The 61,306-nt window shown below is 39.4% G+C and overlaps 3 protein-coding genes across 5 annotated transcripts; 2 read left to right on the plus strand and 1 right to left on the minus strand.

The window, feature by feature from the left end:
• Positions 1-8,062: 8,062 nt before the first annotated feature.
• LOC109206186 lies at positions 8,063-8,512 on the plus strand. The gene has a single exon (XM_019368980.1). The coding sequence runs from the start codon at positions 8,063-8,065 to the stop codon at positions 8,510-8,512; it is 450 nt and encodes a 149-aa protein (XP_019224525.1).
• A 21,355-nt stretch (positions 8,513-29,867) lies between these two features.
• Positions 29,868-38,593, plus strand: LOC109206191 (protein DA1-related 2-like). Its single transcript, XM_019368989.1, has 12 exons — positions 29,868-30,259; positions 30,381-30,517; positions 31,198-31,285; positions 31,411-31,543; positions 34,713-34,833; positions 34,996-35,079; positions 35,729-35,848; positions 35,938-36,150; positions 36,224-36,286; positions 36,369-36,484; positions 37,094-37,152; positions 37,332-38,593. The coding sequence occupies exons 1-12, from the start codon at positions 30,223-30,225 to the stop codon at positions 37,652-37,654; spliced, it is 1,494 nt and encodes a 497-aa protein (XP_019224534.1). The 5' UTR covers positions 29,868-30,222; the 3' UTR covers positions 37,655-38,593.
• Positions 38,594-38,832: 239 nt separating this feature from the next.
• Positions 38,833-44,806, minus strand: LOC109206193 (mitochondrial substrate carrier family protein B-like). 3 transcript variants are annotated; one of them, XR_002064797.1, is made up of 9 exons: positions 44,400-44,806; positions 44,142-44,318; positions 43,886-44,035; positions 42,378-42,479; positions 42,221-42,291; positions 41,988-42,055; positions 41,257-41,347; positions 41,039-41,118; positions 38,833-39,267 (listed from the first exon to the last, which is right to left on the minus strand). XR_002064797.1 is itself a non-coding variant. In XM_019368990.1 (7 exons), the coding sequence occupies exons 1-7, from the start codon at positions 44,631-44,633 to the stop codon at positions 39,035-39,037; spliced, it is 1,035 nt and encodes a 344-aa protein (XP_019224535.1). In that variant the 5' UTR covers positions 44,634-44,806; the 3' UTR covers positions 38,833-39,034. The 3 variants fall into 3 exon arrangements, 1 of the variants encoding a protein (XP_019224535.1); XR_002064798.1 differs by lacking the exon at positions 41,039-41,118 and having other exon boundaries at positions 39,182-39,267; XM_019368990.1 differs by lacking the exons at positions 41,039-41,118; positions 41,257-41,347.
• Positions 44,807-61,306: the final 16,500 nt, after the last annotated feature.

Consider the following 61,306-nt stretch of genomic DNA (forward strand, 5'->3'; position numbering starts at 1 on the left):
TCTTGTGCTTCCAACACTGGGAGGCGAGCAGCAACTTGACCCCGCTCAGCCAACAATTGCTCTCGCTCGGACGTAAGCTTTTCTTTATCAAGGATCAACTTCTGAAGGACCTCGGAAGCAAGGAAGTTAACCTGCGAAGCAAAAACTCAAATCAGAAATCCTATCCTAGAAAGTCAAGAGGAAAAAAATAGTAAAAGGAACAAGTATCATACCGTTGTTGAGTCGTGCATGGCATTGTTCATCGTACACTCCCTCGAAAGAGAGTGTATTTTCTTCTTGTATTTCTTTGAAGCCAACGGATTTAGGTAATTGGTGAGCTCTACCAGTCGGGACAGTAGATGGCACTCGGTAGATGCCGAGAGGTAGACACTACTCCTCCTCCAGGGATCTGTAGAAGGGGCGAATAGTTGTGCCCCAAATTCCCAAGGTCTGGGGACTGGGGAGGAGGGACATCCTCCTCTGTGGTGTCTACGGTCGGTGGGGATGATGTAGCAGTTGCTAGTGACGAAGGTATAACAGTAATGGAAGGAGATAAAACTGATGGTGTTGTGGGTTGAGAAGCAGTTGTGGCAAAGGCACTGCTCACCAACCGAAGACGGAAGAGGCCCGGTACTCAGCCTCATAGTACCGGGGGCAACAGCTGGGACTGGAAAGGGAGAATTGGCATTCTCCACTAAGTGATACTCTCCCCAGAGCACTTGGGCATCATCCTCGGTTGGGGTTATAAGGTCTTTCCACCAACGAGTCTCAAGCATGGTAATGTCCAAAATTTTCTAAACTCACTGGTCCAAGCCTTCAACCCTTGGTGGTGTCCACCGAGTTACTGAAATAACAAAAAGAGAAGGATAAATATCAACACAGAACAACCTTTATCATAGAAAAGACACATGCTGAACTTACATGTACGAGTCCAGGACTCGGGGAAAGATGGAGTTGTGGTCGGGATGATATCCCTGGTGGTAACCATTACAAAGAGCTCCATCTATCCACGGTCGTTGTCATCATCCATGCTGGTGAGCAAAGCATGGTGACCACGTTTGCTAAAATTTATTACTTTCCATGGAAATTCTTGGAGGAGTAGAGGTTCATCATGCGAGCCAAGGTGAACTCTTCCTTCGTCTCCTAGCACAACTGTCGTAGATAGACCATCGTACGCCACACCGAAAGGCCCCCCTGTGCCAAGCAAATATGGTATTCGTGGCACAACTCCAAAATCACGGGTCAATTCCCCTGCTCAAAGAAAATGCACCCAAAGTAAAGAGGTACGCATAAACATACATGAAGCCCTTCTTAGGGAAGGTTACTCGCTCTACCAGTTCGGGAGCAATGATGTTCAGGTCATGGCAATCACAATCCTCCTTCATAGAAAGAATGTTGGAAGGACAAATGAAAGAAGGGTATACGGCAACAACCCATGTACGAGAACTTGTAGAAGGAAACTTTTCTTCCAAGTCCTTGGCTGTGTTGAGTCTTCTGGAAATGATGGTGCTCACCGTAGGAGGGCCAGCATTAATAGAATTTTCTTTATTTTTCAGAGAACCTATGTTCTTAGAAGAAAAAGCCATGATTAGCAGAAAGTAATAAAGGTTCTTTGAAGAAGAATATTAAAGAAGAGTGAAAGCAAGAAAAAGTTGAATGCAAAGAAGTTGAGAGAGTTTGTAGAACTGTGAAGTGTAAAAGAAGAAGAATGAGACATATAAGTAAAGAAATAGGCGGCTAAAATCGTAGACATGATTACCTCGAGAACCGGTAAAAATATTGCTAAATCGTGGAGTGACGCGTGTTTGGGGTATTAAATACGGATAGACGTGCGTCTAATCAAGCATCAGAAAGTTTTTAGAAGGGATCAGAGAATTTTTCGCCAAGAAAGGAATATTCACCAACTTTCCGATGACACAAAGATGTGCCACTGGAAAGCAAGGGTACCATCTGTATAGGGTATGATTGGTTTATATTAAATGCTCGAATAATAGAGCGACACGTGGAACCGGGGACATACAAAAGATAAAGCGGGTGGGAACCAAGACCGAGGACAACAACTTTGGTTGGCGCTGGGCAGACCCCGAATGGAACATTGCTAACGAGGAAAAACGAATATTTGCCACCCGATGATATTCAATGAAGAATATTCTTCACTATTAAGTGCATAATCCGTTACAGAGAATTTTGGTATTCATAGCTTGCCGTTATATATTCATCAATGGCTCCCATAATTGTTATTTAAGAGGGGCTTGATCCTAGGATCTTGTTCCCTAGGTGTAACTGTAAATAATAACTTAAACAATTATTTTAGGACACGAAAAATCTGACAAACTTATGCTACACATTATTCTAAGCTCAATAATACTTTATTTTATGTCTACTAATATTCTTATTGTTGCCTTCGGAAGCCTTGCTCCCGGAATCAAGTTGTTTGCTGTCTTATCTCGATTTCAACGCTAAGTCTTACATTTTATTTAATTTATTTATTATTTTGGGATCAAATTGATTCGTTTGTTTATAAACCACACTATAAATTCAATTGTATTGTTTTACGGGTAAACAAATATATTCAAAGCTCCCACCACAAAATATTTGAGACCGTTAAATTTTTGGAGGATGATTCTTATCTTGACTTTGGATATGGCCAATTGCATGGATGAGATTCGTATTAATTCCCTACTTCTTTAGGTACATTATAACTAACATAATGCTTAGTGCTTACCAAAAAGCATAATCTGATTATTTATATTAATCAACTTGCTAAGTAGTGAGAAAATATTCTCTTGAAAAGTAAAGGACCGTTATTAGTTGCATGATCCAAAGTAAGAAACACTTTTGTGGTTGACTTGTTATTAACTAGTAATCTTGTGGGCAAGGCCTTTTTCTAATTAGATAGTTTTCATATTCCTTTTGCTAGTGTGTTGTTGAGTTGTAATGATAGATTGAATGTGATCCAAGAAACATGCAAGTAGAGTCATGATTTAAAGTTTGTGGATTATAAATTTGTCATCTAATTTATAGCTCATTTTAGTTATTAAATTTGTACATAAATATTTATACATATTTAATAAATTTTCTAATGAAAATACAGAATTCTACGCAATATATAGGTGCTACTGAGTTCGTCCAAATCTGTACTTAGTACTCTAGCTCAGCCCTATATGCTTCTAGATGACTTCGTAGGCGTTTGAACATAAGAATTGTGAAATTCCGAAAAAAGTAAAAAACAAATTCAAATTGAAAATGATATTTGGAAATTGGAGTTATGTTTGGATGCGAATACAAATGTAGTTGTTTTGAATTTTTGTGAGTGATTTGGAGTAAAAATTGTGAAAAATAGTTTTTCTAGAGTAGTTCGAATTCCAGAAAATACCAGAATTCAACTTCAAGTTGGATTTGGAATTTTCGTGGCCAAACACTAATTTTGAGAAAAAATATAAGAAAAAGTTCCGAAAAAATATGAAATTCTTTTTTATGGCCAAACGATCCTTTCATCTTGCTTTTATGCTTCTCATTCAAGGCAGTTGTTTCTTATTCCACACACTCTTTTGAAAATCAATATAGTCATCTTGTTTTTGCTAATAAAGTTATTAAAAGGTATCATGTGATGTCATCATATGTTTTAGAATTTAATTCTGCGCTATTAAGCTTTAAACACCTTGTTTTATTCTTTCTCGATTTGCGTGCACAGACCGAGCATGTTTCTGCAAAGTTTTTTTTGTTAAAAGTTGATAAAAATAAGAATTCTTGCCTAAAAATTTTATTTGAGTTGACCCGGATTTATATTATGACGGTCCCGGTGGGTCCGTATCGTGATTTGGGACTTGGGCGTGTGCCCGAAATCGAATTCGGAAGTCCCTAGTCCGAGATATCGGACTTTGTCAAAATTTGAAAGTTAAAGGCTTAATGAAATGGAAATATTTGACCAAGGTTTGACTTTTTGGATATCGGGTCCGTATTTTGGTTCTGGAACCCGGTATAGGTCCAATACCATATTTATGACTTGTCTGTAAAATTTGGTGAGAAACGGGGTTGGTTTGATGTGATTCGGACGTACAATTGTGAAAATAAAAATTTCAAAGTCTTCTTGAAAACTTCATTTAATTTGGTGCTAAATTCGTAGTTCTAAGTGTTATTTTGGCGATTTGATTGCGCGAGCAAGTTCGTATGATATTTTTAGACTTATGTGTACTTTTGGTTTAGAACCCCGAGGGCTCGGGTGAGTTTCCGATAGGCCACGGAGTCAAATTGGACTTAGAACATTTGCTGGTATATGCAATTTCTGGGAACTGGCCTCTGATCCCGCATTTGCGATAATAGTCTCGCATTTGCGAGCTACTCATCGCAAACGCGAAGAGTAGCTGGGCCACACAGTGTTCGCATTTGCGAAAGATATTCCGCATTTGCGAAGTGAGTCTGGGGGGCTAGGTCGCATATGCGGTCAGCCCAGTTCGTATTTGCGAACATCCCTTCGCATTTGTGAAGAGAGCAGAGGTGTGAAGGGCTTCGCATTTGCGATAGTTACTTCGCATTTGTGGTCTTTGCATTTGCGAAGCCCAGGTCGCAAATGCGACATCTGGAGCTGGGTAAATATGACTTAGACGGGATTTTTGATTCATTCTTCAAATTTTCAAACTCAAGAACCCTAGAAGCGATTTCCCAAAGAATTCTTCTTCCCCAAATCATTGGTAAGTGATTCTAAACTAGTTTCTTTCAATCTTTCATTACTTTTCCTTAGATTTCAACCTATAATCTAGAGTTTTCATGGTGGGAATGGGGGTTTTTGGGTAGAAACTAGGAATTTGGTAAATTGAGGATTTAGACCTCAAATTGAGGTTGGATTCCAAAATAAATAAAATAATCGAGCTCGGGGGTGAATGGATAATCGGGTTTTGGTCCGAATTTATGGTTTGGACCAAGCGAGACGTTGTGTTGACTTTTTCAGTAATGACCTAAATTGAATTCTTTTCAATCGTGGGTAGTTCCTAAGGCTTAATTTGAATCGTTTGGTTGTTAAATTATTAGATTATGTTGGTTCGAAGGCTTGTACGAAAGGCAAAGCGGTGGTGGAACTTTGAGGTTGGTCTTTGGAGCGAGGTAAGTATCGTGGACTTGAGGGATTATGACTTATTTCTCTATTTGCTACGTGTTTAGCTGTTGGGTGCAACGTATAAGTGAGGTGACGAGTACCTACGCGTTGTTGTCGGGTAAAGCATGCGGGTGGAACTTGGTTTCTCGTAATTATTGCTTTTCTTTGATCATGTTATCCGTGTTTAGACTAGCATAATCAAGTTAATCGTTCTTATCATGTTTACGGATCTTTTGGGTAATAATTGAGCATTAATTTGAAAATTGAGGTTGGTATTGTGGAACCAAATGTTGAAGTAAGACTTGTTCTTGTTATTTCTATCTCCCTGTTGTCTTTTGTTCATTGTTTTATGGTAAGGGAGAGTGTAATAGCACGAAGGATGATGCCGTGCCATATTGTGACTGTTAATGAACGAAGGGTGATGCCGTGCTATGTTATGAGAGTTAATGCACGAAGGATGATGTTGTGCCGTTTATATTGATTATGTGGTGCGGTTGAGAGTAAAAGCACGAAGGGTGATGTCGTGCATTTTCCTTTATTTACTTGCTAATATTGGTTCAAGGTATATTGGTTGATCAAGTTCTCATTACTGTTGTGATTCTCTATCTTGTAATCCCCTCAGCATGTTGCCCCTCCCGATATTACCTGTCTATCTTTTACTTGTCGTTATTTTGTACATATACTGTTAAATTGCACAGGTTTATTATGTGGGTGTCTTGTCATAGCCTCGTCACTACTTCGTCGAGGTTAGGCTCGACACTTACCAGTACATGGGGTCAGTTGAACTGATACTACACTGCACTTCTGTACAGATTTTGGTATTAGTCCCAGCTGATCGAGAGGCGTAGCACCTCAAACTGGTTCATCGGAGACTCAAGGTAGATCTGTCGGTGTTTGCAGACCTTGAAGTCTCCATCTATCTTTTCTGTTATTACTGTTTCTTTCACTCAAACAGTTGTATTTCTTTCAGACTTTTATTTGTAGTAAATCCTAGAAGTTCGTGAATTATGACTCCAGATCCTGGTGATAGTAAATATTGAAGTTTTTATAATATTCCGCAAACTTTATTTTAGCTTCTGTTTAGCTTAATTAATTCTGCCACTAAAAGTGTACTGAAGTTGATTTTAAAAAAAATCTCTAATGTTTGCTTGCCTAGCAAGTGAAAATATTAGGCGTCATCACGGTCCCGGTTGTGGGAATTCGGGGTCGTGACATATCCTGTCCTCGCTTTATAACCTTAAATTGTGGCTTCTGCTTCTTCTTCTTCTTCTTCTTCTAGGTGGGAGGTTGGGCTGGTAAGGTTTTGTCCTAAGCTTATAGTGATTATTATTGTGTCCACTTTATTCTTCCGTTTTTCATAGCCGGGCCTTATTCGTTGATTTCTGTTATTGCTTTTCATCTATTTTCTGGTTCTTATGATGTTGTTATGATTCCTATGGTTTTATTGATTGTACTGATATATTGTCTCTTTTTGTTCTCTTCAGCCGAGAATTTTTCGGAAACAGTTTCTCTACACCCCGCGGTAGGGGTAAGATCTGTGTACACTCTAACCCTCTCTAGACTCCACTTGTGAGAACTCATTGGATTGTTGTTGGTAACATGACATTATTAACTGCCAATTACAGGGAAAATCTATAACTAATTAAGTAGGAATGAGCCAACTAACCCGATCAATCTCCTGCCTCTATCAGAAAAGGAAAACGTTGGAGTTGACACATTTCAAAAAAAGTTTGCTTCCAAAGTTAAAGAATCCTTTAGAGAAGCTCCTGATAACCCGTCCAATTTAAGATGGACAATTAAACACGTGTTGGGACTATACTAGTACTATCATAAAAATCTCTTACGCAAAGGCCAAATACAGACGCTCAATATGGCGGGAAGGTGTACTCTTATAAAGTCTACATTAAATACAATTCCTAATCACCAAATGCAGCTCTCAATACTTCCAAGTAGGACACTCAAAGAAATTGACAAAATTCAAAGGGATTTCCTGTGGGGAACTACAAGGGAAAAGAAGAAAATGCACTTAATAGCCTGGAATGTAGTAACCCTGCCAAAAGATATGGGGGGCTAGGCATTAGAAAGGCTCAATCTAAAAACTTGTCCTTCCTAACAAGCCTGGTTTGGAAGCTCCTAAATAACCCCTCTTCCACTTGGGCACGTATTATTACTAGTATATACGGCCATATAAAATCAACAAAGGGAGTTTCACACACGTGGAACAGCCTCTTAAAGGGATGGCATTTGTGTAGAGAAGGTATAAGATGGCCTGTGAATAACAATACAAACATGTCCATATGGGATACCAATTGGATCCCTAAATTTGGGGAATTAAGGGAAAATGTTATAGGCCTTCTCAATAAAAAGGAAAGTGATCTGAAAATAAAAGACATAAAACTCCATGGTTCATGGGACTTGGCTAACATTTCATTTGACCTTCCTAACAATATTCTGAACAGTATCCACTCACTAACCACATCTATCTCTCATCCTAACACTATTATTTGGACTAAAAATACCAGTGGAATATTCACAACCTCATCATGCTACAATTTAATTGACAAGCCTATCTATAATGGAAACGATTTTGCATGGATATGGGGATTGAAATGTCCTGGGAAGATCAAATTTTTTATATGGAAATGTTACCACTCAAGACTCCCTACTAGGGAGTACCTAGGGAAAATTGGTGTTAACATAGACACAAACTGCCCAATTTGTAAAGTTAACGAATCTCTTCTCCACATTTTTTGGGATTGTAAAATAGCAAAATAATTCTGGGCATCCATAGGGGTACATTCAAGCAACCCTATGCCATATGAGCACTGGGTGGATTTTCTAAGAAATAAAACTCCTAACATTCCAAACAATCTCATCACTTGGGAAGGGGTTTTTCCATTTGCATTATGGTCAATTTGGAAAAACAGAAACGACAACAATATTAACAACACTGCCAATAAAATCAACACCACTAAAATGTTTAATAATGCAATGGAATTTTTCTTCCTAGCTACTACACACACCACTAGTAATAGATCCATTCAGGTGAAGGTCAAGTGGCACCCACCTCCTCAGGATTGGTATAAGATCAATATTGATGGAGCTTTCAATGAAGAGAATTTACATGGCGGCATAAGTGGAGTCATAAGAAACAATAGGGGAGAATGGATGCTAGGATACTACAAAAAGTGTGAAAGTATATCCCCAATCCATGCTGAACTGCTGGCCTTTCGACAAGCATTGCAAACAATTATGAAGGAAAATTTCACACCATGTGAAATAGAAACGGATGCTACTGAGGTCATACATTTCATGGATGAAGATTATCCTACTTACAATAGTTTACTTAATGAGTACAGGTACTTCATGGAGAAGCTAATGGACATGGGAGAGATCAGACTGAAGCATAACTTTCGCGAGGGGAACAAAGTTGCACACTAACTAGCCAAGGAAGCACTACTTTATCCTAGCTATAATATTACTAGCTATTTTGCGGAACCTCCTAATTTTGCTCTAAATGTGTATTCTGCTGATAAGGATGGTTGTAATAGTTTTCGAACTTGTAGTTTAGTTGCATGTAATATTTTGGCCTCCCTAGGTAATGAAAATGCCTTAGGGAGTGTGAACCATTTATGTATTAACGGCGGCTCTTTGGGACACTGTCCCTAAGACAATGTCGTAAGTTATAATATAATATAAGTATCTTATCCTTAAAAAAAAACAGACTCTCCTATTGATTTAATACTACATCCAATACATACTTAGAAGATATGTTTTATCACAAACTTTTTTTCCTAGCATTCGAGAATTTCAATTGATTTTTTTCGGAATATTAGATAATCTTCTTAAACATGCCTTTTATTTGGTAGGTGAAGCTACCACAAAGGCTATAAACTTATAAATGAAGAGCAATTTATTAAACAAATGATCTTAAATCTTACTGATCCGCAATTGGATTGTTTGAGATTCAGAAGTTAAAAAAAAAAAAATTATCTACCAATAGTGGTCAAATTGACATATTATTAAATTACGTCCCTATTGCCACAGCTATAAATATTAGGATTTTGAGAATAAGCCTTAACAACTAATGGTTGATGATGGCTCTAACGAGTGATTTTGCTAGAATAAGCAATAATGAGATCGAATAATAAATTACTGTCCAAAATAAAATAAGAAAGCATATGTTTTGATCCTCTGAGTCTGTTAGTATATTAGAAAGTATAGGAGTGGTACTCCCTTGATTTTATTTTATGCCACCTTTTTCTGAAATAGTATCTCTGATATTTGTAAAGTAATTGTAGAGTATATAGTTTTAGACTTTTCATTTTATCCTAATAGCACGCTCTTATGATAACAAAATATCATAATATGGTTTACACCAAAATATTTAATAATACTTTTGTGACAAATGTGGAATTGACTAAAGAAATTAGAGAAAAAAAATTGAAAGATAATTGTATACACGAGGGTACATTAAAATCTATCTATATAGAATAGGAGAAGCAAATCAATGTGATGATACCAAGTGTCACAACAAAAATTCAACAATTGTCAAATTTTACGACAAAATTAGTAAGGTTAGTTAGTAATTAGTTACTCTTTTTGAATTTGAATTTAAGATAATTAAATATTTATATATTTTTATTTCTATTATAAAAAAGGAAAAATATATAGATATATAAATTCAATGTAGAGATTTATAAAATGATAAGACTAATTTATTTTTTGAGAAGAGAATTTTTTTGAATAATTCATATGGTCATGCTATATGCTATATGGATAAGATAAAACTAAAGACAAAAACATAAACAATAATTTCAATTAAAAAAATAAAAAATATATAAAGATATAATTTAACTTCTTATGTAGTAATCTTAATAAAAGAATTAAACTTTTATATTAAATACAAACGAGAAGAAGAATTCAATTTAATTTCTTATGGGAAATAATACAAAATTAATAATTATTATAATTATTAGTAGATTTATGACATATAATAAAAGTACTTCTCTTTTTAACCTTTGAGCTAATGTATAAAGAAGAGAATAGATATAATGTGATTCTATAGATACTTTAAATTTATTTAATAAATTTAAATAAATAAATAATACTCAAAAATATTATTGATAAATTTAAATATCAAAATAATTATGAGAAAGTCATACAAGATAAAGTCAAGTTAAATTTTAAGAGTAATACAAAATTATATTTATTGTATTATATTAAACTGGTAATTTGTTAAAAATTTATATGATAATTATAATAATATTAAGTAATGAATAATACAATTAGATAAGCCAGGAACAAAAATAATAATAAAATAAAAAATTGTGAGAAAATATAAAAAAATATAAGTCTTATAATTAGAATTATGATGAGAAAAGTCGTAAATATACTCATAACTAAAATCATAATAAAAAATAGTTATAAAGGAAGAGTACTAAAAAAATCAAGTGATAGCGTAAAAATGTATATACTCATTAAATTTCTCATGTAGAAAATTTTAAATAATAAATAGAACTCATAATTTCATACTAAAAAATACAAAAATATAAAGATACTATTAGGACATTATACATAAGATAAGCATATTATAACTACCAACGGCTGTGGTGCAGTGGATGGGACTGCTCCTCCCTTAACCAGAGGTCTCGGGTTCGATCCCTGGGTATGGAAAAATCTTTCGTAGGGAGCGCTCCCCCCCGAATGGGGCCTACGCACGCGAAAACTTTCATTAAACTATAAAATGAGAAAACTAAGCAAATATTACACTAGAAAATAGTGTATGAAAAGAGGAGGATAAAGATAATTATAATTATCTTTTGAATTAATTAAAAATAAAAGATAAATAAATAATACTCAAAAAAATTATTGATAAATTTAAATTGAAGAATTTTGAATAGTATAATATAAGTTTTAAAAAAATAAAAATATTTTCAGAGTAAAGTAAGAAAATATATATCTATGTTATATTAAAAGAGAAGTAGTATCAAAATATTAAGCCAATTGATAAATTAATAAAACGTCACATTAGTAAATGTATAGTACTACGTACTTTTTAATTTAATATAAGGAACAAATAATTTACTTGCTTATTATATGATGTGTATCCTTTGGTTTTATATAGACTTTGTTATATTTGTGCACACTACATTAAAGGATAAACTAATAACTAATATTTATTCAAATAATATGATATATTAGATCATAATTTTATAAGATTAATATTTAGTCAAATTATCCACGTATCGCGCGGGTTATAATACTAATTATAATAATTGATAAATTCGAAGAAAATGTAATAGATAGTAGACCAAATATATAAACATCCCCTTAAATTTGTCTCTGTTTTTTTTATTTAAACATTTAAACTAAGCTTTGTTCTTATTGAACACTTAAATTCAAGTCTAAATGTGCCTATTAGACACGTTCGGCATAATCTCACTTTTACCATGTTGAATCAGGTAATAAAACTTTTGTGAAGATGACCCCAAATATAGTGATAAGATATTGGGTAATGAAAATTTTGTGGAGATTTCTTTGACATATTCTTTCTTGTTCAACTTCTCTCTCCTCTCGCTTTCTTCTATTTCTCTTTATCTACCATTTTCATACCGAAAGTTACTTTCTAAGTTTTGATTTTGATCGGATAACAAAAAAAGAGCAAAAAGAAAGAAAACTGGTTCATATCAATTCTTCAAGAATTATGTGAACTAGGTACGATATTTATCCAGAAACTTTCATATTCGTTTAGTTCCAAACTCTAAGAATCAGAATGTGGTGTGACAACCAATTCTAATAAATTTTGCTATTAAGTTGAATGCTTTTAGTTGACGGTATCACCAACCGCCGACATCAAGAATGGCGATAGATGTATCACAGTTGGTATTTGTTTACCCATAAAACATTATACTAGAATTTGTTACTTGATTTATAAACAAGCAAACTGATTTGATCTAAAAATGATAAATAAATAAGATTAAAAATAAGACTTAACGATTAAAATTCAAGAAGGCGATAATCTTGGCTAGAGAACAGCATCTCCGAGGACAGAAATGAGAACAATGTAAAAGAGCAAAAAAAAGTCGTTTAATTGAGAACGAGAATGGAATACATCATATAATTTGCCAAGAATTTTGTGTGTTACTATGGCTGCTGAGCCTTATATTTATAGCTATATCTAGGGAAACAAGATCCTAAGATCAAGCCCGACTTAAATGATAATAAACGAGTCATTGATGAATATGTAATGGCAGGCTATGAATGCAAATATTCTCCGCAACGGATGCCCACTTAATTTCAGAGGATATCTTCATTGAATGCTATCCAATGGCAAATATACGATTTGCTCCCGTTGACCATACTCCCTTCGGGTTTACCCGATGTCAATTGCAGTTGTTATTTCCGGTACTGGTTGTCACTTGATTCTCCTTTTATCTGTGTCACAACCCAAAATCCATTAGAGGTCTTGATGGCGCCGGACACCACTGCCAGGCAAGCCAACACCAAGAAGTTAATTAAATTCTCATTTTAGTATTTTTGAAATCATCTCTTTTCCTTACATTTAAACAATAAATAATAAATTTCACTAAATAAATAATGATGTCTTTAACAGATTTAAATATTGAATAATCCCATAGTCATCTCAGAACCTGGTGTCACAAGTGCATGAGCAATTTCTAGGAAATAAAGTACAATACGATAACTGTCCAGAATACAATTGGACAGAAAAGAAATACAATACTCTGAAAGAGACTCTGCTGGCTGTGGGTCGTCTCGAGAGATGCAGCTCACCGAAATCTCCGTATCAACCATGCCGCTGCGCCCAACGAGGCCACTAGACACACATGTGCATGTGCAACAACAATGCACAGCAAGTGTAGTAAGAGTACGAAAACAACGCGTACCTAGTAAGTATCCTGTCTAACCTCGAAGAAGTAGTGACGAGAGGTCGACTTCGGCCCTCACTAGTGGTCTAATAAATAAATACCAAAATGTGTGGAAGCATGGATTTTATAAGGTGATTTCAAACTCAATAAGCATGAAGCAGGTAAACAATTCTTTTAACAATAAGAGATTTCCAAAATTCATATTTCATCATTTATCAATTTATCTCAGGCCAGAGAGGCAATATCATTATTTATAATATCAAGGCAAGCAATACAAGCATACGCAAACCATGCCGAGGTGGTACAGCCCGATCCAACATAATATTTAAACTGTGCACTGCCAGAGGGTCGAATGGCGCGAACCATAGATGCATCTATTACCCCGCTCGTGAATCATACATGTGAGGCGGTCAAATATAAATTAACACATCAAGCAGTCAATCAAGAATTCATCAGGGATACAATTACCTAAAGAAATGACAACTTCTCTTTTAACAGTCAAGAAAGTGATGTTTGGCCCTTTAGAAATTTATTTACCAAGTTCGATCTGATTTAAGCCTTTTAAATTATCGTTAAAGTTACAAGTACGACAAGTAAAGCATGCTCTTGGGTCCTAGACTACCCGGACTTAAGCATAATAGTAGCTACGCACGAACTCTCGTCACCTCGTGCGTACGTAGCCCCCACAAATAGGAGCACATGTTTCATTATTTCACCTATGGGGTTAATTCCCTCTTACAAGGTTAGAAAGGAGACTCACCTCGCTCCGAAGTTTCATAACCGGCTTCTAAGCCCTTTCGACGACTCAAACCGATGCACAATGCTCCAAAACTAGCCAATAATTATGCAAATCCATTAATATATGTTCGGATACTCATTATAATCCAATTTATAACAGTTTCTAACCCCGATCGAAAAGTCGATAAAAATACCCTCGGGCCCACGTGCCCGGATTCTGAAATTTTTCGAAGATAAAGTTTACCCATAACCTCACGAACTCAAATATATAATTTACTCTCTTTCATGTCTAAAATCGTGGTCAAAATCCAAGAATACCAATTTCTAGGTTTTTCCTCAAAATCCCAAATTTTCCACTAATTTTCATGTTCAAATCCATATATAATCATGTATTTAACTCAAAACTAGTATAAACCACTTACCTCATACTTGGTGATGAAAATGGCACCCCAAAGTTGCTCCAAGATCGACTCTCATGGAGGAAATGAGGTAAAAATGAGCCAAACCCTCGTTTTAAAAGAACACACTGCTCAACCCAGATTTTCGCACCTGCGGTCTAGTAGCCGCTTCTGCGGCTCCGCACCTGCGGAAATCCATCGCAGGTGCGGCTCTAACTCAACCCAGCAGCTTCCGCTTCTGCGATCTCCCTTCCGCATCTGCGCCTCGCAGGTGTGGATCATCCCTCACACCTGCGTTCCTGCCCGCTTCTACGACTCCTAGGCCGCTTCTGCGACTCCGCACCTGCGGCCCAAGCCTCGCAGGTGCGGTTACACGAGAAGGTAGCTACTTCATTTCTTCTTCAAATTCCAAATTTGATCCGTTAATCATCCGAAATCCACTCGAGGCCCCCGGGACCCCGTCCAATCATACCAACCACCCAAAATATAATGCGGATCTGCTCGAGACCTCAAATCACATCAAACAATCTCGAAATCACGAATCACACCCCAATTCGAGCTTTATGAACTTTAGAACTTCAAACTTCTACATTCGATGCCGAAACCTCTCAAATCACGTCCGATTGACCTCAAATTTTGCACACAAGTCATATTCGACACTGCGGACCTACTCCAGCTTCCGGAAAAAATCCGACCCCGATATCAAAAAGTCCACTTCCAGTCAAACTTTTTCAAAAAACCTTTAAATTTCTAACTTTAGCCAAATGACCCCAAAATGATCTACGGACCTCCAAATCCACTTCCGTTCACGCTCCTAACACCAGAATCACCAGACGGAGCTTTTCCCAGACTCGGAATCCCAAACGAACATCGATAACACTGAAATGCACTTCAACCCAACTTATGAAATTCTTCCAAAATGCTAACTTTCACAATAGGCGCCGAAACGCTCTTGGGTCATCCAAAACCCGATCTGGGCATACGCCTAAGTCCGAAATCATCATACGAACCTGCTGAAACCCTTAAACCCTGATTCCAAGGTCGTTTACTCAAAAATTCAATCTTTAGTAAATTCTTCCAACTTAAAGCTTCCGAAATGAGAATTCTCTTTCCAAATCAACTCTGAACTCCCCGGAATTCAATTCCAACCATGCGTATAAGTCATAATACCTGAAGTGAAACTGCTCATGGCCTCAAACTGCTGAACGGTGCACTAGAGCTCAAAACGACCGGTCGGGTCGTTACAATCAGTCTTCGGTTCCACGTGTCATAATATCATTCGACCATTTATTATAGAACAAGTTCATCCTATACAGATAGCCCCCCCTTCTTTCCGGTGACATATCTTTGTGTCACAGGAAAGTTGGTGAAGATCCCTTTCTTGGCGAGAAACCTTCTGAACAGTCTCTGACGCTTGAAAGAACGCACGTCTTCTCGCATTTAATACCTCGAATACGTGTTGCCCCATGATTCAGCAATATTTTTGCCAGTTCTCGAGGTAATCATAACCACAATTTTTGTCGTCTATATCTTTACTTCTACTCATCATTTTACCCCTTTCACTTCCAAAATTTTCATAAGCTTATTGTCTTCTCTGCACTCAACCTCCTCATGCTTAGAAAACTTTCGTCTTCTGTAACTTTTTCTGAAAATTTTACTACTTTTTTATTTCCGTGGCTTCTTCTACTGCATCTTTTAAAAACTCTGATCTTCTCTTCGGTGAAGGCCCAAAGTGAAACAAAGACAAAGAAGCTGACGTTGCTTTTGAGCCTCCCACTGTATACACCATCATACCCAAACACTTGAGTACCGTCAATGACTTCCAAGACAATCTTCCATCTGCGTCTCCACGGACTTAGGCCGTTAGCAGGTACCTTTCCTCTACTCTCCCTTCCAGTATTCGTGCTGTGAAGGAGGACTACAACTGCCCAAATCTAGACATTCTTACTCCGGATATGATAGCGCAGGTTATCTTCACCAAGAAAGGTTTTACGTATTTCTATACGTATCCCTTCATCTCGGGTCCGTTTTCCTTGGGGGCGAGTGAAGGACTCGACCCCGTAATTTTGGAGTTTTTCCACCGGTACCAGGTTTGCTTGGCACAAGTAGACCCATCTATATGGCGAACAGTGGCTTGCCTACGCCAGTTGTGTATGGAGACTGGAAAAACCCTAACCTTGGCACACATGATAAATCTCTACTCCCTCAAAATCTTACGTAGAAGAGTAATAAATTTCAGCAAACGTAGCCACTACGCCCTTCTCACCAGCGTGGATGATGACAGTGATCGTGTATGGATGGAGCGGTGTGCCATCATCGCTACGAGGGATATCATCCCGGCCACAACTCCATCTTTTATCATGGAACCGTTTTCGTAAGTTTGTGATTTATTCATCTCTTTCCTTAGTAAAAGTCCATTTTCTGTCATTGTTGACCTTTTTGTTTCAATTGTTTAAGCTACCCAGTGGGAACCACCCTGGGTTCACGTCCTGGACTAGTGAGTTCAGAAGATTTTGGACATTATAACACCAGAGTCCCGTCGGTGGAAGGAATGGCCCCCAAATGTGGGTAGAAGGCCAAGAACCATGATAAACCGAATCCTTCTTCCCTTTACTTTTGTAACAAAGTAGATAACTTTGCTAACTTTATGTTTTGCTTGATCCAGGACTTCTGTAGGGTTCTGTTACCTGCCTCGAGATCGACATTTTAACGGACCCCAAGGAAGCCAGGAGAGTGCTACAAGGTGCCCTTGCTCGAAGTGGTACATGCAGACCTCCTTCCGGCGAAAGTGCTTCCTTTCCGAGTCCTCAGCCAGAGAATAAGCAGCCAAAAAGGCCGTTCTTTCTCGGCTGGGACTCAAAATAAGAAAATAAAGATCGCAATCGTTAAGCCGACCCACTGGTTGTTAGGGAAGATGGAGAAGCCAGTGATGAAGTGGCTCCCCTCTAAAGGAGAAAAATAACTTCATCAGCTCAACCGGGAGAGCTTCAAGACCCGACCGTAGAAGAGGTCCAACCACTTTGGGGCTGTAACGACCCGGTCAGTCATTTTGGGAGTATTAGCCCCGATCCCCTATTTAATACTTCCTCTATTTCATTTAATGCTTATGTGACTTGCCGGGTTAGTCGGTTGGGTCCGAAGGGATTTCGGAATGAATTGAGACACCTAGTCTCAAGGTTGGAAGCTTAAGTTGAAATGGTTGACCGATGTTGACTTACGTGTAAACGACTCCGAAATGGAGTTTTGATGGTTTCGTTAGCTCCGTTGGGTGATTTGGACTTAGGAGCGTGTCCGGACTATGATTTGGAGGTCCGTAGTTGAATTAGGCTTGAAATAGCGAAAGTTGGATTTTTGTGAAGTTTGACCGAGAGTGAACTTTTTGATATCGAGGTCGGATTGGAGTTTCGGAAGTTGGAGTGGGTCCGTGGTGTCATTTTTGACTTGTGTGCAAAATTTAGGGTCAATCATACGTGATTTGATAGGTTTCGGCGTCGTTTGTAGAAGTTGGAATTTCCTTAGTTCATTAAGCTTGAATTGGAGTGTGATTCGTGTTTTTAATGTTGTTTGATGTAAACTGAGGGCTCGGCTAAGTTAGTATTATATTTTAGGACTTGTTGGTATATTTGGTTGAGGTCCCGAGGGCCTCGGGTGGATTTCGGGTGGTTAACGGATTAAGTTTGGAACTTAGAGAATTGCTGAAGTTGGAAGTTGCTGGTGTAATGGCACCTGCCAAAGTCTCATCGCAGGTGCAAGCTTGCAAAAGTGAGCTGTCCATTGCAGATGCGTCCAGGCGTGGTTGGGGCTGTGATCGCAGAATCGGGCAGGTGGACCACTGAAGCGGGTCGCACTTGCGGGAGTTGGATCGCAGAAGCGCAAGGGCGCTTGGTGAGGCAGCTTCGCAGAAGCGGATAGCTCCTCGCAGAAGCATGTCCGCAGAAGCGGACTGGACTCCGCAGAAGCGTGATTAACCGCAGAAACAGTTTAGTGAGCCGTAGAAGCAAAAAGCCTGGGCAGAGTTTAAAACACAAGGGTTCGCTATTTTTCACCATTTCAAACATTTTTTAGCTTGGTTTAAGGCAATTTTTGGGTGGATTTTCGAGGGGTTTCTTGAGGTAAGCTACTTGTGATCATTTTTAATCAATAATCTTGTTTCCCCATTGAATTTCCCACCTAATTTGTGTGTATTTAAGGTGGAATTTGGGGGTTTGAGGCTAGGGATTTGGAGAGTTTGGTTTGGGGGTTCGAGTGACGATTTGATGTCGGATTTTGGTAAAGTTGGTATGGTTGGACTCGTGGTTAGACGGGTGTTCGTATTTTGTGACTTTTACCCGATTCCAAGACATGGGCTTGGGTCGACTTTTTGGGGCGATTTTTAATTTCTTGTTAAAGTCTTGATTTCATAAATTAGATTAATTTCTTATAGTTATATCTATAGTATGAAATTGCTTTTGGCTAGATTTGGGCCATTCGGAGTCGGAAAGTCGAGGAAAAGGCATTCTTATTGACTGATTGAGCTTGGCTTGAGGTAAATGACTTGTCTAACCTTGTGTGGGGAAAATCCCCTTAGGATTTGGTACTATTATAACAATTTGTGATATCTGAGTGCCGTGTACACGAGGTGACGAGTGCATACACGGGCTAATTATTGAAAATTTGGCCTTTGCTAAGTAGTATCCTGTCTATACCTTAAATGAGTTATTTCAGAATGTGTAGCCTTCATGTTTAGTCTAATCTCACATGTCTACGTGTTTCATCTCTCAGTTGTAATTTGTACAGCATGCTTTATTGAATTTCCCATTTTTTCTTGATTCAGTATTTGTTCTATAACTATAGGATTCTTCCCCTACTTGTAACATCCTTGTTGTATTTATTGTGTGTTGACCTTCGTAGTTCATGTTATGAGGATTGGTTAGTTGTAGAGGTTTCTACCGTGCTGTTGTGAGATATTTACTTTTGGGACTACAAGGCGGTACCTCGGGAGCGCCCCTGTTGCATATTTACTTTTTGGACTACGAGGCGATACCTCGAGAATGCCCCTGTTGCATATTTACTTTTAGGACTACGAGGCGATACCTCGGGAGCGCCCCTCTTGTATATTTACTTTTTGGACTACGATGAGGTACCTCGGGAGTGCCCCCGTTGCATATTTACTTTTGGGACTACGAGGCGGTACCTCGGGAGCGCCCCTGTTGATTTCCTATCTTTGTTGTGTTGTTTGTTGTAATTGTCTTCCTGCTTTTCCTAAGTTATTGCTTTCAGTATATTCTTACTGTTTCATTTACCTGCCATTCTTTTCTTTTTTTATCATTTCGCCTTCTGCCTTATTTCTTATATTCATGTAGGGCCATGATCTAACCTCGTCACTACTCTATTGAGGTTAGGCTTGGCACTTACTGGTACCGTTGTGGTGTACTCATACTACGCTTCTGCACATGTTTTATGTGCAGACCCAGGTACATCCTACCAACCCCGATATCAGTAGAGTGTGTGCTGCTTCTTGGAGACTTCAAGGTATATCTGCCAGCGTCCGCAGACCTCGGAGTCCCCTTTTATCCTTACTATGTTGTCTTTTCTTTATACTCTTACATGTGGATGTATAGAGACAATTAGTACATTCCTTAGAGCTTGTGGCTTGTGATTACTGGGTTTTGGGAGTGTTATACTCGAAGTTGTGGATTTTTACTTGTGCATCCTGAGCAGTAGTTTTCAGTTAGATGTATTTGTTGAAGTTTAATCGTTATTTCAGTTATTATTTTCAGTTATTCCGTAATGGTTAGGCTTACCTAGTCTTAGAGACTAGTTGCCGTCACGATATCTTACGGAGGGAAATTCGGGTCATGACAGGGGCGAGATGGATCTGGTAGATAATGTTGATTCTCGCTTTTCTGTTCCCATTGTTGTCTCCGATCCAAGAAGTTCAGACCCCGGTCCTCTTCTTCCTTCGGCCATTAAGCAACCAATAACCAGCGTTGCTCTTGCTGCAGCTGCTTCTCAACCTTCAACGCCAACAACTTCACGCCCCTCTACACCAGCTGCACCTTCACCACCAGAACCCATTGTATCTCCTCCATCAGTAATAGACGCTCGAGAAAGGAATGCTTCTCCTCCTCGGTCTTCTGACCATGGGAATTTGGGGAACAATTACTCATCCCTTCCCTAGATCCACGAGGGAGGAGGAGTGCTACTTTCTTAATATCGAAGGAGTGCTATCTTTTTTCCAGGCCGGTGGAGCTCGACAACTGCCTCAATCCGCTGGCTTCAGAGAAAGTAGGAAGAAAATACGCTCTCTTTCGGGGGAGTATTTGTTGAATAATGCAATGCATAATGCGGCAGCGGTACTATACTTGCTTTCTTATCATTTGTTTCTATTTTTCTGCTGTAACGGGATTTCTAACCTTGATATTCTTTTTACAGGCCACCTTCCTTGCTTCTAAGGGCCTGCATAAATTGATCCTTGAGAAGCAAGGGCTCGCCTCCGAGCGTGATCAACAGTTGGCCGAAAGGGACCAACTAGTTGCATGCCTTCCGATGTTGGAAGCAAAAGTTGCTGAGGCGGGCGAGCTTGAGGCCCTGTTGCAGCAAAGTGAGCAAGAATAAGTGATGGCCCACAGCCAAGAAGCCACTTAATTACATGCACAACTTCAAGATGCTAAGGCTAAGTGAGCTGAGCTCCAAGATACCGTGCTTGCTGCTATCGAGCGCGAGTCTGACTCCGAGGAACAAGTGAATGACTTAAAGGCATCCTTGAGTTCCAAAACCGAGGAGGCCAATGCCATCAAGGAGAAGAGGGCCAAAATGGAATAGAGGTAAAGAAGATCAAGGAGAAAAACCGAATTCATCTATCTACAACCCGTGATCTTGACACTAGCCTCGGTTCCATGAGATCTGAGAGGGACGACCTTCAAGCCGAGGTTGACAGACTTAAGGAAAAGCTTCAGTTCCAAGAGGATTCCCTCGTATTTGAGAAGACGTATGCTATTTATCATATGTGGAGAAAAACCTTGGAAAAGGCCAAAGCGAACATCGTTGATATTGATGATTGCATCGCCAAGGCCCGAGAACTGGAGCTAACTGCTCGAGAACGTTTCCCTACTCAGACTGCTGCAACTGACTCTTCGAGCACCAATTCTGAGTATTCGGGAACCGAGGATGAAATTGAATAGAATGATGATGATGCTCTAGGCTCCGAACCACAGCTGATCTACCCTCTTCCACCCGGGGGACACAGATACCTCTCTCCCTTTAGGCTCCGGCGGCGATAACACTTAGATTCTTTTTTCCTTTTTTTTGCACTTTGTAATTATGCCAAAATTTTAACCGAGTTTGGCACTTTTGGTAAATAAAGAACAATTTTGCTTAAGTGTTGTGTAAAATGTATTCTCCTTGTGTTGAATTAGTTAAAGTTTCGGGCATACTTTCGTCTGATAACTTCTAATTCCAGGCATAAACTCTTCCAGAATCAACCCTTTACTATGAGGGTTTCATAAGAAAGGGCCCTCTTATGTTTACGGTGCTCTTGAAGAGTACGTCTCCTATTTATTCCGGCACAAGAATTTGAAGTTTTTTGTTAACTTTAAAATGATAAAATCGACTCATCGTTTTGACAAGAAACAAGATAAAAATAAAAGGACTTTATTTTATTCCTTCCATCCTTAAAAGTACATAAGAATTGACATTATTGTTCCCGGTTCTCACATTCCCCGGTTCTTGTGGCATTCTTGTTGCCGTATCTTATACTATTCCTCCACAATGTTCGAATGCGAAGTATGCAAATTGAAACACTGGAGGTTTTGCTTCGTTTTTTGAAACAACTCGTGAATGCCTTGTCATTTAAGGTCTTAATCTTGCCGATGGAGCTTCTTTCGTAGTATGCTTTTCGTTGTTGCCTCGTTAAAAGCCTTTCCAAAAAAATCGATTGGGAAAAATTGGTCGAAGGGAAAAGAGTACAGCACATACTTTCGGTATTGGTAGGATCCATCAGCAGTAATACCTTTTGAGGTGAGTCACTTTCAAATTGTTGGGCAATTTGACTCTAACTTGATTTTCCAATTCATATGATCCTTTAACGGGGACAGCTGAAACCTAGTAGGGACTTTCCCATGATGCACCCAGCTTCCAGCATTGATTTCCCGAGTGCTTTGAATCACCTTTATCAAGACTAGGTCTCTTACTTTAAAGTAGCGGAGATTGTACCTCCGGTTGTAATATCTTTCCATCCTTTTCTTTTGAGCCACCATAATCGCGTATGCCAAGTCCCTGCGTTCATCGAGCATATCTAGCTTCACCAGCAACTCCTCGTTGTTCGCTTTTTTGTTTGCTCGGGAAAACCTTAAAGTTGGTTCCCTTACTTCCACCAGTATCAGAGCTTCTGTGCCATATACGAGAGCGAAAGGCGTCTCGCCCGTGCTTGATTTTTCCGTCATTCCATATGCCCATAACACACCCGGTAGGGCCATTTGCATTTAGCAACTTCTAACCTCTTTTTGAGATTTTGGATAATCACCTTATTGGTTGACTCCGCCTATCCATTAGCGCTCGGATGGTACGGTGAATATGCAATCCTCTTGATCTTCAAATCCTCCAAAATTTTGTGACTTTTGAGCCTATGAACTGTGGCCCATTGTCACAAGCAATCTCCTTTGGTATTCCAGATCGACAGATTATGTGGTCCCATAAGAAGTCGACCACTTCGCGCTCACCGATATTTTGGTAAGGACCTGCTTCAACCTATTTAGTGAAGTACTCGGTTAAAATTAAAAGGATTCTTACCTTTGCAGGACCTAGTGGCAATGGACCAACTATGTCTATCCTCCATTTCATGAATGGTCATGGGAACAGTATCGAATGTAAGAGTTCCTCCGGTTGGTGTACCAACTGTGCATAGCGCTGACATTTGTCGCATTTCTGAATGAACACCTTTGCGTCCTGTTCTATCTGGGGGCAATAGTGTCCTTCCCTAACCAGCTTTAGTGCCAATGAATCTGCACCTGAATGGTTCCCGCAGATTCTTTCATGGACTTCCCTCATTACGTGTCCGCCTCTGAGGCTCCGAGACATCGGGCCAATGGACCATGGTACGATCTTCTATATAATTGCCCTTCCATGAGGCAATAAAAACCTGCTTTGGTGTGTGGTGCCCGGGACACCTACAGGTCTTCAGATAATTTTCCATGTCGAAGATATTCGACTAACTCGTTCCTGCAGTCCCTGAATAAGTTGGTTGAATTGACTTCACAATAACCATCAACATGCAATACCGAATGCAGAAATTGAATGACAGTACTAGAGTTAGATCCTTTCATCTCTGTAGACGACCCCAAATTAGCCAATGCATCTGCTTCCACATTCTTTTCTCCAGAATGCGTGTGATCGACCTGTCCCAGAATTATGCAAGCAATGCCTAAACTTTATTCACATATTGTTGCATATGTTCCTCCTTTGTGTCGAAAATCTCGTACACTTGGTTTACTACAAGTTGGGAATCACATTTGACCTTTATGACCTCGTATTCCCAGGCCAGTTCGAGTCCTGCAACCAAAGCCTCATACTCGGCTTCATTGTTAGTTAACGGAACAGTCTTAATGGCCCGACTCAAGGTTTCCCCCGAAGGCGTGATTAGAACCACCCCGAGACCGGACCCTTTTACATTGGAAGCTCCATCCGTAAACAAGGTCCAAACTCCTGATGACATTTTTGACACCAGTACTTCCTCTTTAACAGTCAGGGGCATTAACCCGAGACTGAAATCGGCCACGAAGTCGGCCAAAACCTGTGACTTGATTGCAGTCCTAGGCTTGTACTCAATATCAAATTCACTCATTTCGACTGCCCATTTAGCCAACCGGCCTGACAACTCTGGATTGTGAAGAGCATTCTGCAAGGGGAAGGTTGTCACAACGCCTATCTGGTGGCACTAAAAATAAGGCCTAAGCTTACGAGAGGCGACTACGAGAGCTAAGGCTATCTTTTTGAGGTGCGGATAACGAGTCTCCGCTCCTAACAATATTTTACTAACATACTATAGAGGAAATTGCATACCTTCATCCTCATGGACTAAAATGGCACTTACCACTACTTTCGAGACCGCTATATATATCAACAATTGTTCACCTTCCCTGGTTTTGATAGTAGCGGGGGGCTTGATAGGTAGCATTTCAAGTCTTTCAAGGCTTGCTGGAATTCTGGAGTCCATTCAAAATTGTTCTTCTTCTTCAGAAATGAGAAAAAGTGATGACATTTTTTCGAGGATCGAGAGATGAACCTGCTTAAAGTGGCCAATCTTCCGATTAGCCTCTGTACTTCTCTTACCCTAGTTAGCTTGTCTAAGATGTCTTCGATGGCTTTGATTTTATCGGTATTTACCTCGATCCCTCTCTGTGAGACCAAGAACCCCAAGAACTTATCGAAGCCAACCTCGAACGCATATTTTTCCAGGTTGAGTTTCATGTTATGCTTCCTCAAGATGTCGAAGGTATCTTGAAGGTGTTTCAAATGATCACCTGCATTCAAAGACTTGACTAACATTTCATCGATATATACTTCCATTGTTTTTCCTATTTTCTTATCGAACATCTTTTTCACGAACCTCTGATAAGTGGCTCCGGCGTTTTTAAGCCCGAATGACATCACATTATAACAATATGTGCCGAAGCTCATTATGAACAAAGTTTTTTCCTGATCCTCCAGGTTCATCTTGATTTTATTGTACTCGGAGTAGGAATTAACGAAACTCATTAACTCATGTCCGGCTGTAGCATCAATCATTTGATCAATGTTTTGCAATAAGAACGAGTCTTTAGAGCACGACTTATTTGGAACTACAATAATGTTGGCTAACCATTCTGGATATTTTAGCTCCCGGATTGAATCGATATCGAGTAGTCGGGTTACCTCTTCTTAACAAACATGTTTCTGACCTCGGCTATTGGGCGTTTCTTTTGCTTTACCGGTGGGAATTTCAGGTCCAAGCTTAGCTTATGCACGACCACCTCTAATGGGATCGTAACATATTCGAGTGTGACCATGCAAGACAATCAACGTTAGATTTAAGGAAATTAATAAATCCTGACTTGAGTCAGGATTGAGTCGTGTTCCCAAGTGAAACTTCCTTTCCAAGAATTCTTCGAACAAAGCTACTTACTCGAGTTCTTCTACAATGGACTTGGTTGCGTTTGTCTCCTCCGGTACCTGAAAGTATCTCGGCACCTGGTGGGATTCCAACGACTCCTCGCCTTTATCATCATTGGTCAAAGGAGAAGGCGTCGGTTTTGGAAATTGCTATTTGCTGGGCTCCTTCCCTTTGCTGCTGGAAATGGACATTGTGTTCATCCCTCTTGCTGCCGGTTGATCTCCTCTTATCTTCTTGATTCCTTTTGAGGTCGGGAATTTGAACAATTGATGATATGTTGAGGGCACAACCTTCATCTCATGTATCCACGGCCTTCTAAGAATTATGTTGTAACCCTTGTCGCCGTCTACTACTTCAAATAAGGTGGTCTTGGTTACCCCTTCGGCATTCGTGGGCAGCAGGATTTCTCCTCGGGTTGTCACATTTGCCAAGTTGAACCCAGTGAGGAGTTTTATTGCCGGAATGATGCTTCCGGTTTACTTTGCTTGTTCCAACACTCTCCATTGAATGATGTTGGCTGAGCTTCCTGGGTCAATCAAAACACGCTTAATCTTGAAATCTAAGACATTGAGAGAAATTACCAGGGCGTCATTCTGTGGCAGAAGAAATTCGTCGGCGTCTTCCTCCGTGAAGGTGATGTCATCTTTTGTGACTTCCCGGAGTTTCTTGTTGTGGGTTACTGATATCTTTATTTTCTTGGCCACCGAGAAGGTTACACCATTAATTTCATTCCCTCCAAAAATCATATTGATAGCTAACCGAGGAGGGTCTTCTGTTATCTTCGAAGGCTTCGCATTGTCGCAGCGACGACCGTAATTGTTCTTGGCACGGTTGCTCAGAACTCCCTGAGATGGACATTTTTCAACAACGTCGCCAACTCTTCACGCAGATGCCGGTAGTCCCCAGTTCTGTGGTTGTGAGTTCCATGATATTCACACCATAATTTAGGATCCCTCTGGCTAGGATCGGATCTAATTAGCTTCAGGAATCATGCTTCTTTGATATTCCTTATCTCTGATACCAACTCCACTACACTAATGTTGAAAATGTAATCCGAAAACCTAGGATATGTGGAATCTCGGGCCCCCGATACCTCTTTTTCTTGTAACAATCTATTGTTCCGGCCACGGTCAGTTCTTCTATTGGGAGCAAACCTATCCGAGGATTGGAACCTTTTGTTGCCGTGTCCTTTGGTTCTCTTGTAAGGCAAGAAATGACCTTTAGAAGGTTGCCAATTCACATTGAAATCACTTTGAACTTATCCTGGTTCTTGTCTCGATCCCGTCCCTTGGTTGATGTAGAGAACACGAGTTTATCGTCTTCTATCCTTATTTTCGACTCATAACGATTATGGACATCCGCCCATGTGATCGCTTGGAATTCGAGCAGGCTTTCCTTCAGCTTTCGGGAGGCGTCAGAGCTCCTCGGATTCAAACCCTTTGTGAGCGCCTCCGCTGCACACTCATTTGGTACGACCGGTAGCAACATCCTTTCTTTCTGGAACCTTATCAAAAACTCTCTCAGTAATTCGGACTCATCTTGCGCGATCCTAAATATGTTCGCCTTCCTGGCTTGGACCTTCCTTGCCCCAGCATGCGCCTTTTTGAATGAATCTGCAAGCATTTCAAAAGAGTCAATTGAATGCTCGGGTAATAGTGAATACCATGTCAAGGCTCCCTTTGTGAAGGTTTCGCGAAACTTCTTCAGCAAGACCTATTCGATCTCATGTTGAGCCAAATCGTTATATTTACAGTCGTGGTGTATGTTGTGATGTGCTCGTGCGAATTTGAAGTCCCATCGTATTTTGGTATATCCGAAATTTGAACCTTTTTGGAATTAACTCCGGTGCTGCACTCGATTTAAACGACAATCGAGTGTATTTTTTCGAATCTGGGCCCTTCAAAGCCGGTGGTGCTCCCGAAATCAGATCCATTTGGGCATGAAACTCCTTCGCATTTTGATGGATCCATTCATTTATTTCCCTCATAAATCTCATGAGCTCGGTTTTGAAGGGATCACTACCTTTATCGTTACCACATCCGCTACCGGTCCCCCCAGGACCGTCGAAACTGACCTCACCCCTTGGGGTATTGTTATCAACTCTTTGAGTCGTTCGATTTGTAGGAACACTGAGAGGAACTAGGCCCCTTCCGTTTGCGTTGTTGAAAGCGCCTGATAACGCTTGCTTCAACTCCGTCATCACCTGATCCTGCCTTGAAAGGTGGCCCATGATGGCTTTCTGTTTTTCTCTTAGGATTCTTATTGTTTCCGTAATATGTTCCTCTTCTGCGTCATCGGGAGTTGGCTCCCGTACATGCCCGAGAGATAGCCCTTCATGAACCGGGGTTGCCTTTTCCCCTTAGTTACGGGTGTCGCTGATTGAATCCTCATGTTGAGGCAAATTTTCGTGTCCCTCAACATTGTGTGAGATGTTGACATCATTAGCTGCCATTTTCGATTTATTTCTAAGGAAAAAATCAAACAAGTTAGTAACAAATGTGAGAATCAAAGCAATTACGCAATTGTCTAAGCCCCACAGTGGGCGCCAAACCGTTTACCCGTAAAACGGTACAGTTGAATTTGTTACATGCTTTACAGATAAGTGAACTGATTTGATCCAAAAAGTTTTAAATAAATAATATTAAAAATAAGATCTAGCGATTAAAATTGAAGAAGACGACAATCCTGGCTCCGAGAACAACGTCTTTGAGGACAGAAATGAGAACAACGTAAAAGAGCAAATAAAGTCGTTTAATTGAGAACGAGAATGGAATACAACATATGTTTTGCCAAAAATTTCGTGTGTTACTATGGCTGCTGGGTCTGCTATTTATAGTTATACCTAGGGAAACAAGATCCTTGTATAAAGCCCGACTTAAATAATAATAATAAAGGAGTCATTGATGAATATGTAACGACAAGCTCTGAATGCAAATATTCTCTACAATGATTGCCCACTTAATTTCGAAAGATATTCTTCATTGAATGATATCTGATGGCAAATATACGATTTGCTGTCGTTGACCATACTCCCTTCGTGTTTACCCGATGTTAATTGTAGTTGTTATTACCGATACTGGTTGTTACTCGATTTTTTTTTATCTGTCTTCGGTTCCACGTGTCATACTATCATTCGACCATTCATTATAGGGTAAAATACCATTTATTATAGACTGATTTTACCCTATATAATGTTGGGAATTTCTTCGATGGTGAATGTGAACCTTGGAAAGAAATCACTGGACAGTGATAGTTGTTCAGGAGTTGTAATTAAGATAAATGGTGGATGTTCCAGCATGAACAAAAAAATTCTAAGCTTAACTGTTAAGGATTTGACACCAACAAAAAAGAGAGAAGGAAATGATGAATGAAAGAGTATTTTCTATTTTGTTTTTGTGGATCTACATTCGTTCCTTTTCCCCCTACTAGATGGGAAGACGAAGGGTGGCAGATGGTGGTGGAAGATGGTAGGAGGGAAAGAAAGTAAGGAAGAAGGAGAACAAAATATTTTGCTACAAGATATTGGTCTGACGCCTCAAAATGAGTGTTGCACACATACTCTGCCATGTCAGTAAAACGTGTCTAATTGGCACAATTCCGGGGGTTCAATAGGGATAAAACTTAGTTTAAGTATTTAAATGAAAAATTCTAACAAGTTTAAGGGGCAATCTATATATTTGGCCGAGATAGTAATGAACTTTTTTAGACGTTGCTCTACTAAAATATTCGACCCAATTTAATTTCTTAATCAAGTTTTTCTTTCTCACTCCTTAAGTACTTTTTTTTAAATATACTTTATTCTTACGTTTTTACTTTTTCGAAGTGTGGATCAAACATACCAAGCAACCATTCATATATTGACAATGATCCATAAAAAGAGTGGCACGATAGGAACCTCAAGCCTCAAGCTGTGGCCGGCCTAGCTTTGACTTGCGATGTTGGATGGTCAAATCAGCATCCCTCATTATCTGTACTCGAAATAGATAACCGCCCTCCACCCTTAGCCCCAACACCCCAAACCCCCACCCCACTCTCCACCTCCACCCCAATCCCCACCAACAACCCACCACCCGCCATCTCCCACCGCAACCCCGGCCCCTAAACCTGACCTATCACCCTTCCGCATCCTTACATATTTTGTCTCCCAAGTATTTGTCTAAATTATACTTCCTCTTTTTCAATTTAGATGACACACTTTTCTTATTAGTCCGTTCCCGAAAGAATGACATATTCTATATAGAAATAATTTAACTTTGAACTTTTCATTTTACTCACTTTACCCTTAATGGAAAGCTTTTATAGCTACACAAATATTATGGCCCCACAAAGCTGTTACCCCTTAAGGTTTTAAGGCCACATATTTCAAAAGTCTTCTTTTCTTTCTTAAACTTTGTGTCAAATCAAACACTACCTCATTTAAACTGAAACGGAGAAAGTATTATTTTTCAAAAATATTTTCTGCACCTAAAAATATGTAAAAACACCACCTATTTTCAAATTTCAGGAAATTTTCCTCAGTACCAAACACACCCTAATTGTGTGTCACTACCAATGTAACTTTCTTTCTTTTTTGACATTTTACTTTACAAGAAAGGGAGGTGAGGACACAGTGGTTAAAAGGGACATCCTTTACCGCGGAAACCAAATTCTGAAACAGGAAGAAGAAATTCTCCGGGATATATATATATATATATATATATATTCTTCTCGAAGCTACACTCTCAGTAGCACCCCCACCACTTGTCTGAGCCGTTCAAAATCGGAACTGCCAGTTTACCTTTTTCCCTTTCCATCTAAAATCCGCCTCAGCAGATTCCCCAATTCGATTAGTCTTTCATTTCTTTCCCTCAAGCCAAGAATCTCACATATTCTCCTCTCTCTTAGCCTTTTCAACAATGATGCCATTCTTCTTCGCTCCCCCTCTCCCTCTTTCTCTTAGTCCTTTTCAAGGACTTTCTCCAAATCCCAGAAAAACTATAATTTCTCTGTCTTCATGCCATGTCTTCTTCAAGTGTCAATCAGCCTTTCACATTTGGTAATTTTTCACTACTTCTTAATTGGGCTCGAAGCTATATAAAGTGTAATCCTTTTTGAGTATTTGGGATGGTTTGTATAATAATTCTAAGAAGATCACTCTGTTGTTTCTTGATACGCAGAGAGGAAGTCAAGGTTTATGAGATGGCTTAGTAAGCTTTTCAAGGGTGGCTCAGCCAATAGGAGTGTGCCAGCTGGACGACCACAGTTTTTTGGAGAGGAGGATAACATGGTTAGGCGCCCTCCACTCAGACCACTGGTAACTTTCTTGTTCATGTTTTGGATTATGGATTACTACAGATAAAAGCTTTTCTCGGGTAGAGAATTACTAAAAGCAAAATTCTTCTTCATTCAGAATAGAAATAGTTAGTTTGGATATATTGGTAAAGAACCTATGTGTATTGTAATGTTTAAACAGAATGCTGGTTAAATATTTATATCTGCTACTTTGATCTCTTATATTCAAGTCTGTAGCCATAATTCCATTTTCGTTTAAAGACATACCCCATATAATTAGCTAGCTTATGTCATTCAAAGACTGGAATATGGATAGTTACTTGATGTACTTGTGTTCTTCATTTTACCTTTCTAGCCAATGAATTTTATTATTACAACAATTAACGGCATTCAAGATGACTTGAAAAGCTGATCATATGTAAATTAAGTATCATGCAAATTGATTGCTGACGATATCTAGCCAAGTTCTTGAAGTTCTTCAAGATATAGTTCCAACTAGAATTAGAAAAAGAAAAGGCTTTTACATTCTTCCACTCTCAAGTTTAGATAATTGATTAACTGTATCATCAAACTGATATTAAGCCATAACTAACTTCTTCTTCATTTTTGTTTTGGGGGATGGGGGGAGGGGGAGTATTTCTATGTTGAACTGCATATCTTCTTTGATGGAATGGTTTGCTAATGCATTTTAAAAGTTAACAGGACGATCACTCTAGAGCCAGTAAAGAGAAAGAGGAACTAGATCGATCAGTTGCACGCTCTCTAGCCAAAGATTCGAAGAGACCAAATGGTATTTATTTATATTTTACAAGCCTGTGGAGCATGTTCTATTCTTTTCCTTCAACAATCTTTTAGAGTGATTACTTGTTTGTTGAATTTAATATATCACTGTGAGTGTGTTGCTCTTTTTCATAGGACAAAGACGACAGGGAACTGGGAAAGATGAAGACCTAGCAAGATCACTCCATGATAACATTAACTCGTCCTCATATCCTCCTCCACATGCTCCTTCACACGCCCCTCGGGATTACAATGCCAGAGGTTGTAGGTAATTGTTTTATGTTTACAAGATTGAGATTTTGATTTTTGCATTATATCGTCGGAGATGAGAAACTTGGAAACTTATAAAAGCATGATATTTTTTAGTTTTATATTCTTTCAACATTACCCAAAATGTGTACTATTTTCGATTTTTATTTTATTTACTCCATCACTTTTTTTTTCTATTAATTTATAATCAAAATCAAAATATACTTACTCATTCAAAACTTTTAAAATTCAAAATATAGTGCACAATCTATTATCTTTTTTCTAATAATTTATAAACCAAAAAGTTTTCCTAAAATTGGTAAACATTATTTTATTGGAATTATTGATTTGGTAACTTGAAATGACAATACAAATCAACTATTATCCCTGAACCCGAAGCTAGTTGAGTCGGTTATATGAATCCTCTTTATTAATTCTCCTTCATTTGGATCCATTTCATTCCAATATTCAATAATTTATGTTTAAGACAAATTAGGGGTTCTCTAATAGTAAAGGTTCTTTATATATCACATTTATCCTTACTCGGAGACACAAATCATTAAACAAACAAAAAAAGACTTTTGGAGTTTTGCCGAACACCGGCTTTAATGGAAATGTACCGATATGATTAAGCATTAATCCAACTAGTTGGTATCGCCTATATGAATCTTTTGCTTCATTTTCTTATGTTCCTCGCTAAAACCGTTGGAATTTTGAGAGATTGCAAATCTTTCGAGACAATTTCCCTACATTTGGTTTTAGGTCTACCTTGCCACTTAAAACAAAATTGCTTTCATGAAATTTCATTAAATGATAGAAATTAATTACACCAGGGATCGACATTGACCATGCTTGTTTATCCTAGTTATGGAAAAGCTAACCAGCACAATATAATACAAGAGGAGGTCACCTGTTATATGCTATTTGCGGAGGACATCGTGCTAATTGACGAAAACAATGAGAGTGTCAACAACATCTTGAACTGTGGAAAAGCATTTTAGAGAGTGAGGATTTATAAGTAGAAGTAAGAATGAATATATGCGCTACAAGTTTAGCCAATAAAAGAAGAGTGAAATAGGTGAAATTCGATGGGATCGCAATGCCTAACTGCAAACAGTTCAGATATTTAGACTCGTTGTTTCAGGAGACTGAAATGATAGATGAAGATGTTATAAATAGAATCAAAGTCGTATGGTTGAAATGGGGAAGTGTTACAAGGGTGTTATGTGATAGAAGGATGCCTACCAAAGTGAAAGATAAGTTTTATAAAATATCTATAAGACCAACAATATTATATGGGAGTTAGATTTGGCACCACTTATTTTGACATGGACTAAAGCACCAACCACCAACGTTCACTAGCTTTTTTGTCTTTCATGGCTGAAATTTTCCACTATGTAAAGTTAGTGGACTTTAATGGTTAGTGTTTTAGTAGTTCATGTCAAAATAAGTGGTCATTGTTGGTGCATTTTAAAGTGTCTCATTAGTTGTGCTTTTTGACTTTTAGGTTGTACATCAGTTGAGCTTTTAGCTCACATTTTTAAAATGTATTAGTGTCGGTCCAATCAAATTGGATCAGTGTCAGAAGGATTCTGTCTCTCTACAACTAATAAGGCTTATTTGTTGTAGAGAGTGTTGGAAAACTAATTCAAAGTTGTAGTAGGATACCTTAATTATTTAGGATTTGATTTATTTAATTCATGTCTAAATAGCATTTGTAGTTAGAATAAATATAGGAATAGACTTTCCTGTTTCTAGTTGAAATAGGTTTCATACTATTATAAATAGGGATATTGATAGCTTATTTTATGTGTGGAGATTTGTGAGAATTGTAGAGAGCTATCAGAAATTTATAATAAAAGACTTTTCTTCAGAGAGGCAGAACTCTCTTATCCTTGTAAAATATTGTGTGCTGAAATAACATATTTTTTTTCTAACTTTTCTCTCTTGTTTCTTTCTTCAATTATGGGAGATTGATTCTTAATTGATTATAGAATATTGAAAACCATAGTAGGCGTGATTACCATAGTTTAAAGATTCTTGTTGGATAAAGACCGGACAAATTGTTGGTAAGGTGTGCCGTGTTAATCTAGGCTAGGCAAAACCGTCTAAAGAAAATTCTTTAGCTATCGGTTCAATGGATATTCACCTTCTCAGTTCACCTTGGTATTACACTCACCAATTGGTATCACAACCTAATACTTTTTATTTATATTTGCATAAAGTTGGCATGAGATAATATAAATGGAGTAACATGGTCAATGAGGACTCATGTAGCCAACCCTAACCAGTTTGGGACTGAGTCCTAGTGGTGTTAGAGATTTATTAGCTTGTGCAATATTAGTTAGTAAGGTTTACTAACTTTATCAGTTATCTTCTACAATGTGAATCAATCAATTTTACATCAAACCAAAAGTCGGCTATATGAGTTCTTTATATTCATTTAAAGATTGTTTTATAGAATTTGACTATTTTTTATGCTGACCGTCAACATACTGTAGTTGATTCATCTGTCTCTGACCAAGCAAAGCAGCTTTTGTATCCACTGATAATGAAGCAAGATATAAGATAAAATACAGAAAAAATTGTTTCTTTTTCACTTATGGTGGATTTATTACATAAGATGCTGAACATCCTTTGTTTTGGTAAATTCTTTTGCCATCAGATCCAAGTAATTAATCAGAAAAGGTTGATCAATGTTCTGTCAGATGCTTGCTCAAATAGAGGACTGTGACGTGCTAAATGCTATCACATGAAATATTCAAGCGATTCCTTGTTTTTGGTGATATATACATAATTCAAACTTCAGGTGATGATTGGATCTGTTTGTACTTTATAGTACATGTATGCATATAAGTCAAAAGCCTGGTATTTAAGTGGAGAAGGGTAGAGAGAAGGGCCCATTATCCAACTGAGCTTCAAACTATGTGCCACTGGCACTTCGGAATTTCTCGGTTATAAAGAAAAAAAATACATGTATGTTATTCAAAGAAAGCGACTGTGTATATTTTATCTTTGTTTTGGAGTACTGAAAATCCAAATTCCTTACTCTGTGGTAATAAACTGCTGCATAGCCAAACATGTAGTTGATACATATGTACACTTGTCTTGAAGATGAACATTATATGATGTTATAACTATTTCTTCATGACTATGAAAGAAATAATGAGAATGCGTTTACTTTGCAGAAAATGTAGTGGCTGCCATGGGGATATTGGCTCTGGCAATTATTTGGGATGCATGGGAACATTCTTTCATCCAGAGTGCTTTCTTTGTCATGCCTGTGGTCTTCAAATTACCGAGTACGAGGTACAATAGTGTCCTTGGTGTTAATCATTTCTTCCAACACTTGAACCCTCTTCCAAATGTGAAAATAAAATATTAAACCATGTAACTGCAAGTCTTGTACAAGCTAAAAGTGTTTGAACCCATTCTCATGTTTAGCTCATTGGTTTTCTTTGTTGATTCAAGTTTTCTTTGTCAGGGAACAATTCATATCATAAGTCATGCTTCAAGGAACTGACTCATCCCAAATGCGAAGTGTGCCACCAATTTGTAAGGATACACTGCTTCTCTGTGTGATTTTGTTACTGGAAGATGCTCATTTCAATCCAAATATGGTTCATTGTTTTTGTTCGGTCACCATCTGGGGATTTAGGCCCCTCTAGTATGTTTAGTTACTCCCTCCGGTTCACAATAAGTGTCCAATTTACTTTTTCATTTTGGTTCAAAATAAGTGTCCAGTTATGTAATCAAGAAAGAATTCAATTTGTTTTTACAAAATAACCCCTATGTACATATCCCTAAAAAGTTTTCTTACTCCTCACATTAAATGTTTAATTAGGGGTAGTTTAGTCATAGTAGGTATTTTTGTATAGAATTTAGTATTTTCTTAATGGGCGTGCTAAAAGCAAATTGGACACTTATTGTGAACCGGAGGGAGTAGTGAATAGCATTGCCCTTTTTTCCCACTTACATCTTAGGCCCTTGGAGTCAAATTGTCTATTATGTGTTTATTTTTATCAGAAAACAGCTTCAGTATTATTAATGTCTGTGCGGAAAGGCAAAAGTGTCATCCTATCTTTTGTCAGTCATGTGGATAAATTATGAATTTGTAAATTTCTATTAGCAAATCATTGTCAAAGGTAGCATTGTTCCTTACAGGATAATACATCTAATAATCATCTAACACTCATATTTGCAGATCCCAACAAATGGAGCTGGATTGATAGAGTATAGATGCCATCCATTTTGGTCCCAGAAATATTGTCCTTCACATGAGAATGATAACACCAAACGATGCTGTAGTTGTGAACGTCTCGAGGTAGGTATTTCAGATAATGGGAAATGTTGGGTTGCCTTTCATTCAACTTATATGCTTGTTATTTATATTGCTTCTTTATCTTCTTGAAGTCATGTAATACAAGATACGTATCACTTGGAGATGGTCGGAGCTTATGTTTAGAGTGCACGGAGTCGGCCATTGTGGACACTGGGGACTGTCAACAACTATACCATGCCATTAGAGACTTTTATGAAGGCATGAATATGGCAATAGATCAGCAAGTCCCTATGCTGCTTGTTGAAAGACAAGCCCTTAATGAAGCCATCGAAGGGGAGAAGCATGTACGAATGATCTCTACTTGTATTTTTCTCTGTTCTTCAGTCTGCTAATATTTATGACTGGAATTTCTTTTAGGGTTTTCATCATATGCCTGAAACCAGAGGTCTATGCCTATCAGAAGAGCAGACAGTGACCAGTGTAAGATCTTCAATCACTTAGAATAATCCTTTCTAGTGAAATGTCCTATACCTGCTATGACATTTTATTTGAATAAATCCAGATACTCAAAAGGCCGAGAATGGGTGGTCGTGGACTAATAGGAATCAGAACACAGCCTCAGAAGCTAACTAGAAAATGTGAAGTTACAGCTATCCTAGTCTTATACGGGCTTCCTAGGTAACATATTTTTTTATATATATATGTAATTATTCTCCTGACCTCATTGTTGAAAACGATTACCAACGTGTGGCATTGCCCCCCCCCCTCCCCTCCCCACCCCCCCCCCCCCCCCCCGGCCCTTCTAAAAAAAAAAACCCACAACACTCAGGAAAAAGGAAAGAGAAGGTATTGACACAAAAGATAAGGGATTATAAGAATAGAACTTTCTACAGCATTAAGTTCAATATTTCAATTTAACATGTATTAGGGTAGTTTGCTCAGTAGGGTGTCAAAATATCTTTTTTTTTTTTTTTTCTTTCTTTGGATTCCAGCCTACGCGTACTCCAGAAAAATATAGGGTTCTTAAGAGGAGGACATAGGAGTATCTACATGAACTAAACAGTTTTCTTGGATGTGCTTTGTGAAATGAAGTTTGAAGCAGATGAAAAGAATCATTGATCTACATTTTTAGTGGATGGAGCAGACATATTGTCCTTTACCCGCTCTCTGTATATACTGGTTGTGACAAAGTGATGATGGTGTACTTGTAGTTGTCCATTAATATTACTATTGGATTCTAAAGCATGTTAAGGCCAGAAACACTTACCATTATCTTTCAATGTGCAGATTACTTACCGGTGCTATTCTTGCTCATGAACTGATGCATGCCTGGTTACGTCTAAAAGGTAATTTGATTGCTGTCTTTTGACCGCGCCTGTATGGGGCAAGGATTCTACAAATACAGGCAATCAAGCAAAGAAAGCTTGCTACATGGTTCATCTTCAAAACTTCGTGATGGTTAATACTATCTGATTTCAGTTTTGAGTGAATATACAGTGACCATAGTATTCACTGAAATTTGCAGGGTTCCGTAATCTCAGCCCTGAGGTGGAGGAAGGAATCTGCCAAGTGCTTTCTCAGATGTGGCTTGAATCAGAAGTAATGCCTGGATCCAGAAATATGCCGTCCACATCCACTGCGTCATCCTCTTCAACGTGGTCATATTCCAAGAAAGGTGGAAAGTCAGGTGTGGAGAATAAGTTGGGTGAGTTTTTCATGCACCAGATAGCTCATGATGCTTCTCCAGCATATGGTGCAGGATTTAGAGCTGCTAATGCAGCCGTAAATAAGTATGGTTTGCGACGTACATTGGACCACATTCGGCTGACAGGAAGTTTTCCTGTATGATGCATTTATGATAGCTCTTTTACTTCGTTTTGTCGATGATCATTTCCTCTGCTGTGTGGCAAGCTGGAGGTCATTGAATCCTCCCATGAGGACGTGAGTCGATCATGCAAAGCTGGATTAGCTCCCACTAACATTTGGGTTACTGATAAGGAAGAACTTGAAATGTCCTGGAATTAGGGAGTAGCATATTTGGGAGTGAATATTAACTAGAAAATGTGTCTTGTAATTGGGGGCTGGTGCATTTGGACTGCAAAAAGTTCACATCTGAATGCTCCGGGATCATTATCCAATGTCTTGGACAAATGTTGTTTTGAACGAAATCCTACTTAAGCTGTTCTGTTACAGTTATCATTTTTGGAGTAGTGTACTGCAGAGTGAATCCAATTGTGGCACCCTAAGGGTGTTAGCTTAGTCATTGAAATTGGTAGAGAACCATGAAGTCTCACGTTCAAATCTCAGTAGAGAAAAAAAAATACTAGGTGATTTTGTCGCATATGTTAACCCTTTGGTTGATAGTCACACTGTATCTATGTTGGTGAAAGATAGCATGTACCCTACAGGTTTACTCAATAAGTGTGCAAGGTGGCTTGGACACTACCGTTATCGGATAAAAAAGTGAACTGAATTGTGTTCTTTAGCCAATGTTCCTACCGCAACCAATGAACACTACGATTGTCTGGTAATTTTAAGATCTCTGTCGCAAGCAAGCTCAAAAAAGGTAAGAGAAGAAGATAGGGAGTATTATAGCAGAACGTTCTCTGGCAAAATAATAGATGAGCACTGCCGTAGAAACGAGTCTACACTGCTGAGCAGATCCCTGTAACAACACAAGCCACCAAGTTTAAACCACTTTGGGAAGGGGCTTATTCCAGAGATAAGAGATGGTTTTGTATTGGAACTCTGCCAATGATATCCATTTACACATATTCTGCAGTCTTGCGAGAAGAGTCCAGTGTGGTTACAATTCTAATTCTTTTTCCAATTCAAACACCAAAAGGAAGTAGTATCCTTTCTTTTCTGGCGTAGGGGAAGGGAGGACAAAGACAAGGTATAAGTCTATTCACACTTAAATGAATAAGACGTCCAAATGATCGACACAGATTTTAGATTTTCCAGGAATTATTTTGTTTTTTAAGTCACTTTTCCAACAAGAAGCTTCAACTCATAGGCTTATCAAAGGCACCAAGAAGAATCATATCAATACATAAAATTGAATTGTACTTTAACTACTGCAATTGTGCCTTCTTTTAACCATCTATACATGAATGGTGTGGGTTACATCGACAATCACAGATTTCGAAAGAATTACAAACTTCTGGTATATGATCTTGAGGCGCCTTATACCTGTAAGTTTATTCTCCGATATCTCAAGCCAACACATCAGTCAATATCTGAGAGAATCTGTTTCATTTTCTCGTATGTCATAAAGACAATACCAATACTAGGCACAACCTTGTAATATTCAGGCAAAATTCCTCTATATAAACCACGCAGACCCTCTGTCTGGATAATACGACTGAATGCACCAATCAAACCAGTCTTATAAATGCGGGCCCGACCACCTGCTCCTTCCAATTGCATTCGTCGCCTCACAAGATCCAAAGGAAACGTTACTGCAAAAGCATCCATACACATAAAGATGAAAGAACTGCAAATAATTAGGCATTTCATCATGTAATCAACTTTTTCCCATCAGGCACATTTGGGATTCTCGATGCCCAGCTTTAGATAATGCAAAAGAGATGCAACCTATTATCCTACTTTTGCAAAAAAAAAAAAAAAAATAAAAACTTTGACCAGGTTGTGTTGATGACTTGAAAAGCAACTGATCCAATTATGACAATATAGAATATCAAAATGGGAATGATGAAGGTGATTGCCCATCCACCGGGACATCTAAATAAATTAGAAGCCAAAACATGCGCCTGTTAGTATTAACCATCAAGTGGGGAAGCATGGAGAGGTGCAGGTGTGGTGCCTCATTGGGCAAACTACGTGACTTGAAAGAAGTGCTTGTTACAGTGGCATAAGTAATAAAGGAATGAGGTGGGAGCTTCTATCGGGATCTGTTGTACTTAAGAAAGAACCCAAATACAGAATTAAGGAGTCTAGATATCTATCTGAAGAAAAAAAAAGATGGAGAGGAAGTAGGCCTACTTATGCTGCTACACTAGAAGAAAAGGTGGAGAGAAAACTAGGTCCCAAATGCCTTTCACTTTGCTCCAGAAAGGTTCCTCTATCTTCTTTCTTGATGATTCAAAATTCATCATCACTATTTTGTGATTTAATTTCTTCTCTTTCTCCCTCATCCTGTAATTGCTCAGCTTCTGTCCCAGTCTGCTTTCTTTTCTTCTTGTCCTTCGTTCATCCTCCCTGCTTTGCTTTCTCCTATTCCTTTCTTCTATTCTGGTATCTCTTCTACAGCTATCCTCTTATTTTCCTACTTCATCTTGTGATATGACACTTTTACTTTATGCTTTATTAGTAGGAATTTTTAGTCACAACTAGAAATCTATGAACTGCACAGAAATTGGCAAGTGAAATTTATCAAATTAAATGAATTAAATGGTTTTATCACGAGATAATTTTGAAGACAGTGGTCGTCGTTACATGTTTAATGCATATTAGATCTGTATGTACGTTATATGAAGAAAGTGAGTTGAAAAAAATAAGATAGCTGTCAATATCCTATATTATTCTACATTTTCTTCAGTGAAGCTGTGCTTCGTTCTTGCTTATCGCCAATCGCACTTTTTGCTTTTAAAACACTGGTGCTAGTTGTACGGAATACATAAAGCCGACTGGGCAACTCCAACTTCTTTTATATCCCAAATTAAAATCTATATCAGAAAGATATACAAGTTTCTACTCTTTAGCAAAACTGAAATAGCATAAATAAATTCTGGGTGATGCATACAGTCTGTAAGACATCAACAAAAAAATGCTTTGCAATGCCAAAGCCTTCTATCCCATATCAAAAGATGCATAACAGGGACTTCAGACAAGCAATGAAGAAGGAGCAGGTTGCAAAGATGAAGGAATAGATGCAGCCAAGAGGGAGAATCTCTTACAAAAGGGGTCAGTTTCATTTTTCATGCATGTTTCTTCTTCCATTAATCATTATTCTAGTGGACTTCTAATATGTTTTCTCCATTCTTTTTGTTAATTTGTAGATTTTAGTAGGTGAGATTGCCATTTCCTTTAGTTCCCCAGTGCATGCATAATCTTTTGCTGCTGTCTCTATCTTATTTTTGAGGGTTTCTAGGAAGTAGATGGAATTATTCAAATTTTACACACAAAGACCAGTATAAACACAGCTAATTCTTGATGGTCCTACTATCAATTTTGTAACATAACATTTTCAAGCCTAATTGAGAAGCATACCTCAACGAGGAAGCCTCTCACATTTTGATAACTGCAAATACAAATGGCTCACGTGCAAATATCCACCATAGTGGAGCCAACTGCATGTTTGGAGATCCAAGTTACCCAATTAAAGTATGAGACGAAAATTATGACTGACATTTCCAGTCAGAAACAAAAAGTTAGTGCGAGAAAGACAAGTAAACAATTTTTTTTTGGGTTGGGGTGAGCTTCCTTACTAAATTCCGATATGCCAGATAAAGGTGCTCGGGCTCTAAGGGTCAGTCCAGTTAGATACTTAGTGAGAAGCCAGCACCTCAACCTGCTTCTCTGCATCAAAAGCAATGAGACAACTACATGCATTAACACCTACTTTCAAATACCATAGATTTGTTTAATATCATAATAGTTGAAGGCCTAACTCTGCATATCTAGAACTCAGTCAGTGCCGGACCAACTTTGAGGTGGAGAAACAGCTTGTTAAACACAACATCAGCTTTTCTATTTGTTTATCTATTTTGTAAAGAGTATTCCAATCATTGAATAACAGTTAGATATTCTGTTCGTTTTGATGTCGAGAGCTACAGAACACATTTATCAAAGCAGGGTATCATAAAGATAAAACTGCACCAAAGGTGCCAGGAGAAATAGACGAAAGGAGGATAAACAGGGTTCTTTTTCCTCCCGAACACATTTATGGAATAGGAAGCATGTGGAAGTTGAATGTTTTGGCAATGTAGATATGTCTCCATGTAGTAACAAGATGTTGAGATCAGAAAATTCAGAGAGAGACAACAGCACACTTAAACAAAGTGGTGCCAACACTTAACAAGCTGGGGGGCATTAGCCAAAATTCAAGAAATACAGGTAAGACAATACTTTTCTCCATCGCTATTTCCTGTATAGGACATCAAACCAAAATTGGAAGCTCAAAATTTCTACCACCTTTCATGTACATCAGATCACTGACCTGTTGATGATGCAACGCCTGAAAGGCTTCCACAAGCAAGGCTGACCAGGACGGTTGAGTCTTCTGGTCTGATATGAAGAGGTGTGTTAATATAGTGCTATCTTGAGATGAATGCGTAGAGGGACAAACTAGAGAACTAACCAGTGAATGACAGCACATTTCACCAATAGTTATCAAGAGGAAAACAAAAATGATGAAAAGAGAATAGACAGTACACTCTCATCGAATATTACCTATGAGACTGCCAGTAAGATCTCACAGTGTCATAAACTGAAAAGCTGATTGCCAAATTCGGGCCAACCCCCTACATGAAATTGAGATATACATTCAGCATAAAACAGGAAAAGCACAATTCAGCAGGAATAGAATCTCAAGGACAAAGAGAGATACCAATAAAGTAGCACCCATTCCTTTATAAAGGCCGGCTATCCCTTCTTCCCTACTGATGGTTTGTAATGCATGCCAAATGCCTCTGTAATATATTACATTTCTCTGCAAAACTCAAAATGAGTAAAACTACCAAAAAGGATCTAATGTCTCAGAAAAGGAACAAATTGTTACAGAAATATGTAAGAGAAACCATAACCATTTCTGAAATTTCAAAACTATCTTAACTAAGAGTATAAATGAATCTGTGGGCTTTGACTTTCCAACAACTCTGGCATCAAGCAGCCGCTCTAGACTATTGTTTCTTAATCTAGTAATTGGAACATTGGAATCTCACCAAAAGTAAGAATAATAGCACTGATTACTGAAAGCGTATAGTTCCAAGCTTTCAACCAAATGAATAAAATACAAGACATCATTTACAAGATAGAGCAACCCGTTTATAAGATAACTAAGCCTGGCCACAGTAATGTGTGTGTGTGTGTGTGAATGTAAAAGCAAACAGCTTTAGCCTTTTTCCAGATTATGTACAGTTCATTTACTAGTCAACAATCAAAGAAGAGAGCCTCCTGAAGCTAGTGTCCGTATGTCCAAATTGCAATTAAATAGACTCGCCTAAGGTGCGCTAAGCCCCGAAACTAGTTGGAAAACAGACTGAGCGCTTCGCCCCGCTTTGTAGGCGCTTTAGTGAAGTCACCAAGGCTCTAAAGCGTATGTATCATTGCTAATGGGTGTTATCCTAAATAGAGCGAAACTAAACAATAAATATTCCACTTTATAGTGAATTTTTGTTCATATAATTGTATTTGTGTTTAATTATTATTCCTGAATTATATATATTTTTCTATTTTTTTCTCCATTTGCGCCTTTCTTCATTAAGACCTGCATTTTATTTGTGCTTTGTACTTAAAACCCCAAGAGACCTTAGCGCTTTTCTCCTTTGATGACACTGATTATTAACCTTCAATGACGAACTACCCACATTCCATTCACGACACCTCTAGCCCCTCCCCTACCCCGAGTCATCTAGGAAATGATTAATAATTCTGGTCTTAAAGGAAGATGAGGCTGAAATCATCAGACTGAACAAATATTCAAATCCATCTAATTAATCTAATTTGTCCCCAGGAGCTTTGTTCAGTGGTAAGGATGCAACATGTGATTTCTCCGATATAGAGTACTCCTATGAGTAATTAGACAAATCACCTTGATGAAGACAAACCAGGACATAATGAAAAAGGAAACTATATGAAGATTGAATAATAATACAACTTAGCCTGAGCTTTTTATTGTTTACAACACCGAACAACTTGGTTCATGTGATCAAGATTATAACTGTTTTAGTTACTGAACAAAAACTTTTTCCTAATACACCGATTAAAAGTAGGTCTTTTGTTCCCTTTTCTTTCCCCTTTGAACTTTGTCTCCGCGGCATTTTGGGAATGATACATTATTTAGCAAATAAACATGTTTCCAATACCAAATCAAAATTCCATCTGAATTCCACTCACCTGAGCTGCAAGACGTGTCCTAACAAGATCCAACGGGTATGTAACAGAAGCAGCAGTTATCCCAGACAAACCGCCACCTACAAGTCGTATACAAAGGTCTGCAGTTATATTCTCTCCTTGGCTTTCCACTCCCAAAATCAACTGCAACACCTGTATGTGCATTTAATAATTTTTTTTTTAAAAAAATTAGACAGACAAGTTCCAGAAATTATTGGCACTTTAATAAAATAGAATTTCATAGAACGTTTGTACCAACATTCTTGTAGCGTTCAAATGCATAAAAGCTAATAGAGGAATATGGAAGGCGGTGAGCAATTGTGACCAAATTCCCCTTCCAAAGTGCCCGATACCCTTCTTCACGTACAATACGTGAAGCCTCTTGCCATATACTCGCTTTTTTTAAGCTACTAGCATCCGCGTGCATTCCTTGCACCTATAAACACGAATTAAGTTTCACTTAGAATTATAATAATCAGTTTAAAATATCAGGAAAACATAAAGTAAAAATTTGAACCTGAAAGAGAATAGTAAGGCGAGCAAGGGGCGCAGTGCAAGTCTTGCTGACGGCACCGGCAACTCCACCGGCGAGAAGCTGAGGAACAGTCCCGATCTGAGACTGCTGGCGCTGCTGCGTGATCAATTTACGAGATGCTCCGCCGTCCACAACCACTGCTCCGCGGCCACATCCTCCACCGCCGGCGCTTCCTCCTCCATCCACCACCACTCCTACTCTGGCTTCAGTCTGCATCGTATTCGCACCCAATGGATTGAGCGGTCTCTAATTTTGAGAGGTTACCAGTTTCTGCAACGAGCTATTGGTTTTCAGTCGATTGTTTTGCTAGCGTGGTTTGGACAAAGATTAACATTGACGGAACGACGTCGCTGGGACTCAGTCTGGTGACTGAGTATAGTAATTTATTTTTTAATGGGTGTGACTCAGCAATAAAGTGAAAACTGGAAGAGAGAGTAGCTTGTTAGGTTTGCTTTTCCAATAAAACCCAATTTACTTACACACCGACCTTAACGTGCTCTCAAGTAATTTTCAGTTTCATGTCGGGCCAAACTAATTATACCTCTAATTATCTTTGAACTTTTTTTTTAAGAAACTGGATATCATGTATTAATATTAGAACATGTTCAAAATATTACATCCCATAGAGATATTTGTTATAAAATAAAAACCGTAAAGCAAATAAATCGAAGGCAAGTATAGAGAGAGGCTGATATATTATTCAACTTCAAACTGATGTACATAATGAATTGAAATCTCCTCTATTTATAGAAGAAAGGAAGCTGCTACTGCAAGCTGCTGTGTAAGCTGCTTGTAAGTTGCTAGTAAATTGCTACTGTACCAGATATAGATAATCTTCTACCGGGAGTAATATTTATCCATAATAGAGTACCGAAATGATAAGCTTCTTCAGGAGGCTTATTTCCAATACAGTACTAAATAGATAAACATATTTACAGCGGAGTCCCATATGGATAAGCTTCTTCAGGAAGCTTATTTACAACGGAGTACTAAATGAGCATCCATAATATAATATATATTTATAACACTCCCCCTTGGATGTTCATTAAAAGATAATGTGCCTCATTAAAAACCTGTAAGAAAAACCCCGTAGGAAAAAACCTTATTAAGGAAAAAAGAGTGCATAGCGTATTTTACTCCCCCTTATGAAAACCTTGTTTCAAATATTCGAGTCTCCGCATTCCAATCTTGTATACCATCTTCTCAAAAGTTGAATTTGTAGAAAATATTATCCACCACTATTTCAGATCGATTTAAATTAATCTCATCAAACCAAGAAACTGCTGCAAGTCATTTTATTGAGTTGCTTGCAACCTGCCTGCATCAGCTGCTTGTAGAAAACTTCAATGGAGTATTAAATGGATAATCTTCTTCAGGAAGATTATCTACAGTGGAGTAATAAATGGACATCCACAATAATATTTTCATAACACTCCCCCTTGGATGTTCATTATTATGTGCCTCGTTAAAACCTTACTAGAAAAAACCCCATGGAAAAAAATCCTAGTCAAGGAAAAGAGTACACTAACAATATGCATTGCAAGCTGCCTCATTAAAAACCTTACCAGGAAAAACCTAGTGGGAAAAAATCTGAGCAAGGGAAAAAGAGTACAGTGCAGAGACTTGGGTATATCAGGACCAAGGAGTTCATCATCCTCTTCTGGAGGTAAGAACGGATCCTTATTCACTTTAAGTGATTAAAAAAAAATTATTGGTGTACTCAATGAGTGTGCTTTGTCCATGTAAAAGCATTTTAAGACCCTTTTTGTGTAGGCAGATTGATGAATAAAAATTTCGTCTGCTAAATGTTCAATTTGCAGACTAAAACAAAGTCTTTTTTCTTTCCAAGATCTTTCATCGCAAATTCTTTCTTAAGATATTCAATTGACTTTTGGAGCTCTTCTTCTTTCAGCAAATATTCATTGAGGCGATTACCACATGCACCCATATTGCTTTAAATCGCACAAAGATCTTTGTAATTTGATCGAGTACATTTCTCGAGACTTTGAATTATATGCTTCAGGCATTTTAAATCCTTCAGGGATCTTCATATAGACTTAATCAAATGAGTCAGATAGGTTATGCCTTGCATTTAAATGGCATGACATCTTCAGGTGTTTGGACTACAGGTCCGATCCTCACAAACTTTTACAATATTGTGCACTATATTGTATCAAATATATCATCGACGATCATTTTGTATCGGTTCCTAAGCGACATAACTTGTTGAGATCTCATCACTTTCTTTATTTTCAGGTACCTGAACTTCTTCTGGAGTTTCATGAAATGTTATGTCCTGGGCTCTTCTGGAGCTCATTTCCTCCTCATTATGATCATTTTGATCATTAGCTCTTTATCATTTTTCAAGGATTGTTACCTTTGAAACCGATTGGTCTACCACGCTTCATGCGTACAGTAAACTCTATCCTTCATGGACTTTAAATTTTAATAGGAGCATTTGCAGCTGAAATATGATATTTGATTTTGGATCAGCAAATGCTTTTGGTATTTGACTTGAATTATCTTCTAAGTGAGGATCATATTAATGATAATTCGATTCATATAGCATGTTTTTCAGCTGTTTATTCCATCCTCCAAATGTTAGAAAAACTAACATATATCCCCAATCTTCTTTGGAAAACATATCTATATGCATTGTGGTAGAGAAATTAATCATATACCACACATCAAAAGATAGTAAAATATTTGGTTTCTGATCCTAAACCAATTATGAGGGGAGGACTTATCATATATTGTTGGCCTGATGCATACAAGTGCTGCTATATGCAATTTAGAAAATCCTAGACCAACACATGAAGCTTTGTTCTCATAAACAATAGTTTAGCCATTAATAGGAGGTATTCACTGCTAAACTAGCTTGTATACAAACTAGCATTATCAAGATGAACTGTCTTGATTTCATAATTTAAAAATTATGCTCTTAAGTGAGAAAAACAATTTCAAATGCCAAACTGCAGGTTGACAATAAACATACAAGCTGCTGTGTAAGCTGCTTGTAAGTTGCTTGTAAGCTGCTACTGCAAGCTGCTGTGTAAGCTGCTTGTAAGTTGCTACTGTACCACATATAGATAATCTTCTAGCGGGAGTAATATTTGTCCATAACGGATTACCGAAATAATAAGCTTCTTCAGGAGGCTTATTTCCAATAGAGTACTAAATAGATAAACATATTTACAGCAGAGTCCCATATGGAAAAGCTTCTTTAGGAAGCTTATTTACAACGGAGTACTAAATGAACATCCATAATATAATATATATTTATAACAATATTTAAATTATATTGGAACTTTGTTTTCTCCTCTTTTTTTATTTATTTATCGTACTTAAACTTTGTGATTTCATCGTAAAAGAAAATAAGAAAAGAAAGAAAGAAAAAGGCTTGTTTACCCTAAAATTTGAGTAACAATTAAACTTGTTGTGGTTTTGAGGATACGTGATCTGATCCAATGCCAATTGGCAAATAATGAATTAAGTAAATGAATTAGACGATAAAACAAATCAAACCAGTGTTGTGGCGATGTATCGACCTCGATTTGGAACATTCTCGAGATCAAGCAGCAAGAACAATAAAGAACAATAGAGAATAATGAGTAAACAGAGAGTAGCGTGTGTATTATTTATCAGTTAATGTGTGTGTCACAAATGAATGGCGTCCCTCTTTATATAGTAGATGAATCCTAAATAAGGTACAACTCTAACAACGGAAATAAATCCCGTGCTTGGCGCCAATAACTGAAGGTATGATCTATTCCGAGATTTCCACCGAGACCTTCGGTTGGTTGCTAATATCTTGCCATTCCATTATTATGCTTTACTCGAGGTTGGTCATACTCGGCCTTGATTTTCAACGAGCACTTCGATCCTCAAGTTCTATACTCTGCCACCGGGCTCGAGTCAGATCCGTTTTGAGCTTATTCTCGAAGCAACTCCTCGAGTCTAGGAAATCGGGCATGCTCGATTTCGACCGTATACAGATAGTCCCCGCGTTTCTTAGAGTGAACTGATAAGAAACGATTTGATCCTCGATTCTACGATACCTCGATTATGACGTCAATTCCATGACGTCAGCGACAGAAGTGAGTGAAGGGTCGTGTTTGCATAGTTCTCAAGGCCATTAGTTAACGGTGGTTGATGGTTGGCCACTAGTTTCCTCAAACCGTTGAAGTGGCCACTATAAATAGATAAATTCCTCAATCTTTACAATCTTTACTTCCAAATCCTTTTCCCAAATATCTACAAGCTTCTCAATTTTCTTTAAGTTCATCTTCCTCTTCGGTTTGTGTTTTGTCATAGCATCAAAGTCTCCTCCTTTCTTGAATTCCACAACAATGATGGCTAAAACATCTAAAATTGTCCCTCAGAAAGAAAAAGCCTCCTCATCGCGGCCAACCGGTGATAAAACGCTGGTGGAGCCTCGCATCGAGGAGTGTGTTCCTGGGCCATGCGAGTTGTCTTCCGATTTCAAAGTCGAAAGACCTTCCTCATTTCCAGGCAGATGTGAGCCCATGTCCCGATATATCTGCTCGATATCTGAAGATGATCTCGAGCGGGTGAAAAAGGACTGTAATTGCGAAAATAAGGAGGTGATGATTCCTTCCCCTGGGGAGGACATCACGACCTATGTGGAAGGGTACTTAAGTGTGTATACTTATCATTTCACATTGGGTCCCGTAGATCCGGTCATACTCGATTTCTGTCGCCAATATCGGGTGACCCTTGGCCAGATCTACCCCTCCTTCTGGCGTATCATCATTTTACTCAAAAATTTTTTCGAGCAAGGTCGAGGGGATGTCTTTCACCCTCGACCATCTGATCAGGTTATACAGCCCTCGCCTTTATCGATGTGGGTTGATAAAGCTCCAACATCGGTCCACGAAGGCGCTGTTCTCGAGCATTGATGAGGACAAGGACCGAGGATGGATGGGCCGGTTTGTCCGAATCAAGACCTCTGACCTAACCCCCACCGAAAAAAATGCCATTCCTCGAGGAATGGAACATGAAACGTAAGTACAACTCCATCGATGATATTCGCTATTTTTCTTTCTTTATTCTTCTTCGATCTAATTTCTTTTTCATGGTGCAGCTTCCCCTTGGTTTCCTGGTGCGATTCCAGACCTCGAAGGTTGGGTTCGACAACTGCTTCTACTTCTTCACATGCTGAGCGTTGTTGGCGTGACTTAACAAAAGGTAGATGGGAGGCTAAAAGTCATGGTAAGTTCACCCTGTATGCTTACGACGCATTTTTCTGAAATATTCACTTTTACATATACCTGACTCCCTTTTACGCAGGCCTCGGAGATGTCGCTGAAATGACGCCAGCCCCACCTGGGGAAGAGGTGGTTCCCAAACCAGCCGAGGACAAAAAGAGGAGAACGGCCTCGCCTTCTGATACCCCGAAGCCTAAAAAGAGTAGGGCTCGTAAGCCGAGGGGCAAATTCGCTGCTCTTTCTGCTGGCGTAGCCCAAAGGCTACGAGATGAAGGGGAGGAAAGGGAGGACGCCGGTTGCGAGCTGATGCCTCGAAAGAGGGGAAGCACTGAAGCTTCAAAGGCTGTCGAGTCGGTGGTGGTTGAGGCTGTTCAATCTCAAACCGAAGAAATCTCGGAGGGAAGTCCGAGCAGAGTCCCCGAGCCATCGGGCGGTAAAAGCGCACCCTGCTATGAAGAACGACTAGCGGGTGTGCCTGAAGGGTCTAATTCCGAGGCCCCTCAAAATGAAGAGAATATCCCAAGTGACTCGCTTGGGATAATTAATATAGATGAATCGCCGCCTGGCCCTACGTTCTCCGAAGGGCAGCTCCGAGATGCTCGGGCTATGGAGACTCCCGACGTGGGGACGGCCCACGAAGGGAATGATATATTCCAGGGATGCTTTGTAGGGGTCGAAGATGGTCACGACCCTGATGCTTCGTTCAGTTTTGACGAGGCCCAGCGGCTTTTTAAACAAGTAAGTTTCTGCCTCCATAATTATGCTTGTGTTTTATTCTCATTTTTTCAAGTTTGATTTTTCTCTTTGTGTAAAGGCCATGACTCTCCATCGAGAAGCGTTTGATGCTCCATCGAGAAGCGTTTTCCAAATTTTAGGCCGAGCTGACCCGATGCTAGGCCGAACTCCAGAAGCTCGTGGAGGAGACAGACGGCCTCAAACTCCTCTACGTTCAAAAAGAGGAGGCGATCAGGGACCTCCGAGCCGAACTGTCGAAGGCTCATCGAGAACAGACTGAGCTCATCGAGCAGGTAATGTAATTTTTTAGGAATTTGTTATGTATTCATTTGACTTGGCGATTAACATTTTGACTTTGCAGGCCCAGCAGAAGGGCGAGCTGGTGGAGCAGCTTCGAGAGGAGGCTAAGACGAAAGAGGCCGAGACCTTGGATGGAAACAACATATGGATGGTCTTGCCTCGGAGAAAGAGGTGCTTCGGGCCCAACTGACTTTGGTCGAGTGCCAACTTCAAAGTGTGAAGGAGGAAAGCTTGGCCCGAGCCTAGAAGATTGAGGAGCTCGAGGCTAACTTGTCCACCGAGCTTGCAAAGGCTAAATCTGAGGCGGAGGCGCTTGCGGCCTCTTATCGAGCTGATGCCGAGGCTGCCAACATTCGGGCATAGGAGATCTCTGTTGCTGCTGAAGTTAAATTGTCGTGTGCTGTCGATCATGCCAGGCGACAATCCCGAAGAGAGACTCTCGAGGAAGTGCATGCTCGTGGCTTCGACCTCTCAGCTGATATCGAGAGTGTAAAAGCTTTGGAGGACGAGGTTGCAGCTTTACTCTCCGATGATGAAGACTCTGCTAGTGGATCCGAGAGCGGAGGAGATGAGGATGAAGCCCCCGAAGAAGCGGCTCCCGAAGATGTGGCTCCCAAAGTGGACTAGGCCCTTAGGATTTTATTTTTTGTGTAAGGCCCCTTGTGGGCATTGTAAATACCCTTCTATGTATAAAAAGTTCCTTTTCTTTCCGCTCTATCTCTGATTCGTGGTAAAGTCTGCTTTGTTTTTGCCTTGCGAAATTTTTTGTTGTTATAACTTCAATAATCTAGTGAGCATTAGCTCGAACTCAGATTAAAACAAACCCTTAGGTTTTTTAGCAAATAATGGGCAAGTTTCGAACTTATAATAGAATACCTCTTAAGGTTTTATGATGAATCCTCTAGCTATATTCAAGTCAATTTTATTCGAGCTCGGAATAGTGGAACCCTTAGGTCCGAGTTGAGTGAGAACAAGGTCTCGAACTCTAAATGTTTTGGCCCTTGGGCTCTTTTAGGTTGGGCCGATATGGCCTTTAAAAGATGGCTATTATTTTCCTCTTTTCGGCTTAAAAGGCTTAGTAGAAATTTCTTTATGCCTTAGCATGTATTTTTTACCCATTGGGTTTTTTGAGGGTCCGATGTCGATTGAGACCCCTTTGCTCTTTGTGCCTTAGCACGTTCGTGTTAAGATAATTTGATACCTCTTAAGGTTTTTCGAGGGCTAATTTTATCGAAGCCTTTTAGTTTTTCGAGGGCTGATTTTATCGAAGCCCTTTTTTAGTCGTTTTGCTGGGGATAGCCTTTTAACCGATTTTTTCAAAGTATTTGGAGGCCTATTGTTTATTGTAGGATTCGGGCGTCTTCGAGCCGCGTTATTTCAACGATAGCCTTCAATATGGCCGTAGCCTTTAATATGGCCTTAGCCTTCGGGCATGCCTCTTGGACTTATTAATATGACCGTAGCCTTCAGGCATGCCTCTTGGACTTATTTCCCGATAACATTTTGAACTTGTTCGAAATGTCAGTCCCCGAGTATGATGCCTTGGCCTATATGTCGAGGGGTGCCTCTTTGAGGTCTTGTGACTTCGAATTTAGATAATTCGAGCGTGCAGTCCCCGAGTGTTCGACTTACATAGTAAACGGGAAATTGCGTACCTTGGTCTTCTCGAACTAGGACACCACTCACCGCGATTTCCGATACTGCCAAGTATAAGTAAAGTTTCTCATCTTCCTTCGGAGTGTGAAGCAATGGTGGGCTCGATAGGTACCGCTTTAATTCTTCTAATGCTTGTTGACACTCCGGGTCCAGGTGAAATCATTCTTCTTCTTGAGTAAAGAGAAAAATCTGTGGCTTCGATCCGATGACCTTGAGATAAATCGGCCCAAAGCAGCTATCTGTCCAGTCAGCCTCTGCACGACTTTTACACTATCCACGACAGTGATGTCTTTGATGGCCTTGATTTTATCGAGGTTGATCTCGATCCCCGATTTGACACCATGAAGCCTGGAAACTTGCCCGAGCCGACCCCGAAAGCATATTTCTCGGGGTTGAGTTTCATGTTATATTTCCTCAAAATCTTGAACATTTCCTGCAAATGAGCCAAATGGTCCTCTGCGCGCAGGGACTTAACTAGCATGTCATCAATATAAACTTCCATTGACTTACCTATTTGTTCTTCGAACATCTTATTTACTAGGCGTTGGTAAGTAGCTCCTGCATTTTTTAGCCCGAAGGGCATTACATTATGACAATATGTTCCATACTTGGTGATAAATGAGGTCTTTCCCTGGTCTCCCGGGTTCATCTGAATTTGATTGTACCCGGAATAGGCGTCGAGAAAGGTAAGGATCTCGTGGCCAGCCGTGGCATTTATCATGCGATCGATGTTAGGCAGTGGAAAATAATCTTTAGGGCATGTCTTGTTCAAATCCTTGTAATCTACACACATTTTATGTTTGTTCCCTTTTTAGGGACTACGACTATGTTGGCTAACCATTCGGGATACTTCACCTCCTGGATGGACCCTATTTTGAGAAGCTTAGTTACCTAGTCCTTTATGAATGCATGCTTTACTTCGGACTGGGACCTTCTCTTTTGTTTCACCGGTCTGAACCTGGGGTCAAGGCTTAGCCGATGTGTTGTTATCTCCGATGGGATCCCTGTCATGTCTAAATGGGACCAAGAAAAACAATCCATGTTATTAATAAGAAATTGAATAAGTTTTTTCCTGAGTTCGGGGATTAACCCCATTCCCAGGTATACCTTTCGCTCGGGCATGTACTCGATCAATATAACCTGTTCCAGCTCTTCGACTGTTGATTTGGTGGCGTCGGAGTCTTCGGGAACAATAAAGGTTTGAGGGGTTAAGAAATCCTCATCTTCTTCTTCTATCTTCTATTTTCTCGATCCGGTGGAGGCCGGTGGCTGTGATTGCTATTTGGTTTCCTGTTTACCTTTGATGCCCGACCTTTCTGTCGATACCGGTACAACCTCGTCGACGGCAAACATTTCCTTTGCAGCATGCTGCTCCCCGTACACTGTTTTTACACCACCCGACGTTGGGAATTTCATCATTTGGTGGAGAGTCGAAGGAACTGCCCTCATATTATAAATCCATGGCCTTCCGAGTAGGGCATTGTATCTCATGTCGCCCTCGATCACGTGGAACTTGGTATCTTGAATGGTTCCAGCCACGTTTACCGGTAGAGTAATCTCCCCTTTAGTCATTTCACTGGCCATGTTGAAGCCGTTTAAGACTCGAGCTGCGAGCATAATTTGATCTTGTAGGCCGAGTTGCTCCACGACCCTCGATCGGATGATATTCGCCGAGCTACCTAGATCCACTAAAACACGCTTAACTTGAACTTTATTTAATAAGATAGAAATTACCAGAGCGTCATTGTGTGGTTGATAAATGCCTTCTGCTTCTTTGTCGTTGAACGATAAGGAGTCCCCGGGCACATAATCCCGGGTCCGTTTCTCCCTGGTAACTGATACTTTAGTACGTTTGAACACGGGCCCTTGTGGGATATCGACCCGCCTACGATCATATGAATGACATGTTGTGGTTCCTCCTATTCATTTTTCCTGTTGGCGTCTTTGTCTCTGAAATAATTCTTGGCTCGATCGCTAAGGAACTCTCGAAGGTGGCCCTTGTTGAATAGACGGGCTACCTCTTCCCTTAATTGCTTACAATCCTCGGTCTTGTGACCATACGTGCCATGATACTTGCACATTAAGTTTGGATTTCTTTGGGAAGGATCGGTTTGTATGGGTCTGGGCCATCTAGTATCTTTGATCCTTCCGATTGCCGATATAATGCTTGATGCATCAACGCTAAAGTTATATTCCGATAATCGCGGTGCCTCTACAGGATAGGCATGCTTATCAAAACCGCTTTTACTCATAAGTCCCCGAGAATTTTGTCCTCGATCGTTTCTTCGATCATTCTGGGAGGGATTGCGTCCCGAGACATTGTTCCTTCGATCTCGGTATATGGTTGATATCGTTCCCTGTTCGGCCTTAGTTCCTTGTCGATGTCCCTCGGGGTTTTAACTGCTAACCTGTTTGGATGTACTGAACCGGAAGGGGCTCCTAATTGGTCGTCCTCGACCCTGACCTTCGATTGATATCGATTGTGCATATCTGCCCAAGTTACAGCTGGATACTCGACCAAATTTTGTGTCAACTGCCGTGATGCTATCGAACTCTGCTCGTTCAACCCTTGGGTGAAAGCTTGAATGGCGCAATCATCTGTGACTGGTGGCAACTCCATTCGTTCCATTTGAAATCGGGATACGAACTCCCTCAGCATTTCATCCCTCTGTCTTATCGTAAAAACGTCTGATTTCCTTATTGCGACCTTTATGGCCCCGGCGTGTGCCTTCACGAAGGAGTTTGCTAACATGACAAATGAGTCGATGGAATTTGGTGGCAGGTTGTGATACCAAATCATTGCTCCCTTTGACAAAGTTTTCCCAAAGTTTTTCAACAAAACCGATTCGATCTCATCATTTAAACCATTTCCTTTAATTCCGCATATGTACGAAGTGATGTGTTCATTAGGATCAGTTGTCTCGTTGTATTTAGGTATATCCGGCATACGGAACTTCTTAGGAATGGGATTCGGAGCCGCACTCTGAGGAAAAGGCTTTTGCACGAACTTTTTTGCCACCAAACCTTTTAAGATTGGGGGTGCCCACGGTATCTGATCAACTCGGGAGTTGTATGTTTCCACCTTTTTATCATTATCTTCGATTTTCTTCTCCCCCGACTCGTTTCTTTTGGTGAGCTCCTCAAGCATCTTCATAATTGTAGGATCAGTCCCTGATCCGTTACCATTCGACCTTTCTGGCACTGGCTCGATACGGCAAGTGATTTCTGGCTCGACCACGCTTGGAGTTCTATGTTGACCTTGAAGCTGAGCAATAGCAGCCTGCTGAGCCTGTAGCATCTCGAATATTACCTGGAGACTAACTCCCCCGTCTCCTACGCCCTGTGTTCTTTGGACACCAGATCGGCCTTCCCTGCGCACACTCCCCTCGGGGTCCGCGCCTAAATCTGCATTTAAAGCAATGTGCGAACTGATATCGACTGGATCGACAATCGGTACTCCCCCGATAATAGCTGGTGGCACCCCGGAACCTGGAGCAATTACATTGTCGTTTCCCCGTGAAATCCAAGACTATCATCACCATGTACGGGTGCGTTTTGTGAGTTTGACATGCTTTAACCTGAGAGCAAAAAATACTTGACAAGAACAAGTGTGAAAATAACGTGTGTTATCAGAATCTACACTAAAACAATCACAATTATTCTTAGCCCCACGGTGGGCGCCAAACTGTTTACCCTAAAATTTGAGTAACAATTAAACTTTTATTGTAGTTTTAAGGATACGTGATCTGATCCAATGCCAATTGGTAAATAATGAATTAAGTAAATGAATTAGACGATAAAACAAATCAAACCAATGTTGTGGCGATGTATCGACCTTGATTTGGAACAGTCTCGAGATCAAGCAGCAAGAACAATAAAGAACAATAGAGAATAATGAGTAAACAGAGAGTAGCGTGTGTATTATTTATCAGTTAATGTGTGTTTTACAAATGAATGGGGTCCCTCTTTATATAGTAGAGGAATCCTAAATAAGGTACAAGTCTAATAACGGAAATAAATCCCGTGCTTGGCGCCGATAACTGCTTGGTATGATCCATTCCGAGATTTCTGCCGAGACCTTCGGTTGGTTGCTAATATCTCGCCATTCCATCATTATGCCTTACTCGAGGTTGGTCATACTCGGCCTTGGTTTTCAACGAGCACTTCGATCCTCAAGTTCTATACTCTGCCACCGGGCTCGAGTCAGGTCCGTTTTGAGCTTATTCTCGAAGTAACTCCCCGAGTCTACGAAATCGGACATGCCTGATTTCGGCCGTATACAAGGCTAAAAGGATTTTGTTAGTGTTTGATGATACTACTTAATCCGGATGGAATTAACACTTCACTCTCGAGTGATTTGGTGCAGTTTGATCAATTTTATTAAGAAAAATTATAAGCTTATTAAATTAAAATAAGATATTTAGAGTATGTTTTTGAAAGATGAATACATGAAGAATAATTGAATTTTAAAATTTTAATTTATTAAAATTAACCCAGTGCAACTAATTTGAGACTGCAGGAGAAATGTTTTAAACATTTTAGGAAAGGTAGAATAAAACTAATCGAAGTTTTCTTCTTCATTCTCCTGGACCATACAATGGTCATGTACTCATGTGGATGTATGTGTGAAAATAGCACGGGCTAGCCAATTTTCGGACTGATCATTCAAAAATAGCCAGCGTTTGCAAAGTCATTGAAAAATAGCCACTATTTTGCTACAACACGGAAAGTTCCAGCATAATGTACTGGAGATCGGTGCACCTTGTATGAACTTCCAGTATAATATGCTGGACCAGTATATTATACTGGAACTCCAGTATATTATACTGGAGTACTGGAGTTCCAGTATACTTATGTTGAAATTTTAGTATATTATACTGGAGTATTTTTTCTGATTTTGAATAGTGTTTTCGTTCAGATTTACCTTTACATGAAAAGTGGCTAAATTTTGATTACTTTTGAAACTGTGGCTATTTTTGAATGACCACTTGTAGATCTGACTATTTTTGAATTTCTCCGGATGTATATATATATTACTTTTTGGCCCGTTACTATCAAAAATAGTATTTTAATATCAAGCACAAACTAATGAAGAAAAAAATAATATTTCATTGATTTTCTTTTCTTCTGTTTTTCCCCCCTACAAATGTCAAATTTAAGTTAAAAGCGGATTTAGGATAGGTCCTAAGTATTAATTTCGTAATTTTGGTTTGAATAACATGTATGTATTATTGGAATTTTATTTATTTATTTGGACTTAATATTTAATATATTTGTAAATAGGTTGCTATCAATTAAAGGAATCCATTTTCTGACCTAATAAAGAGTTACTAATATGGGTTATAGAAATATTAATTTATAAGGTATGTGTTATAAATAGAATTATATTTAAGGTGAATGTTTATATTTTTTAGAGATCTTAGTATTTGTTATTTGGTGGCTAAGCCACTTTTTCCTTATAAATAGAGGGGTATTACCCCATTATAATTCATCCCAAAATTAATAAGAATTCTCTCTCTTTTCTCTGCAATATTCTTCATCCTCTTTTATTATTTTATTTCACATTATCAGCACGAGACTCTACCGTCTCAAGAAGCTCTTTGAGAAGACTAAGGTATATGTGACGACCCAAAGGGTCATCACCGGATTTCTCTCTTTTCCGTGCTTCCGAGGCCTTGAAAACCTCATTTCTGCTTGCCTCGATTTACGTGCGCAGTCCGGGCGCGTAGCCGGAAAGCTTTTATGTTGAAAAATGTGAACTTTGAAAATTTGAAGAATTTTGATATTAATATTGCTAAAGTTGACTTTGGTCAACATTTTTGGTAAACGGACCCGGACCCGTGATTAGGCGGTCCCGGAGGGTCCGTAGAAAAATATGGGACTCGGGCATATACCCGGAGTCGAATTTCGAGGTCGAGAGCCCGAGAAATGAATTTTTCCGTGAAATTGTTTTTTTGAAATTATTAAGGAAAATGGAAATGAAAATTGATCAAAAGACTATGGTATCGGGCTCGTAGTTTGGTTCCGACGCCCCGTACAAGTCTTAAATATGTGTTAAGAGCTTTCTGTAAAGTTTGGTCGAAATCGGATGTCATTTGACGTGTTTCGGACCTAAATATCTAAAATTTGAAGTTATGAAGGTTGAAATGAAAATGATGATTTTGAGGCTTGATTCATTGATTTTGATGTTATTTTGGCGATTTGATCGCTCGAGTAAGTTCGTAGGATGTTATTGAGTTAGTGTGTGTGATTGGTTAGGAGCCCCGAGGGCTCGGGAGTGAATTAGAGGTAGTTCGGGGTGTTTTTGCACTTAAGAAGTTAGCAGATTTTCTGCAATTTTTGCACATGGGTTTTCTTCATCGCATTCGCATCACTAGGTCCGCGTCCGCGTAGTTCTGTGCCTTCCCACTTCGCGTTCGCGTCTTCACCCTCGTGAACGCGTAAGCCAAATTCAAGCCCCAGTATTTCCCTTCATCGCGTTCGCGCTCTGGCCATCGCGATCGCGATGATTTGTTGTGTCCTCTATCGCGTTCGCGTCCCTTAACACGCGTTCGCGTAGGCCAATCTTGGACCCCAGCATTTTTCCTCTACGCGTTCGCGTTCCCTTTCACGCGTTCGCGATGCATTGCCCAGTTTACCCTTCGCGAACGCGGCCCCTTTCCTGCGAACGCGAAGGGCAATTTTGCCCAGTTATATTTTTAATGTCCAGAACAGTAGCAGCACGGGAATTCCTCATTTTTTCCACACGAACTCTTCTCCCTAACACTCCTTAGACGAATTTTGAAGGCCTTTTCCTCCATAGCTTCTTAGGCAAGTGTTCTTAACTTTATCCTCTCTTAATTTCTTCATCTAATCACTAAATTCCTAGCCTAAATCATGAAATCAAAGTAGAAATTAGGGGTTTTGGGTAGAGTTAGGGTTTTGAGAATTTTGGGTGATTCAACCTCAATTTGGGGTCGAATCTTGAAATAAATTATATATTTGAACTCGTGGGGTTATGGGTGACTAGGTTTTGGTCCGAGCCTCGTGTTTGGACCATGTGGGACCGGTGTCGAATTTTGGTGTTTTTGGAAGAATGATAGTAATTTCATTTCTAGGCTATGGGATTATGTTTTTGAGCCCTTATTGATGTTATTGAACTAATTATGCCTAGATATCATTGTTTTGAAGTTCGATTGTAGAGGAAAGGCGGTATTAGAGAGTTGATTGCTATTCTTGGACCGAGGTAAGTGTTTGTTCTAACTTTGGCTTGAGGGAATAGGATTAGGATGTTATTTGCTACTTGCTAAATGTGGAGTATGGTGTATAGGCATGGTGACGGTTGTCTATGCACCGGTGTCTAGCATGACCGTGAGTCTTAATTGCTTTTAATTCAAATGATGCGACACAACTTCCTTGTTTAATTGATAAATTTCATATAATGTGAACGGTTGAGGAAGAATTGTGATTGGTATATTTTGGAGCGTTGGCTCGAACAAGAATGTGATAGTTGAGAAAGAAAAGATTTAAAAGAGGATGTGTTGTGATTATTCCCTTGCCGGGACGTGTAGACTATTATTATGTACTCTCCCTTGCCGGGATATTTGGGCTGTTAGCTGCACCCTTGCCGGGTTAAAGTGTTATGTTGTCGAATTCCCCTAATGGGGCCTTCTTTACAAAGCCAGATATTTTGAACTATAATATGGGATCGTGTGGCACGCCATCCACTTATATATATACTATGAAATGGGATCGTGTGGCACGCCGTCCACTTATGAATTAAGAAATGGGATCGTGTGGCGCGCCGACCACTTATATATTATGAAAATGGGATCGTGTGGCACGCGGTCCACTCATGAATTAAGAAATGGGATCGTGTGGCGCGCCGACCACTTATATATTATGAAAATGGGATCGTGTGGCACGCCGTCCACTTATGCATCTACTATGAAATGGGATCGTGTGGCGCGCCGACCACTTATATATGAGCTATGGTATTGAGATAGTTTCGTCGTTATATCTGTTGATCTGTATTCGTTGTGTTTTTCCCCGAGCATGCCCCTTCCCCTTTTTTTTAGTTGATATTCTCTGTTGTTATTTCTGTTGCCTTTGTATATATATATCCGTACAGGTTGTTTTTGGTAGGTCCTGTCTAGCCTCGTCACTACTTCGCCGAGGTTAGGCCAGGCACTTACCAGCACATGGGGTCGGTTGTGCTGATGCTACATTTCTGTTCTTTTTGCACAGATCATAGTACCGGAGCAGGAGCCTTTGGTCAGCAGTAGGAGCGTTGGGAGCTTACTTCAGTCCAGAGATTTCCGAGGTAGCTTGCTGGCGTCCGCATGGCCCGGAGTCTCTCTCTTATCTCTGTCTTTCGTTTGATTTCCCTTGTATCGGATCAGACAGTACTGTATTCTTATTCAGACTTTGTTTTTAGCACTCAGTAGAAGTTCGTGAGTTAGTGACACCAGATCTGGGTAGAGGTGTATTTGAATTTCCGCACTTGGTTTCAGTTATTTATATTTTCGGGACTTCCGCTTTTATATTAATTGCCTTGTTCTTCTTTATACTGTTAATGATGTTGAGAGAAATGTTAAATTAATTGGCTTGCCTAGCTCCTATTAGTAGGCGCATCACGACTCCCGAGGGTGGGATATCCGGGTCGTGACAAGTTGGTATCAGAGCACTAGGTTACATAGGTCTCACAACTCACGGACAACCTCGGTAGAGTCTGAGGGATCGGTACGGAGACGTCTGTATTTATCCCCCAGAGGCTACGGAGTTAGGAAAAGTTTCACTTTTGTTCTTTCCTGTCGTGCGGTTCTGTTTCTCAAATACTGATTGTCTTTCTACTCTGTTCTTTCGCAGATGGCGAGAACACGTGCTTCCTCTTCTACCGCGCAGCAGCCCGAGCCCCCAGCAGCAGCTCCTCGCGAGGGGCGAAAGACCGACGGCCGACTGCCACGAGGCCGGACGGCCGGGGCGACGAGC

This window comes from Nicotiana attenuata, unplaced genomic scaffold (genome assembly GCF_001879085.1).
Source record: "Nicotiana attenuata strain UT unplaced genomic scaffold, NIATTr2, whole genome shotgun sequence".
In the NCBI taxonomy this organism is placed as follows: Eukaryota; Viridiplantae; Streptophyta; class Magnoliopsida; order Solanales; family Solanaceae; genus Nicotiana; species Nicotiana attenuata.

Bases quoted from the DNA above. Each gene is read 5' to 3' on its own strand.
- LOC109206186 (XM_019368980.1), top strand. From the start codon at position 8,063: ATGGAATTTTTCTTCCTAGCTACTACACACACCACTAGTAATAGATCC.
- LOC109206191 (XM_019368989.1), top strand. From the start codon at position 30,223: ATGTCTTCTTCAAGTGTCAATCAGCCTTTCACATTTG. The intron at 30,260-30,380 runs GTAATTTTTCAC...CTTGATACGCAG, and splicing joins CAATCAGCCTTTCACATTTG to AGAGGAAGTCAAGGTTTATG. The intron at 31,544-34,712 runs GTAATTGTTTTA...TTTACTTTGCAG, and splicing joins TACAATGCCAGAGGTTGTAG to AAAATGTAGTGGCTGCCATG.
- LOC109206193 (XM_019368990.1), bottom strand. From the start codon at position 44,633: ATGCAGACTGAAGCCAGAGTAGGAGTGGTGGTGGATGGAGGAGGAAGC. The intron at 44,036-44,141 runs GTTGGTACAAAC...ATGCACATACAG, and splicing joins CATTTGAACGCTACAAGAAT to GTGTTGCAGTTGATTTTGGG. The intron at 42,480-43,885 runs GTGAGTGGAATT...TGAGTTTTGCAG, and splicing joins GGACACGTCTTGCAGCTCAG to AGAAATGTAATATATTACAG.